The sequence below is a fragment of the Chelonia mydas genome, chromosome 20 (assembly GCF_015237465.2).
Source record: "Chelonia mydas isolate rCheMyd1 chromosome 20, rCheMyd1.pri.v2, whole genome shotgun sequence".
Lineage (NCBI taxonomy): Eukaryota > Metazoa > Chordata > Testudines > Cheloniidae > Chelonia > Chelonia mydas.
In genome coordinates this window covers 10,461,895-10,532,550 of record NC_051260.2, presented here as the reverse complement: position 1 = coordinate 10,532,550, position 70,656 = coordinate 10,461,895, and the positions used below count along the sequence as shown (strand labels likewise).

At 52.5% G+C, this 70,656-nt stretch overlaps 1 protein-coding gene across 5 annotated transcripts; it reads left to right on the top strand.

Moving 5' to 3' along the window:
* Positions 1-26,312: 26,312 nt before the first annotated feature.
* Positions 26,313-62,239, top strand: SMUG1 (single-strand-selective monofunctional uracil-DNA glycosylase 1). Of its 5 annotated transcripts, none has more exons than XM_027828128.3 (4): positions 26,313-26,318; positions 41,924-41,964; positions 52,564-52,850; positions 59,450-62,239. In XM_027828128.3, exons 3-4 carry the CDS (start codon positions 52,575-52,577, stop codon positions 59,975-59,977), a joined length of 804 nt encoding a protein of 267 aa, XP_027683929.2. In that variant the 5' UTR covers positions 26,313-26,318; positions 41,924-41,964; positions 52,564-52,574; the 3' UTR covers positions 59,978-62,239. The 5 variants fall into 5 exon arrangements, with proteins under 5 accessions (XP_027683929.2, XP_043388861.1, XP_007065882.3 ...); XM_043532926.1 differs by having other exon boundaries at positions 52,564-52,799; positions 59,450-62,233; XM_037884079.2 differs by lacking the exon at positions 26,313-26,318 and adding an exon at positions 43,569-43,687 and having other exon boundaries at positions 41,939-41,964; positions 59,450-61,577.
* Positions 62,240-70,656: the final 8,417 nt, after the last annotated feature.

Sequence of the window (70,656 nt, the reverse complement as noted above, 5' to 3'; positions counted from 1 at the left end):
CCAGGCGACTCTCCCATGGTGCACCAGAGAGCACCGTCATAGAACAATGCATGCTGGGATGTCTTGCCCCACAGGTTGCTGGGATGGGGCCAGGCTGGTTACACATGCTTTGTTGTGGGTTGCATCTGCTTAGTTGCTGAGCCTGGTAGAGGGAGCTGCCCCCGAGCTAGCCTGGGTCCCTGGCAGGGGACACACGCCGTTAACTGACACCCCCGCTGGGGTGGGACGTGACCTTGGCTTAGCTGGAGTGAGGGGTCTCAACACAGCTGTGCTGGGAGCTCCAGGGCTGGAATAAAGGACATCCTGACTCCACAGCCCTCTGTGATCCCTGCCCCCCACAGCTCTGCCGGTGCCCCTCAGTCCCGACCTGCAGCCCCCTGCTCTCCCAGCTGGGCCAGCCCTGGGCTTCCCACAGCTCTGCCAAAAGATGTCAACACTGTCCCTCTCCAGGACAGAGACCCCTGTGGCACAGTGGGGAGAGGCTGCCACAGCTGGGCATTCCCCCTACGAGTCGGGGGGGGGGAGCACATTGCTCCCCCCCTTGCCGTGGGGAGGGATGGAGTGGGACCAGCCCCCTGAACTCCTGATGAACTGAGCTGGGAGGTCAGAGGTCAACAGCTCCAAGGCAGCTGCCTGACACTGAGGGGTAGAGGGGTGGGATGAGGGGGGGTGAGGCCAGTTGCTCCGGGTGGGCACCAGGCTGCCAAGGAGAGGGGCATGGTACCAATCGGGGTGGGGAGAGCAACCCCCCCGTTCGAGAATGGGGCGCTCCCCAGAGGCATGGAAATGCACCTGGCGATGCAGCTGGGCCCAGACAGCTCCAGCCGCCTGGGGTGGGATGAGGCTGCTACTGGGGGGAGCTCTGAGCTGTGGGGCAGGTTGGGGGAGCCAGCTGTAGGGGGGATGGAAGCGGGGGGAGCTCTGAGCTGTGGGGCAAGTTGGGGGAGCCAGCTGTAGGGGGGATGGAAGCGGGGGGAGCTCTGAGCTGTGGGGCAGGTTGGGGGAGCCAGCTGTAGGGGGGATGGAAGCAGGGGGAGCTGGCTGCTGGGGTGGGGGACCTGACCACGTAAACAGGGAGCCAAGGCTGGTAGGGATCCCCGTGGTGTCAGGCTAGGGGCTCTCCCCTCCCCTCGCTCCTGGCCCCAGCACCAGCCGCCTCCTTCTGTCTCTCCTGATCTGCAGGGGCGAGGGCCTCCCCCTCTGCAGCCTGGAGTCCCTGCAGGTCAGGAGGAAGGCTGGAGGGAGGAAGGGAAGCAACCAGCTTAACCATAAAAGTTATTTATTGCCAGGTAGTAACCATACAAGGAGAGCCAAACAAACAAAACAGCTACAATATTAAATCTAGCTAAATTTCATTACAAAAGTCAGGTTTTGAAAACTATAACTGATCACACAAGTCAGGGTTAGAAAGCTATACCTAGAGTAGAAAAAAAAACAGAGAGAGAGAGAGAGAAAGAGTTGAGTTCTCACCACTTCGTGAAGCTTAAACTGGTCGGGGTTCCCAGGTGGTGGTGGTAGCTGAGGGTCCAGAGTGCTGGAGACAGGCAGAGCCCCCAGCATGATCAGTCAGGAGAAGATGAAGCCCCAGTGGAACTGATGCAGATTTCAGAGTAGCAGCCGTGTTAGTCTGTATTCGCAAAAAGAAAAGGAGTACTTGTGGCACCTTAGAGACTAACCAATTTATTTGAGCATAAGCTTTCATGAGCTACAGCTCACTTGATTTTGGATCCAGGCATCAGAACGCTTACTTGAGCGTGTGTAGGTTTTTTTGTAGGGAAACAATGGTTCAAGGGAGAACACTAGAATTGTTTATGGGTAAACTGATGGCTCAAGGAAGTATCCCAAAGTTGTTTTGTTCAGGCTAGACAATAGGAACTGATCATTCCTGGCTATGGGCTGTGTTCCTTGGAGGGAGCTCACAATGCAATTAGGCAGCTTCCGTATTTTGGATACCAATAAAGGATTTATTACTTGAATTGGTCTGATAACTACTGAGCTGGGTGTGTGCAGGCGTGGGTTCATTAACATCTCGAGCAGAGATTCCCCCATCATGCACCTGCTTTTCTGGTCCCAGAGTTCAGTGCAGTTCTTGCCTTGGAATCTCTGTTCTGTATGCTAATGGAGGTGCCTCCCTGTCCCATCTTCGATACAAATGAGGCTAGGGGAGTTGCCTTACTCCTGTCACCCTTGTCAGAGGGGTTTAGGGGTGTCTCCCATGGCCTTTTCATTGCTTTTTGTCTTTCTTCTGATCGGTTTTGGTTCAAGCAGAGGCTGGTGGGGGAGGGGGGTGTCCTTCGTGAGTCAGACAGCCTGGATACTGTGCCCTGGTTCCCCAAGAACACAGAGCTGATAGGTAATATGCCCTGGGGTCCAGGACTCCTGGGTTCTATTTACAGCATTGCTGACCTGTTGCTGCATGGCCCTACCCCCCCGCCTGCCTTGTGCCTCAGTTTTCCCCCTGGGGTAACGATGAAAGCCTGGCTCCCAGGGGCTCATGGGACCCAGCCCCATGGTGGAAGGCGGTGCTTTGAGATCCCAGTGGACATCCCAAGTAAATGCCAACCCTTTGCCTTTGCAGGGGCTGTCTATTGGGGGATCTCAAAGCACCACTGAGACTCCCCATCTCCTCCTCCTCTGACCTGGGACCCAACTTAAAATTGAGGCCAGGACCCCACAGATGCATGGGGTTGGCTAAGGGGTTCTGGCCTCCTGGCCTTGCACTGCAGCTTACACCAAGGCATCACTGGTGACTCAGGGAGATGCCCTTGAACCTGTTTCAAACCCCTGATCCATCTCCCCCAGTGGATGTGATGTAGCAAGAGGAAAGGGGCTCCCAGCCGGGGACTGACCCATGATGCCCCACCTGGGACAGGTGTTCCCAGCCGGCTGAGATGAGTCAGCCATTGCCCTGGGCTGCAGTCCCAGGCCATGATCAGGACCTGGCTGAGTGGCCTGCAGAGAGTAACTCAATAGGGGGCACTCTCCCGAGCCAGTCACCGCTGGCTCCAATGCCCCAGTGCGGTCCTAGGGGGCGCTGTGCTGCAGGGAGCAGGGTGGGGCTCGGTAGGGGGCGCTCTCCTCTTGCAGTCAATGCTGACCCCAATGCCCCAGAATGGGATTAAGGGGAAGGTTCTGTCCTTCAGAAGAGGCTTAAAAACAGAGACTCCTGAAGCTCCCAGGCAGCAGGGTGCCCACCCAGGGCAACTTTTGATAGGAGTTGAGGCGTTAACCCTGCTGGGGCTCAGCTCAGCACTTAGCTATTATTTGTTTGTTTGTCTGCATTATAGTAGTTCCCAGGAGCCCCCGTCCTGGACCCAAACCCCTTATGCTAGGCACTGGATGTCAAGCTTTCCTGCAGCGGCTCAACAGTGAGGGTACCAAGCTCAGGGCAGAGTGTTAGGAACCAGGGCACAAACGCCAGCAACCGATGATCCTCCTCGGACACTAGACCAGCCTTAACAGGGAGTTACTGACAGCCCCCTGGATACTCTGATCTGTCTTGCCACCCAAGCAAGCCTTCCTTTGTGACAGAGGGTCCCTCACACCAAGAATCACAGCAATATTCAGGTTACTCTCAGTCCCAAAGGACCAGTCACTTACCCCAGGTCACGTGCACTTTAGAGCTCACACCAAAGACAACGCTTGTAGCCAGTCCTAGAACAAGCTATTTAAAGATTTATTATATAGGAAAAGGAAACAAGAGAGTTATTTACAAGGTTAAAGCAGGTGAACATATTCACAAACGAGTTACATTTTACATTTCAAAAGGCAATAAAAGCTGCTATAAGCAGCAAGCTCTATATAAAGCATATATATATAAATGCATATATATATAAAGCAGCAAGCTCTATATCTTCTTTAGGGCTAACCCAGGCTAAGCACTGGGGTTTTCTTGCTTATGCCTAGAAAACCTTCCCCCACCCAGCCCAAGTCCAGGCAGCTTAAAGATACCGTTCTCCCTTGTCAGGGCTTTTTATTTTCCCCACTTGTGCTTTGAGGTGTAAACTCAGCTAATGGAAGGAATTTACTTGCATGTCTCCCCTTCATGGAGGTGGTGGTGGTGGGGGGAAGCAGTCAACAGTCTTTTGTCCTCTTTGATGTTCCACAATAGTTCGTCTGGTGTTGATGGGCCTTCCTTGTTGGTCAGGACATAACACCTTCTGTTGGAGATCAGCATTGGACACTAATTAATGTCTCTCTCCTGGCTGGTGATTTACACAGTCACAGAGGCTTATAATACAAACCCTTAAATATTACCTTACAATATGGGCTACAAATGCTAGAAGTGAGATTAATGCAGGCGACAACTCACAAGCATTCAATACAGTCTAAATACTAATCACATTTTTATAACTCTAATACATACGCTAACAATACTGACACACGCGTGAGCCAGACGGATTCCAGCTGTGTGGCTGTCAATATTGAAACGAGTTTGGCAGAAGCTGGCAACTGGTTTGCCAGCATCACACTGTACGTTATCGATTAGGGGTAATATAGAATCATAGAACATCAGGGTTGGAAGGGACCTCAGGAGGTCATCTAGTCCAACCCCCTGCTCAAAGCAGGACCAATCCCCATTGCCCAGCTCTGAAGTCAGCGCAGAAGTAAGGGTGGCAATACCATGATCCTCCTAAAATAACCTTGCCACCCCCCTGCAACTCCCCCCTGGGCCAGAACCCTGAATTTGAGAAATGTTGGTCTCCCCCATGAAATCTGTATAGTATAGGGTAAAAGCACACAAAAGACCAGATTTCACGGTCCATGACACGTTTTTCATGGCTGCGAATTTGGTAGGGCCCTAATCATGTGGAATGTGCTCTCACTTGCTGTTTGGAGCATTCTGGCTGTGCCTGGGAGCCCCAGCCGTGGACCAGCATCCTGTTGTGCTCGGAGCTGTACATTAATTATTAGGTATATTGTGGTAGCACCTGAGACTCCCAGTCATGGCTCAGGACCCCACTGTACCAGGTGCTGTATAAACCTATAACCAAAAGGCAGTCCCTGCCCCGAGGAGCTGACAACTGAAGTATAAAGCAAGAGACACCAGATGGATGGCAGGTATAATAGGCCAGGGGAGGCTTGATGCCTGGGCCATGGTGGCCCTGCCTGTGCTCTGCCTCTTCCCCTCCCTGCTCCGCCTCTTCCCTGAGGCCCCCACTGCCCGCTGCTCCTGGTGAGTCTGTCCCTCCTCTCCTCCACTCCACCCCCTGCCCCGAGGTCCCAGCTGCTCACCACATCCCTCCTCCTCGCCACCCCCCTTCCCTGCAGGGGCAGGTGGTGAGGAGGGACGTGGCAGGTGTGGGGAGGGTCACGGGAGGTGGGAGGAGGGTTGCAGCGGGCGGAGGGGCTTTGTGGGGGCAGGGGGTGAAGGAGAGGAGGGATGCAGAGAGCAGTGTGTGTGGGGGGGTCTTGCGGGAGTGGGGGGGTGAGGAGTGACACGTTGAATGGTGGGTGGCAGGGGTCTCACAGAGATGGGGGTGAGGAGGGACGTGGGGAGCGGCGGGTGGCAGGGGTCTCACGGAGACGGGGGTTAGAAGGGACGTGAGGAGCAGCGGGTGGCAGGGGTCTCGCAGAGGCGGGCGGTGAGGAGGGACACGGGGAGCGGCGGTGGCAGGGGTGTCGCGGAGGCGAGCGGTGAGGAGGGACACGGGGAGCGGCGGTGGCAGGGGTGTCGCGGAGGCGAGCGGTGAGGAGGGACACGGGGAGCGGCAGTGGCAGGGGTCTCACAGAGGCAGGGTTGGAGGAGGGGAGGGACGGTGGGGGGGCTGAGTGGGGGTGGGATCTAGGGTGGAGTGGGGGTGGAATGTGGGCGGGGCCCCAGGCAGAAAAGGCAGGACAGGGAGCTAGCCTCCCCCAGGGGAAACTTCCCCCACTGCCCATGCAAATGGGGGAGCACAGGGAAACCATGAGACAATCCCAGTCAGTGTGACAGACAGTGGCCTCAGCCCAGTCGTGAATCTTGTTTTTGCAGGCATCATGGAAAGGGAGGGGTTTAAGGAGTGTTTGAGGAGCGTTGGGGTGTTTATTCCTCCGCAAGGAGTGGGGTGGGGTGGCAGAAAGCCCCAAGCGGCTTGTTTGCAGATGTAACAGGTGGGGGATGGAGGCTGGCATGGTTGGCCAATCAGAGGCAGGAGCTGGCATCTCAATAGCAAACGAGAGATGAGAGTTCAGGTGGGGATCGGCCATGAAGGTCCTTGACAGTGAAGATCAGCAGCTTGTGTTGGATGCGATAGAGAAGGGGGATCCAGTGGAGGGACGCAGAGAGAGGAATAATATGGTCAAAGGGACTTTTTGTCCCCCACCAGCTGTGTCAGTGGGTTACAGCAGCGGTTCTCAACCTTTCCAGACCACTGAACCCCTTTCAGGAGTCTGATTTGTCTTGTGTACCGCCAAGTTTCACCTCACTGAAAAACTACGAGCTTACAAAATCAGACATAAAAATACAACAGTGTCACAACTCACTATTACTGACAAATTGCTTCCTTTCTCATTTTTACCATATAATTATAAAATAAATTGATTGGAATATAAATATTGTACTTACATTTCAGTGTATAGTATATAGAGCAGTATCAATAAGTCATTGTCTGTATGAAATTGTAGTTTGCACTGACTTCGCTAGTGCTTTTTGTGTAGCCTGTTGTAAAACTTGGCAGATATCTAGATGAGTTGATGTACTCCCTGGAAGACCTCTCTGTGTCCCCAGAGGTACACATTCCCCTGGCTGAGAACCACTGGGTTACAGCACCTTTCTTCACTGTCTGGGTGAAGCTCATGCGTGATGCTGCTGTGGGCTGTTAAACAATTGTCCTGCCCTGCTCCAGAGGTGGCTGCATTACAGTATTGTGTAGGGACCAACAACACCACCATGCTTACATAGTGCAGGTCCGTAGTGCTGAGCAGCCATGGCCACAGTGTATGGCTTGATTCCAAGTGTCTAAAAGCTCCACAAGGTTATTACTGATCTGGTGCAGCCAGGTGAATCGCAGACATGGCCAGGCCATGTCCCCTCCTGACCTCAAGCCTGATCTTCAGAGCTTGATGTGTGGGGTCTCTGTCTCCAAGGTGGGCTATATGACCAAGAAGTGCCAGCCAGCAGTGGCCAATGGTGACTTCAAGACCTTTGTGAATGAGGCGGTTTAGGATTCTCCTGAGGATGTCTGGCTGGCTGTGTCCATTTGAGGATAACTTACTGCCTAAATAGATGAAATCATCCACTATGTCCATGGTTTGTTGTATCACAGCTCCCTGTGACGACACTCCGGATTTCTGTTTTTGCCCAAGAAGCTCTTAGCCCAAGGGCAGCTGCTGGAAGCTCTCTATCTAGTGTGTCTATAAGGTCTTTTGCATCCTGGCCGATGAGGACAACATCATCCGCATAATTGAGGTTGGTGAAAGGAATTTAATGGACAGTTATATCAGTATTTGCAGAGACATTCAAGGAGCCAATCCATTGCGTGGCAGAACAGGGCTGGGGCCAGGACACATCCCTGCTTCACCCCAGATCTAGCGTAAAACCTGTGGGTCTCCCGTCGCACCTGTGCCCCGAGTCATTCTGTAGGTCTCGAATTACCCTCAGGGGGATGTCAGGAACGCCAGCGCCTCATAGGGCCTTCCACACGGCAGCTCCAGCGGCAGAGTCAGGCTGCCGTTGGGTCTGATTATGCTTCTGTCAGAGGATGACTGAATTTGTGTATATAAAATCTCCCCACTATATTTTCCACTGAATGCATCCGATGAAATGAGCTGTAGCTCATGAAAGCTTATGCTCTAATAAATTTGTTAGTCTCTAAAGTGCCACAAGTCCTCCTTTTCTTTTTATGAATTTGTGATGGATCTCAGATAAAGGGTGAAGAGCAAGTATAGCATCCATTGCAGATCGCCCGGCAGTGAAGCCCGATTGCTTTGTGCATCAGCTTTTCACAAGGGGAGGCTAGAACCGGGTGACTAGAACATGTGTAAAAACTTTTCCAGGTCCAGAACGCAGAGCGATTGGCCTGTAGCTGCTGCACTCAGTGCGTGGGCCTCTGCTCATACAAAGCGGGATGCTGATCCCTTCCTTCCGCTCTGCTGGTACCTTCCCAGTAGGCCACGTACAGGCAAAATGTTGGTGTAATGCTGCCCTCGTGGGTTCTGTGGTGCACCTGAGAAGTTGGGGTGTTACGCTGTGGGGTCCAGCAGCATGCCCGTGTCACAGTTTCTCTATGGCAGAGTGGACCTCTTCCCACGCAGGTGGATGTAGGCGGGATTTGGGGCCAGGGATTGCATCTGCTACTAACGCACCCAGATCTGGGTGGGGAGTTGCTTCAGGATGGCTAAGTGAAGTTTCAGGTGCGGTGTGTAGGGGTGTGTGTGTCTGAGAGGGGGGACAGCTGCACTGTGTAGGGATGAGTGTATGAGGGGACAGGTGTGGTGTGTAGCGGTTGTGTGTGCGTGAGGGAGAGCTGTGGTGTGTAAGGGTGTGTGTATGAAGGGGCAGGTGCAGTATGTAGGGGTGTGTGAGGGGGCAGGTGCGGTGTTGAAGGGGTGGGTTTCAGGGGGAGGGGCAGTTTGTAGTGGTGTGTTTGCATGAGGGGGCAGGTGTGTGTAAGGTGTATGTGTGGGGGGCAGGTGTGGTGTTGAAGGGATGGGTCTTGGGGGTGATTTGTAGGGGTGTGTTTGTGTGAGGGGACAGGTGCTGTGTGTGGGGCGTATAGGGAGGCAGGTGCGCTGTGTGTGTGGGATGTTGGGGAAGACGTAGTGCGTAAGGGTGTATTTCTAAGCAGTGTGGTGCGGTGTGTAGGGGTGTGTGGGGTGTGTATGCCTGTATGGGGGGTAGTTGTAGTGTGCGTGGGTGGGAGAGTGTGAGGGGGTGGGTGAGGTGCTTTGGGGTGTGTGTGTGAAAGGGCAAGTCCTCGGTGTAGGGGTTCATGAGGGGTCAGGTGAGTTGTGCAGGGATGTCTGTAAGGGGTGTGTGTTTGTATGGAGGTAGTTGCAGTGTGTTGGGGTGAGTGTGTTTGTGTGAGTGGTTGGTGCAGTGTGTGTAGGTGTGTGGCTGTGTTACACCATGGCTTTCCAAGGCCCCTAGCTCAGATCTGCCATTCACTGACTAGTGCCCAGATCCTTTGGCCTCTGCCTGATCCATGGGGTGCATCGTCTGATCGGGTGGGGCCCAGAGAGACGGGCTGCAACCTTCCCCACTGACTAATTACAGGTCTCAGCTCTGCCACCTGCTCTAACGTGGCAAAGGTTGAACATGCGACCCAGAGGTCAGGGCAGGGACAGACAGCCCCATGCCTTGTGCCAGGGGCAGGGACAGACAGCGCAGTGCCAGGGGCAGGGACAGACAGCCCTAATCCCTGTGCTGGGGCAGGGACAGACAGCCCAGTGCCAGGGAAGAAGGGATTGGGGCAGGAGGGAGGGAGGCCAGGGTTGGCGATGCAGTGAGAAGGGTGCGCTGGCCCAGGGGGAGGGCTGAGCACCCTGCATCTCTGTAGCTGGACAGTCCCGTGGGCTCTCGGTGTCCCAATGTTCCCGATCTACCCCTCCATGCCCACCCTTGCTTCCAGCACTACAGGCAATGAGCAGGGAGGGCCCTGTAGAGGGGAGTGTGTTCTGGGTCCAAGCCCCAGGGAGCTGAGCTGAGAACCCCCCAGCACCAGCCAGACCCCTTCTCCTCCAGCTCAGACTCTCCTGTGATGGGCACCCTTAGGAAACCCAAACAGGCAGAGTTTGCCCCTCCCCCAGGGAGCCCCAGAAAGGCATGAGGAAAATGCAGACACCCTCAGAGCCAGTGGGCACCACTCATTACCCATAATGCTCCTGTCCCAAGGGGGCATTTGGGGCTCTGCACAGGGGCATGGACAGGCTCTGTCTATCTGGGGGCTAAGCCCTAGGTCGCCACCAACCCCAGCTCCCCATCCACTGTCCCTCCTAGCTCCTGACGAACGAGCCACTCTCATGGCTCTCCCCTCCCTGCTCACCTCAAGCATGGGGAAGATGTCAGCGCGTGTGTGTGTGTGGAGGGGGGGAAGCGGGGGGCTTGGCCTAGCAGATGGGGGCTGTGGTGCTTGGACGGAGTGGGGGGGGGAAGTTACCTTTACAGCTTTGATGCCACCCACTCCCAAATGGCCAACTATGCAGCCAAAATGGCTGGCCCCCCACAAGGAAGACCTGCAGCCTGTCTATGGGGGTGGGGGGGTGGGGTGACGCTGGCAGACCAGGTCCCAGCTCATGCCAAGGTCTCCGGTCCTCACTGAACACTGAAAAATACAGAGCTGGGGACCAGGCTGGCTCGCCCGTGGGTTAGGATGGTTAAAATCGGTATTAGATTTATAGAGACGGGTTTAGTTTTTGGACTTTATGAAGGGCTTGTGAGTTGCTGCCTGCATTCATCTCACTTACAATAGCTGTGCCCCCTGTTACCAGGTAACATTAAGGGTTTGCTCTGAAACCAGAAGCATTGCCAAGTGAGAAATACTAGTTTACCACAAGAGGTGTCGTCTCCTGCCCAACAAAAGACTACCCACGGACCCCAGCCAAACCACTGTGGAACAGCAGAGGCCAGAAGATTTTGTGGAGTTCCCTCCCTACCCCCATGCAGAGGAGACCCATGAAGCAGGTGGTCTCGTCCCATCAGCTTGAACTCTGGGGGAGGGGAATAAAAAACCCAGACAAGAAGGAGTCAGGTCTCTGTGCTGCTTGGACTTGGAAAGGGCAATATTTCTAAGCTTCAGCAAGGGATCCCCAGCTGCTTAGCCTGGGCCAGCCCTAGAGGACATATAGGGCTTGTATCTTATAGCAGCTTCTATTACTGTTTGGAACATAAGACTGTAACTCATTCGTGTGCCTTCATTTACCGGCTTTAACCTTGTAAATAACTCTCTTATTTCTTTTTCTTAGCTAATAAATCTTTAGTTTATTATAGGATTAGCTACGAGTGTTATCTCTGATGTAGGATCTAAGGTGCAGTGGATCTGGAGTAAGTGACTGGTCCTTTGGGACTGGGAGTAACCTGAATATTGCTGTGGTTTTTGGTGTAAGGCAGTGGTTTTCAAACTTCGGGTTGCGACCCAGTAGTGGGTCGCGGAATACAAGGCACTGGGTCACCTTGTTCAGGGACCCTGGCGGCCTGCCACTAAAAAATTAGTAGTACCTACCTGTTCTGACACTGTGCTGTGCCCCAGAAGTGGCCAGCAGCAGGTCCAGCTCCTAGGCAGGGGGGCCACGGGGCTCTTCATGCTGCCCCCGCCCCAAGCACTGGCTCCGCACTCCCATTGGCTGGGAACCGGTCAATGGGAACTGGGAATGGGGGCGGTGCCTGCAGGTGAGAGACGTGCAGAGCCGCTTGCATGCCTCCACCTAGGAGCCGGACCTGCTGCTGGCCGCTTCTGGGGCGCAGCGCGGTCTGCCGTGCCAGGACATGCGGGAAGTCTGCCTCTGCACCCCGGCTGCGCTGCTGACTGGGAGATGCCGGAGGTAAGCCAATGCCCCAACACCGCAGCCTAATCCCCTGCCCCAACCCTGATTCCCCCCCCAAACCCAGAGCTCCCTCCTCCACCTCAAACCCCTCATCCCTGGCTCCACCCCAGAGCCTGCATCCCCAGCCCAGAGCCCTGACCTGCTTCCTGCGCCCCAACCCCCTGCCCCAGCCCAGAGCCCCCTCCCACACCCTGAACCCCTCATTCCCGGACCCACCCTGCAGCCCTCACCCCTGCACCCCAACCCTCTGCTCCAGCCCTGAGCCCCCTCCCACACCTCAAACCCCTCATCCCCAGCTCTGTTGGGTCACGGGCATCAACAATTTTCTTCAACTGGGTCACCAGAGAAAAAGTTTGAAAACCACTGGTGTAAGGGACAATCTATCACTAACAGGTAGTGTGTAAGGTTGTGTTTGTAAGGGGTGTGGTGGATCGTAGCAAAACAGACCGGAGTGCCCAGGGGGACTGTAAGTGACTCCATGTTCAGGCTGTTATAGCACGTGAGGAGTTCACACTTCGTTGGTGAAATCTAAGTCTAGACCTCATGACCAGTTTGGGGATTGGGAACTGGGATTGTTTAGTCTGCGGAAGAGAAGAATGAGGGGGGATTTGATAGCTGCTTTCAACTACCTGAGAGGTGGTTCCAGAGAGGATGGTTCTAGACTATTCTCAGTGGTAGAAGAGGACAGGACAAGGAGTAATGGTCTCAAGTTGCAGTGGGGGAGGTTTAGGTTGGATATTAGGAAAAACTTTTTCACTAGGAGGATGGTGAAACACTGGAATGCGTTACCTAGGGAGGTGGTAGAATCTCCTTCCTTAGAAGTTTTTAAGGTCAGGCTTGACAAAGCCTTGGCTGGGATGATTTAATTGGGGATTGGTCCTGCTTTGAGCAGGGGGGTGGACTAGATGACCTCCTGAGGTCCCTTCCAACCCTGATATTCTATGATTCTATGATTGTGCCCTGCTTCGCTGCAGTCTGCCCTGAGGTTAGTATTCGTGCTCCTGAGCCACTCTAGACATCTCGATGGCGGGGGGGGGGGGGGAGCCAATTCCCCTTGCTGGCCTCCCCACCTTCACAGCTGGCTGGGTACATCACACCACTCTAAGCATTGGCCGATGGTGAAGCCAGCGCCTCCTCCCCTGGGGCAGCCTGCCCTAGATCTCCCCCCATTGCCTGCCCCACCCAGGACAAGGCAGGCCCTGGGTGAACCCCGCCAACTCATGCAGCACCTCCTGGCGGGATCTGTCTGTCTGTCTGGGCCACACCCTCCGGCCAACCTGGCCTCCCGCCTCCCATCGTCCCTCTGCTCTAGCAGCAGGATCTGGGAGGGTGCTGGGCCCTGGAGTCCCTGTGGATGGCAAGACAGCCCTGGGAAGGCAGCAGTGGGGCACTGGGCAGGGCTGCCACATCTGGGCACAAAGACCAGAACAGCCGGGATGATCCTGAGCCCATCAAACTAGCCAGCTGGCAGTGTGTACCAAGCACGGGGCAGAGCTCCCGAGGCAGGCACCTCAATCCAGGGACGGGCCTGGGGAAACCATCACAGGCAGCAACCCCAGCACTGGAGGTGGCTGCCAAGATGCCGGCTCGTTGGCCTGGCTGCCTCCCTGATCTGCTGGGGACAGCCCTGGCTCTGACCCTGGAGGAGGGGCTGTTTGGATCCTGGATTTGGTTGTATTCCCCCTAGTGTGGCCAATTTCCATGCCCTGACTGGGCCTTACAGGCCTGAGCGGGCCCTGGGAGGGGGAGGCTACCATGGGGGTGAACAGATGGGGTGCGGAGGGGCGAAGGAAGCTGGGGGCTGTTCCTGGCTCGGCCTTGCGGTGCAAATCACCCTGTATTGGGGTAGGGGGCGTGCTCTATGCATCAGAGTCCCTCAGTCCTTCCCCCCACACCACTGCGTGTGCAATGATACTGGCCTGCCCCACACAGGGTTGGCCGGCTCAGCTTATACAGCCCCTTGTGGGTGAGGGGCTGGGGATCTCCAGATCTGGCAGGGACAGACCCTAAAGGAGGGGTCTGGCTGCTGATTGGGCATGAGGCAAACAGTATCTGCTGCCCATCCGGGCAGGGCCCTGCCTCGGGGCTTGTGTCCTCTCTGGTAGACATAGACTGCAGGGTTGGGGGCAGAACTGAGGCTCTTAAGACCAAAATCTCTCACTAGCGGAGAATGGAGGGAGCCCGGTGGGTCATCCCGTCTGGAAGGGGAGTCCTGGGGGATCTTACCCTGACCCTCTGTGCTTTGGGTGGGCACTGGCTGCTTTCTCTGGCCTCTGTCCAGACACTGCCGGCCCCAGGCCTGCAGAAGTCACGAGGCTGGTTTAAAAACTATGAGATTTGACAAAAGTAGCCCAGTTTAGGCGCTTTTTGTCTGTCTCCCGTTTCCCAGCATTTCTCTGCAGCCAGAGATTGCCTTTGAAAGCTGCAATTCTCCCAGGTGCACCTGACTCCAGGGCAGTGAGGCAAGCACCAAGTATCACGAGCCGTGCAATGGAACCCCAAGAGTCAGCAGCACCGGGAGCGGGTAGGGTCGCCAATTCTGGTCGGACGTATTCCTGGAGGTTTCATCCCGTGACATCATCTTTAGTTAAAGATTAATCTGTAAGTCCGGGAGACTCCTGGACAAACCTGGAGGGTTGGTAACCCTAGGAGCGGGTCAGAGTGGGAGAAGCTGCACGCTTCCTTCTGGAGCAGTGCCCCGAGTGGCGACAGCATCCCAGAGTGTGAGGCATCGTTCAGCAGGAACTGGTGTCTAGGGGCTACAGGGCAGGAAGAAATTGGGGCTGCTGTCATCTTTTTATCCATCCCCTCCCTCCTATCTAATCTAATCTAATCTAATCTATCTATCTATCTATCTATCTATCTGTCTATCTATCTATTTATCTATCTATCCCTATACACCTCATCTTATCTATCTACTCCCTGTCCATTTATACCAGTTCCTGCCTGGGCAGGGCCTGGCACTCCCCTTTGCGCTGGCAGAACGGGCACCATACGGGGAGGTAGTGCCCCAGCTGCCATCTTCCTGCATCTCTCTCTGACTCTCATTCCCTTTGTCTCTCCTGAACGGACGCACGGCTCCGGAAGCATCGGCTGGTAGTCCCCCCCGCCGCTCTCCACGCTGCGCCACCCCCTGCGGCGGTGATGTATAGGATGCAGCTAAAATGTCAGAAAATTCTAAATTGGCCCCGAGCCATGGAGGCGAATTCCGGGCGGCGGGGTTGGGGTGTTGGATGACGGGACAGGGGCTGAGATGGGCTTTCCCGAATCTCAGGCAGGTCAGGAAATAATCCCAAGTGGAAAAGGCCATGCCCTTTCCCCCATCCAGAGAGGTGGGGGAGATGGGGGGCTGTCATCAGAGGTGGGCGTGGCCGGATGGGTGATATTCACCCAGCCACGGCCTCATTCCCCACTCTCCCCCCGCCCAGCCTAAATTAGATTTTGAAGAGCGAGGGAGAAGGGAGCGCGGCCGAGCTGCCACCCCGAGGCTGCGAGCGCCTGGCGCCCTGATGGATGTGGGTTTCATAACTTCCTCTGTATTAAAGTGCGGGTTCACCGGCAGGGCAGAGCTATCCATCACGCCGCTGAATGGAGTTTTGATTTGCTGAGAGCGCCGGGCGCTGCGCTCGCTGTCTGCCGGCGTGTTTAATATCGCAGCGGCGGAGGGCGGCGCGGGGGGGGGAATGACACACAAAGGCAGAGCGAGGCTGGGAACGTGCTGGAGAGAGCAGGAAGGGATGAATGGATCTCCGGGATCTGGGACAAACTCCCGGCTTTGAATAGGAGACTGGATCTGAGCTGCGAGTCGGGTTCGATCCTCCCGGAGCCTTGTTAGGCCCCTGTTTTGGCTCATTAAGGGTCACCCTTTACCTCCCATAGGGCTATTCACACACAAGACTCTCAAAGCATTTGGTGCGTGCTAATGAATTAATCCACTCACGTCCAGAGGCAGGCTGGAGAGATGGAGACACAAAGTGGGGAAGCGACTTGTCCCAGGGTCATAGTGGGAGGGCTGGGGTAGATCCCAGTTTGGCTGGTTCCCAGCACGTCCCTTGCTCTAACCATTGGGAACCACTCCTTCCCCGAGCTGGCAACAGAACTCAGGAGTCCTGGGTCCAAACGCTTCCCCTGCTCTAATCACTGGGCACCACTCCTTCCCTGAGCTGGGACTAGAACTCAGGAGTCCTGTCTCCAAGTGCTTCCCCTGCTTTAACCACTGGGCACCACTCCTTTCCCGAGCTGGGAATAGAACCCAGGAGTCCTGATTGCCAGTCCTTGCCCCCTGCTATAATCACTAGCCCCCACTTACTTCTCTGCTAGTTGCAGTGGACTGTGGGGACACCCATTTAAGCAGAATGCTCACATGACAATTTCATGGGCTACACACTGATTTCATGTGTGTATCAGAAACTTCCAATGACATTTACATGTGATATCCTCTGAGTTCATGGATGTAGCAGATGCTTCCCAGGACACCCGATATATGATAAGTTCCTATATATCACAGAAACTTCCCATGACACATGCAGTACATGCTAAGTTCAAATGAGTGGCACATACTGCACATGCCACCCTGTGAAACACGCAAACTGCTTGTGACACACGGGGCTTGTGCTCAGGCCACATATACTGCACATGAGAGCTGTGACGACTGTAGTCCTGCAAACTTGCCCCTGGCCGAGACCAGCGTGGCGTGGCTCCTACCAGCTCGTAACCAGCCCATTGAATTGGCCGTCCCAGGGGCAGTGGATTTCCATCCATAATAAGCTGTTTTCTGCTTGGCCAATAGGAGGCGACGGGAATGACCGAGGGAAGAACGACCTCAGGGCACGAAGGCCCTGGGGGGTTTTGGACACGGTCTTCCTTGTGCTGTTCCCGGCTCCAGGACTTGGTCCAGATCCATGGCCGACCGACTGGAATCCTCTTGGAGATTGATCTTGAAAGAGACCAGCTCCTTGGCAGAGGGGCCAGTGTCCCAGGCAGGGGCAGCTAGGAGCTGCGCCAGGCAGTTTGGCTAGCGATGTACAGGCAAGGATGGTGACAGTGATGCTTTATATGCAGGGAGTGGGGCTGCAGCACCCGGAGGAGGGTGGGAGATTCTTAAAAGCCAGTGCAAAGGGAATCTCAAGACAGACAATATGTGTGTGTGTGTGTGCGTACGCATAGCCCTGTGAGTGCGAGTGTGAACGTGTGTGGATGTACGGGTGTGTGTGTATATGTCCATGTGCATGAATGCGTCTGCACTGGAATGAATGTGTGCGTACGCATGAAGATCAGGAAGCGTGTGGATGAATGCGTGTGCACAGGAGTGGGAACGTGTGTGCACTGGTGTGACTGTCTGTGTGTGGTATTGGGGGTATGTATATGTCAGGCTAGATCAGTGTGCATGTATTGGCATGAGCGTGTGTGTGTGTGTGTGTGACTGTGTGCACTCGCCCTCCCCCACATGCACACCCAGGGTCCATCCCCATGCTGCCTTTGCCTGCTTTTCCCCTCTAGATGAATTGTTCCCTTCTCTGAGACGCTAGGGCAGGACAGAGGGGCTGATCTTTGGCGCTGCCCTGCAGCACACAGCCTGAGGGTACGGTGCTGCCCTTCGGCCAGGCTCTGCATCACGCATGTGCTGCCCCAGAGTCTCATCTTCCCCCCTTGCTTGCTGGAAGGAGCAGCCCCACGCCGTGAGGGCTCAACTGGGGACCCCTGGAGGAATCCACTCAGCTGAGCTGCGGGCCCCTCTCTGCTCACTTCAAAGGATCCTGCGTCTTAGATGGAGCTTTCCCCACTTTTTTCAACTTGAGCTCCCTCCTGGTTAGCTTGGGGCTACTGGGCCTTCTCCCTCTGCATTGCATTTAGCAGGGGGCTTTTGAAGAACAAGGGAACTTAGCAATGCAGGAGCATCTGGGTGGGCCTGAGCCCCTGCCTGACACCTGTTCTTGCCCCCCGGCCCAGTGGGATAGCATGGGCTAAGGACACAGCATCCCTTCCCCACCCAGCCTCATGTGGCATCGCCATTCAAATCCTGCAAAGACCCAGCCAGACCCCCCAGCAAATAAAGGGGTGGGGGTGGATGGGGTGCCTGGGAGAGAGACTTGGAGGCAACTGATCCTGCAAAGGGAAATACAAGCACGGGCTTATTTATTTTTTGCTTGAAGTAAATGTATCTCAGGGCATCGAGTGACCAGGTCGCTTCCCCTTGACCTAGACCGTCCTTGGCAAACCTAGTGTTATTTCTAGCGCAGCTGTGTTTTGGGGAACCAGCCAGGATCACGGCTCCCCATTCCAGCAGGAACTGCACAGACATTCCCTACCCTGAAAAGCTCAAATTACACAAAGGATGGGAAACTGAGGCACAGAAAGGGAGAGTGACTTGCCTGAGGTCACATAGCAGGTCAAAGCCAGGACTAGCACCCCCAGGCCCTGATTCCCAGCGCAGGGCCTTACTGACTGGGCCATGCTGCTAATACGCAGCCAGCATCAGACCATCCTACCTTTGGCAGGCTGCCCCCCATTTTAAGGGGCTTGGGCTGTGCCTGATGAACTGCAGACCTGCTCTCCCCACACCAGCATGGGCCCAGCACAGCCTCAGCTGTGACATGGGGACCTGCCGTGGTGCCATCATGATGCTACCTTGCCATGCGGACGATTCCGAGGAGATACGGTAGAACCCCAGGAGGGGGCGTGTCTTGGGACATGTCCCCCCCACTTCTCCCTAGGGGTTAAGAGATTTCTGAGTCAGCTATTGGTCCCAGATGGGATGTGGCCCTGTTGCTCCAGGGTCTTGTTCTTTCAGCCCAGAGACCTTAGGTTCAAACCCTGCTGCGGCCCCGGGGCTGGTTACACCATCACGACAGACCCGTGGCATCACGATGATGCTTAGCTGCGATGTGAGTCGCTGGCTGGCTGCGGCCCCGGGCGGGGAATAATTGGTCTGGCCAACGCTAAGCAGTGTCCAGACAAATGAGCTGCCCCCGCGTCGTTGACATCGTTAACACTGCATCAGCCCAAATTACTAGCCGCTCAGCCCCGAGCTAGTGGCCGTAATGGGATTAGCTGGTGAGAGGAGCTGCACTGACAGCTCCAGACTGTAACTGCCTCCCCAGTGCTATGCAGATTGGCTCCCCTTATGCAGAGTGATGGGGTAGGCTTTACCCCCCTTCCCAGGATGAATAAACCTATAACCTCCTTGAACTATCTCCTGTGGCTCCGCTCCCCAGCTGGGAGTGGCAGGAAGCCCTCTCCCTTTCCAGAGAGGCAGCAACAGCAGCTTTCTCCATCCCCCCTGGAAGGACAGCATGAACCTTCCTCCCCTGGGGGCAGCAAGGGTCTCCTCCTTGCCCCACAGAGGCAGGGGTAGAGGAGAGGGGCTCTCAGCCTGCCCCCAGCAGCTGGGGTGTAGCTGATTGGAGGGGGTTGTGACCGCTCTGTTCATCCTGTCCTGCTGCACACACAACCCCTTGCTGGGGTGGGGTTGGCAGCCCCCTCCTCTGAAACAAATGGGGCTGGGAGTTAGCAACCCACTGAGATGCATGAGGCAGTTCCTCCTCTCAGAGCAATTAGCTCAGGCTCTCTGCAAACTCAGGTAGATGTCTCTATATCAGTTATACTCAAGTCACATTTTCAAGCTTCTCTTCCCAACCATGAGTCCTAGAAACTTTTTAGTTTAGTGCTTTTAGTTTAAGGAAAGCTGAGATCCTGCTATGATGCCCCAAGCTCTGGGCACACAATTTCCAGCCCAAATTTCATGTTCTTTCTGGGTAAAGAATTCTTTTTCACTTCAGGATCCAGCCTGCTGTGTTGCTGGTAACCAGCCACTGTGTCCCACCCCAGGGGTGGCTGCATGGCAGCGAAGGATGGTGCGAGTGCTGTGGGATCAAAATTGTCATACCTAAGGGCAGCTGTTCTCCTGCCTCTCAGTCTGGGTTCACCCTGTATGGGGTGGGGTGGGGGGGAATGCAGTTCCGTGATGATGGCCTGGGGTGAAAGCAATTGCTCTTTCTCTCCCCATTGGGAACGATCCCCCTTCACCGGGCGGGGGGAAGGGGGGGAGGGGAAGAAGTGTTTAGGGAGGAGGATGGGATTGTGCTGAGAAGTCATAAGATAGTTGGACTCTTTCGCCACCTTGCCCCATAGTAGGGCATGATGGGGAAACTGAGGCACAGGCAGGGGAAGAGTCCTGTCTTGCCCTCTAGGTCACACATCCCAGGCCCCATCATGGGGCGCCCCTCCCTTCCCAGACACTTTTCAGAGGTGGGTGGTATTGATGGGTCAATATTAACAATTTTCAGCAAAAAATTAGTGAGGGAATATCTTTTATTGGACCAACTTCGGTTGGTGAGCGAGAGCAGCTTTCAAACCATACAGCGCTCTTCTTCAGGTCTGGCTCTGTGTGGCTCAAAAGCTTCTCTCTCTCACCAACAGAAGTTGCTCCAATAAAAGAGATCATCTCCCCAACCTCGCCTCTCTGATGTCCTGGGACCGACATGGACGCAACGACGCTGCACACAGCAAAAAGTTGTCATCCGTCCCCGCCCCTTTGAATATGGCCCGGAAAAAAAAAAGTTTCAATGAACTTTCTCATAAAAATTTCTAAAGTTGTAATGTCCCAACTAGCTGGTTGGAAATCAGGATGAATTTTTCCCCAGGAAAAATTGCACACCCACAAGCACAAAATGATTTAGCAAAATTCCAATTTTTATGGCTACAAAATGCACATGGCAAAAAGGGTGGCAGTGTGGGGGGGACAGAAAAATTAGGCCAGTTTTCTAATTTCTTGCACTTGTAGCGATCTCAGGTTAGGGGGAGACAGTTGTTTTCTTAGCTGACACACTGGGAACTGAACCAGGACTTTCAGCCCTAAAAGCTGGAGCGGCGACAGCTTAAGTTAAAAAGCAAAGGCTCCACCTCTGGGACCATAATGGCTCATCATCTCTGTGGCGTGACACAGAGGGGGCCCTGTAACACTCGCTGGTGAATTACATGGGTCAAAACTGACTAGAGAATTTTTGGGTGCCCACCCTGAGACCCTTGAAAGAGGCCTGGTTTTTCACAGGGTGGGTGCCCAGCACATTCTGCAAACTGGGCCCTTTAAGGGGTCTCAAATTGCACACTCCAGAAATGAAGGCACCCAGCATCGCCTGCCACAGATGAAAATCTCAGCCACGGCAGCCATGTTCTTAATATCAAAAAACCAGGACACATTTGTGCTGACATTTGTGAATAGTGAATAGACACAGAATAGTGCTGCAAACGGCAAAACACCCTTCACTTTTCAACTTGCACTCGTGTCACTGCAATTGGCCTCCAAGACCACGGTGTACTGAAAACTGTGTTAAAATTACACGCCATAAATTCCAAAGGATTTCCTTGGCCTGCTTGCCGGCTTGGGGCTCACTAGGGAAGTGTGAGATCTGGGTCTTCAAAGCACTAGTCTGAAAAGAGCCAGCCTAGAGCAAGTTGTGTCTCTTTGCCTCTGGGAGCAGCCTGCTTTGTCTCTCTCTGCTTTTGATTCTTGTGTGTTAAGGTTCTGGATTCTAAAAATTAAATAGCGTTATCTCCAGCAAGAGTTATTTTATGTTTTTATCTAACTTCGCTGTGCATGAACATAACATATACATAGTGACGGGTATAATTCTTAAAGGGGAGGGTTTTTTCCAGTCATGTGAGTTTACCACAAAATCCTGAATAACTGTAGTTAGGCTGAAAGATGTTAACAGCAGTGTAACCTAGTGGCTAGAGCACTGCACTGGCACTCAGAAGACCAGCGTTGTCTGCCATTGGTCGACTGGCTGTCCATGGGCAAGTCACTTGTCTGCTCCGTGCCTCAATTTCCCCAATTATAAAATGTTACTAGCCTCCTCTGTAAATAACTGTAGTAAAGTGCTTTGAGATCTATGGATGGCAAACCCTAGATAAGAGCTAGGCATTGTTATTATTAATCGCTGAGGGCAAAAGAACAGCTTTATTAGCACCTGAGTTCATCTGTTTTTCTTCTTCACTCCAGACACTGTTCATCGCACAGAACCCTCCTTCCATCATATGCTTGGCTCCTGGTAAGCCCAGAGCAAATTGGGCTCGGTGCAATGATACATCTCGGACAAAAATTGTGTGCCTTGGAAAGATCCAAATGTTCTGTCCAATGGACTGAAAAATCAGAACATTTTGTGTGTCCTCAAAAACGTTCCCAGGACATCAGATGAAAAACTGGGACTGGCCAGTAAAATGGGGATGTCTGGTCTTTTTGGGCCAGTTCCCCAAGTGCAATCATTTGCACCAGTGCAAAGTGAGTGTGAAACACAACTGTTGTGATCTAGTAGGATTCTACTCTGGTGTGCATGACAAACAAGGTGCAGCACGATGGGGAATCTGACCCTTAATCTTAGCTGGCAGGAGGCGCAGGGTTTCCAGGCGGTTTTGAGCTGTCTCTCTGAAGAAGTTTATGATGTCCCAGTCTCAGTTGCCTGTGCATCCCGTGCGTGTGCAAGGACTTCTCCCCATGTGACATTAACATTTGCTTTTCACTGACATTGCGGGAGCTTTGGGACACCGGAGCGCCCCGGGATTGGGAGGATGCTCTGGAATGGTGCGCAGGGCTGGCTCAACGGCGACGCTGACTAGTAATTCGATAGCGATCTGATCAAATCACCACCGACCACCTTGTAACTGCCATTTCGATCGACCGAGCCAACGGAACCTGCCACCTCCCAGTGCCTGGCCCATATTGTGGCTGTGTGGGTAACTCGGAAGGGGTTGGATCCCAGCAGCTGGGGCCACCCAGCCCAACTGACTGCCAAGATCCACAGGTGGTGCTTTGCCCTTGCTCCTCAAGACTTTGCTTGCCTCCTGCATCTCAGTGCGGGTGGGTTGTTGCCCCTAAGGCTCGAGTCAGGAAAGTAGCTTGAGCAAGTAGTTCTAAAGCTAGTTTCTGGCCAAGGGAGCCACTGCTATGGCCCCCGTGTACTCCCCTTCCCAATGGAGCCCCAGGTGAGGCCAAGAGATGGGGTTTCCAGCTGGGAAGAGTCACAAGATCCTGCTGGGACGGGAGCAGTCAAGCTGATTTCTTAATATCTGGGTGAGGCAGAGAACGGTTATCCTCATTGTATAGATGAAGAAACTGAGCCAATTCCTCTATGACTCAGTGTTCAGTGCTCTGAGGTTTTGGGAATCCATAGGATGCATGACCTGGCACGCACTAAACATTGTCTCTGGGAAGGGCCGCTTGTCTTGCTTCCCAGGACCTCCTGAATTGGGCAGGGAGGCCTTTGGCAGTGTTAAGTCTCATCAGAAGATCATTCTACTCTCCAAGAAGATGCATCTCCTTCCCCTTGCAACCCCCGCACACTCAAGAGCCTGGAAGAGGCCTAGAGAAAAGCCTGGAAGAGTCTGGCAGGGGTGATAGAAACCAGGCAGATTGGGGCGGGACACAAAACATATCACAGCAAGCCTGAGGAGGAGTTCCCTGACATTTGCCAGGAGAATCATCGAGCTGGCCAACTGTCCATCGTGAAGCCAAGAATAGGACAGCAGCCCTGAGTGTGGGGGTGGGGGCTGGTAGAATAAGCATGGGGATTTAGGAAGCCTGAATTCCCCATCCTGCTGTAAACTCACTCAGTGGCCCTGGGCACATTGGTTTACTCCTCAATCAGGCTTCCATCCATTGTGAAAATAGCGGTAAACCACCTGCCTCCCTGCAGGGCTGGTCTCAACACCTGGATGGTGTTTTGAAGCTATAAAGGAATGCAAAAATGCCTGTCACTGTTATTTTCTGATCAGCGGTTTGTCCACAACCCAAGCAGATTTCACCTTTGTTATTATTATTTGCAGTGCAGCAGTTCCTGGGAGCCCCAGTCCTGGACCAGGACCCCATCGTGTCAGGTGCTGTACATTATTTATTAGGTACTGGGACAGGGACACTCACCTCTTGAAGGTGCCTCTGTTGGCTGGGTGTGATGGTGCAAGCTCTCCTGCCCAGGTGCCCCCTGTAAGTTGTTGACCTCACTAAGTGGCTCTTCAGTGGCTCAGGTCACACCCTCTAAAATGGATGAACCCCTTCCGGGGGTAGGAAAGAGTTCAACACAGTCTGCCTTCACCAGGGTCTTCAACCCCATCTCTGGACCCCTTTAAGTGCTGCCCTTCACTTTGGCTTCCCAACAGAGCCTTGTCCCCTTCTTGGGTCTTAGACCACTGCACTAGTCAGCCGGTGGGTGGGGGGAGGTACAACCCAGGCCGGCCCACTACTATGGGTCCCAACCCAGGGTCCCTACATACAGCAGCCACATGCAGTTTCCTTCAGTTTGCTGCTGCTCTTCTTTGGGCCCTTTCCCACGTAGCCTCTTTCTCTTCACCCTGCCCTCTGGGCTGAAGTTCTCAAATCCTCTTCCTCCTTGCTGAATGCACGTACCACCAGAACCCACCTTCTGGGTCTCTTATTGAGCTCCTGTGACCAGCAATAAGCCCCCTTCCTTGCTCCTCTAGTCCCAGCCAGGAACTGACCTGGTGAGGCCATGCACCTCCTTTTAGAGGAGCCTGCTGGGCTCCGATTGGCTGCTTCCACAAGGCCTCTCTAGGCAGGCCTGGAGGACCCACCTTCACTGTTCCTTCCTGGAGCAGGGTGTGGTAGGGCTGTGGGGCCTCCAGCAGGGGGCCTCAGAGGCCCTAGTAGACCCCTTCACATACTCCCCTGCCCCTCCCGCCCGCCCGCCGCAGAAATAATTAGGGGTAAGTCTTCTTCCCAAGAACAGAGTCCCCCCCTATGGGAAAGGATGTCTGTGTTCCCATGTCGGGACCCTGGGCGGTGCCTTATTGTAAAGGCAAAAGGTTGTAGCGCCAGATACCACCATGTAATCCACAGGCTGGTGTCTTTCATTGCTTGCATCCAATTCATAGAATATCAGGGTTGGAAGGGACCTCAGGAGGTCATCTAGTCCAACCCCCTTGCTCAAAGCAGGACCAATCCCCAGTTTTTGACCCAGATCCCTAAATGGCCCCCTTGAGGTTTGAACTCACAACCCTGAGTTTAGCAGGTCATGCTCAACCACTGAACTATCCCTCCCCACAGTTCAAGGGAGTATGGTTCATTAATAGTTCGAATGGGACTCCTAGGAGATAATAGCGCAATGCCACCATGGCCCAGCGACTAGCAAAGCATTCCCTTTCTGTGGGGCAGTACCTGCTTTTGCATTGCTGGAGCTTCCGGCGCAAGCAGAGGATTGGGTGCTCTGTCCCTCGAAAGTCGTGAGACAGTTCAGCCCCCACGTCTATGGTGGAAGCGTCACTGTGTAAAATAGAAGGCAGTGAAAAGCCTCGGCACCAGTTGCTACCCCAAAATGTCTTTTATTTTTTGAAATGCCTCCTGACCCTCCTGTGTCCAGAGTAGAATAGTTGGTGCAGATGTCCTGGTGAGATCTGTCAGTGGTGCGGCTAATGTCCCCAAATGGGGAGTAAACCAAAGCTAACCACTGGCCAGGGCTAAAAAGGTCAACCCTTGTTTTTTTGATTCCGGGACGGGAGTTTTTTCCAGCGCCTCTGTTTTATTTTGCAGGGGCTGTATTCTCCCATTCCCTTCAAGATAGCTCTGCGGTCTCCTGCAGGCCAAATTTACACATTTCTTTGGGTTCACCATTAGCCCAGCCTTCTCCAGTGATTGCAGAACTGCCGTTACGTGCCATAAACGTGATTGCCAATCTTCACTGAAAACCACTACATCGTTCAGATACGCAGCTGTAGATTGCCTGAGGTGACGACGTACATGACCGTTGAAAGGTGGCCGGTGCCTCATGCAATCCAAAGGGCATGGTTAGAAAATGGAACAGCCCTAATGAGGTGGCAAATGCTGTTTTTCCCCAGGAGTCAGCTGTAAGTGTTTATTTGCCAATACCCCTTGGTCAAATCCAGTGTCGTACTATCCTTCGCTTTCCCAAGCCGATTCAAGAGTTCGTTAACTCTTGGCATAAGCGTCAAATTGTGAGGCTGCATTCAAGGCCCGGAAATCCACACAGAACCAGGTTGTGCCATCTGGGCACCAGTACCACTGGACTGCCCCAAGGACATTGGGACTCTTAAATGATGCCCAGTTCTGGCATTGCGTGAACCCCCTGTTATAGTGCTCCTTGGAGTTTCTTTGGAACATGGTAGGTCCTATTTTTGGGCTTTGCAGATGGGTTCACCTGTATGTGATGGACCAGGAGGTGGGTTTGACCTGGCTGAGAGAAGAAGAGATCACCAAAGTATCCAAACAGGTTCCCAGCCTTTTATCGCAGGCGTGGAGGGAAGCTCCCGGCTAGGGTACGTCTGCAGGGCCTAGGCGGTATGGCAGGTCTCGAGCAAAGGCAACGCATGGGGGCGGGGCATGCGGGGTCATGTGCCCCCCCAGTTTACTGCTTGGCTTGTAGTGAGCATGCTTACTTGGACTGAGCATGCTCAGTAACACTGCTGAAGCCGGCTGCCCTCACTCTGTCGCCCCACTATCAGCAGGCACAGGTCGTCTCTGGTCTCGAGGATGTATAAAGAGACACTTCTGTGCTTTCCAAGCCTTTAACAAGTTCACATAGATAATTTGTCTTTCCTTCTTCTTATCCAGGAAATGGGTCTCATAATCCACATTTCCTATTCGTCGTATGACCTTGTAGGGTCCCTGCCACTTGGCCAACAGCTTGCTGTCAGTGCGAGGCACCAACAAGAAGACCCGGTCACCTGGATGGTAGACTCTTTCCTGGGCTCCTTTATTCTAATGTTGGGCCTGGGCTTGTTGAGCCTGCCCCAGATTCTCTCCAGTAAACCTTAACATGCAATTTAGTCGTTCACGTACCTGGACCACGTACTGCACTACATTTGGGGCTCGGGAAGGCTGCTCTTCCCATGTCTCCTTGAGCAGGTCCAGGATCCCCCAGGGTTGCTGGACATAAAGAAATTCAAAAGAGGAAAACCTGTTGATGCCTACGGCAGCTTTCGTCCCACAAACATAAGATACAGCAGGAGTTGGTTCCAATTGCGGGTGTCCGTATTTGCAAACTTTTTCAAGATGCTTTTCAGAGTTCAATTAAATCTCTCCGTTTCGGGGTGGTACATGGAGTTCCTGAGGGATTTAACCTTGAGGAGTGCCCAGACCTCCCTTAACAACCAGGACACAGAGTTTGTCCCTTGGTCTGTGAGGATCTCCGTGGGCACGGCCACCCGAGAGAAAAGCCACAGCAGTTCCTTTGCTACAGTTTGTGCTGTTACCGAGAGCATGAGGATCACCTCTGGGGATCGTGTGACATTGTTAGTAAGTAGCCCTCTTCCTCCTCGCTGAATGCAAGTACCACAGGAACCCAACTTCTAGGTCTCTTCTTGAGTTCTTGTGACCAGCAACGAATCTGGTCAAGCCCTGCAGCTCCTTTTATCTGAGCCTGCTGGGTTCTGATTGGCTGCTTCCACAAGGCCTCTCTAGGCACACCTAAAGGCCCCACCTTCACTGCTCCTTCCTGGGGTGAGGGGATCGGACTGTGGGGCCTCCAGCAGGGAACCTGAAAGGGCCTGGTACACCCCATCACAGGTGTGTTATGGTACTGCCAAGGAGCCCCAGGCATGGAGCTAGAAACTGTACATTATTTATTAAGTGTATAATGGTAGCTCCTAGGAGCCCCAGTCATGGACCAATATCCCATTGTGCTAGGTGCTGCACATTATTTATTAGATGCATTATGGTAGCTCCTAGGCCGTGGTGCTGGGGGCTGCACAAACACAGACCACAGAGATGATCCCTGCTCCAAAGAGCTTCCAGTCTAAATAGACAAGTCCTACCAGGTGGGTAATACAAACAAGTGGGCAGAACCAAAACAGTCCTGCGGTGGAATACAGACTAGCTCTGCACACCACGTTTAACCAGCCAGGACCCACAAGATCTCACCCCTCTCTAGCTGCTAGAGAATGGCAATGTCCTGTCTTACCAAGGTACCGATATGGTCCCGGTTACCGCAGCATCTGAGCCCCTTGCAATCTCCACAGTATTTATCCTCACCACTCCCCGGTGAGGCAAGGCAGGGCTGCCCTCCCCACAGTACAGAGAGGCTACGGGTCCGGCTGGAGGTGTGATTTCCAGCTCAAGGAGATGGGCACACGCGAGCGTGGATCGAGTTGGCACACAGCACTGGCAGCATGTACCTATGATCTCAAATGGGATTGGGCTCAGGGAGCGAACCTGGAGCTGCCGTGTCCACACTGCTATTTTTAGCACCCTGGCTCAAGTGGATCGACCTGAGCTGGGAGTTACACCTCTCGGCTGCAATGCAGGTATACCCTGAGAGACCTGCGTGAGGTCATGCAGCCGCGCCGGTCCTCTGGACTCCAGACTGGGGCCTAACCATTAGGCCATGCTTTCCTGCATGCAGGACTCGAAGGAGACGGCAGAGGTCACATTGTGGATTTCGACAGGGGCTTCCCCCCACACACAAGCGGCGTCACAGGAGGGAACAAAGCGTGAAGCTTGTGCATGAAGCAGAGCATCAGCTGAGCAAAGCTGGCTCGTTGGAGGAGGGAATTTTCCTCTCTTCACCCACCCCTGTAGCTGGGACTGAGCACCATTGTGCAGGAGCATTGTCAGGATTTCCACTCCGCTAAAGAAAACCTGAGTTTGCTGTGCCTGGTGCGGCTGCGCGCCGCAAATTTCCCAGTGAGCGGATTTAAAGCAAACATTGGGCGGACAAATATTCCTTCTTTAGGTTGCCAGGGTTTTACGGTAGGTCCCAGAAGGCCTCAACCCAGGCACTGCAGTCACAGAGTGAGAGACCCTACCTGCCCCACAGTCTAAACAGACAAAGGGTAGGAAGGGAAACTGAGGCACAGGGTGAGGTGGGGAAGTGATTTGTTCAAGGTCACCCAGCAGAGCCAGGAATAGAACCCAGGTGTCCTGAGTCTACTCACTGGGCCACGCTGCCTCTGACAGACATGGTGGGTTTGGCACTCAGCAGAGAATAAATAATGAGCTCATCAAATAACACTAAATAACATTAATGGGAGGACAACATTAGCGGCTTTTTTCAACCTCATCCTTTGTAAGGATGCGGAAGAAGCTGAATACCATGTCCGAAAAGCAAAGCATAGAGGGCTGGGAGCATGTGACTGCCTACATGGGGTGCTGTAGGCTAGGGTTAACTACACACCCGGTGACCATGAGGTCTAGCTCCCACGCCAACTCTTCCCATGACAAGCTGTAATAATGAAGTCTTCCTATTGCATTCACCCATCTTTACAGATAAGATGACTAAGGGCTTGCACCAGATCATATCAAGCAGAGCTAGGAGCAGAACGCAGGTTGCTAATGTAACAGCAAAGTCTCAGTCACGCTGCCTTTCAGAAGGAACATGCCATACCCGGGTGCTTCTGTAACCCCCTTCTCTAACCTCCATGCCGCTCTCTAGGAGCTAGAGCACATATTGAGGCTTGTGACTGCCCTGCTACCTCCAGAGACCTGGTTCTTTACCTCAAGTGGTTCTTGCTTACATGCATCCCAGCGTCACGCCCAGCAGACAACCCAAACAGGGTGGTTGTTACATTTGGCTGCGCTTCTGGAAACCACTAGACAACACTGCTCCCAGAGCCAGGCACAGAGACCAGCAACAATCCCGATGCCCACTGTCCCACCGCCACTGTCTCACAAACTCATGTATGTGTATATTTGTATATTGCATCTTCTCATATGGCCTGATCCAGGAAAAAATAATGGCATGCTGTCCCCTGCCAATTACTGCTGTAGCTAAGCAGCAGACATCTGTCCTCTGGATTTAATGGTTGTGCATTCAGACTCTGCCGTTTGCCCATCGGGCAGCGTGGGAGATGCATTTATAAAAGCCAGACTTAGAACCCTGGAATAATGGGTGGGATGATTTTACCGGAATGAATTTGGATATTCTGCTAATATTGGTTTGTTGCATTTATTATAATAATACCTGAGCTCTTCTCTAGCACCTTTCATCAGTAGATCTCAAAGCACTTTACAAAGTTCAGTATCATCCCCATTTTAGAGATGGGGAAACTGAGGCACGGAGAGGCGAAGTGACTTGCCTAAGGTTACCCAGCATGCCAGTGGCAGAGCCAGGTCTCCTGAGTTCCAGTCCAGTGCTCTGTAATGTTTTTGTTTTGGTTAATGGGCTCTTTCCCTTTAACAAGAGGGTGGGGTAGATATTTGTAGCGCACAGAGTCTTAGGACTGTAGGACTGGAAGGGACCTCGAGACAGAGTCTTCAAAAGGCTAGAACTTGATTTAGTAACCTGATCTTTCCGGAAAACAGACTCATTCTTCAAGGTGGGACATCAGTGCTAGTGGGGACTGGCTACCGCAAGCTGTCACTAAATAATGAGCCATGGACCCTTTCACATGTAGGTCACCAGTTTTTATCCTCCCCAGCACAGCACGGGTTGAAAGTTGTTCCCGTCTAATGGCTGTTTGATGGCCCTGATATGAGATGAGTTTGGTAGGTTCCAGTCTCAGCTCTCACATGACCAGCTCATCACTAGGCTCTGCATTGTACCGTGAGCTCTCTGGGACAGGGATTGTCTCTGGGCAGCGCTTGGCCCGGTGGGGCCCCATTCTCATTTGGAGCCTCGATTAAGAGCTCCAGCAGTAGAGTCTACAACCACATTATTTGTGAGAGCTGGCAACATTGTGATTAGCACACTCACAAGGGCGAGGAGGTCAAAAGTCAGAAGACAGGCCCCAAACAGGATTTAATATTTTTGTAAAAGCTCCTGAGTTGTGGGCCAATTTCATGAGTTTTGGGGGGGTCTGACTCACGATTTTTGAATGTCTGGAGTGAGCAATATTGCACATGCACACACAGGCACATATGCACAAACATGTGCTCACACATATACACATGCATAAACACACAAGTACAAACATACACGCATGAGCACACAGATGAACATGCATGCGCAAACATATGCTAATGCATACATGCACACACAAACACAAACACACAGTAACATGCATGGGCAGGTGTGCACACATGTAAAAGCACACACTAATACATGTACGTGCACACACACAGGCAAACACATGTACCTGCACGCACAAATATATGTGAACACGCACACGCACATACGCACAAACACACAGTCACATGCATGGGCATGCACGCACAAATGCAAAATCACACACTAATAGACGTTTCAGAGTAGCAGCCGTGTTAGTCTGCATTCGCAAAAAGAAAAGGAGGACTTGTGGCACCGTAGAGACTAACCAATTTATTTGAGCATAAGCTTTCGTGAGCTACAGCTCACTTCATCGAATGCATTCAGTGGAAAATACCAGTAATACATGTGGGCACACACATGCACCTGCATACACAAACATCCACGAACGTGCACACGTGGACACTAGCGCACATATGCATGAACACACACTAACATGCATGTGCACGCGTGCAAAACCAAACACTAATATGTGCGTGTGCACGCACGCACACACACACACAGAGGCTCCCTCCCTTGTTCCTCCCTGAGATGCGGCCCTCCCCTTGGAATGAGCCTCTGCATGCCGGGCATTCCAGCCCCACTTCCCTCAATCAAGCGATAGATGGTGCCCTTTGCACAACACACTTTCCCCAGCTCCAACAGGGGACACATCCTTTGGTGCTGAAGCTGAAAACATTAACCCCTTCCTGGACGCTGGCTGGGACAGGGCTGGAGGGGGAGGGGAAGGGGCTGAGCTCCGGCCTCCCTCACAGCTTGCACCGGATTTAGCAACCTCTTGGATCTTTGTCAATCACAAACCTCAGGTTGTTTCAGTGCCGACCCGGCCAGCCGAGCTTTTTCAAGGGCAGAGATTTATTGGGCGTATTTCTGCTGGCGTTTACAAAGGAGCCGATGGTGCCTGAATCCCATTGACTCCTAGCCACTTAGGCCACCTTTGAAAACTCCAGAATTAGACCCTTGCTGCCGGTGATCGGATCCTGGTTTTTACCCTTCGGCTCCGGCACTTTTTGCAAACATTTATTTCTTTAGATGCATTCATGGTGTCTACAGCAACCTGTAGGGGCATTCATAGGCCAGACAGGACCCCTGTGATCACCTGCTGTGACCGCCTGTATAACACAAACCTTAGGACTGCTCTGAATTAATCCCTGTTTGAATTAGAGCAGAGCTTTTTAGAAAATCAGCCCCTCTTGACTTAAAGATTGCCAGCGATGGAGACCCCACCACAGCTCTTGGGAAGTTGTTCCAATGGTTAATTACCCTCCTGGTTCAAAAAATGGCAGTTTGTTTCCAGTCTGAATTTGTCTAACTTAAACTTCCAGTCACTGGCCTGATGATGATGATGTGTTCAGAAGTCCCAGCCGAGCCCAGGGCCCCATCATGCTGGGTGCTGCTCGGTGCCGGACTGTGAAGCAGCTCCTGTCTGAAGAGCTCACGGTGTAAACTGGCCTATTGCAAATTTACAGTTAAAGCAGGACAGGAAATGGCTTTCCTGAGCTGTGAAAATCTTCAAGATATATTAAAACTGGAAAAAGTACAGAGAAGGGCAGCAGAAATGATTAGGGGTATGAAACTGTAAGGGGAGAGATTAAAAAGACTGGGACTGTTTAGCTTAGAAAAGAGATGACTAAGGGGGGATGTATAGAAGTGTATAAAATCATGAATGGCGTGGAGAGAAAACCTTTTGTAGTGGTAAACACCCATTTTTTCATGCTTTGTGTGTATAAAAAGATCTTCTATACTTTCCACAGTATGCATCCGATGAAGTGAGCTGTAGCTCACGAAAGCTTATGCTCAAATAAATTGGTTAGTCTCTAAGGTGCCACAAGTCCTCCTCTTCTTTTTGTGAATACAGACTAACAGGGCTGCTACTCTGAATCACTGGACAATTAATGTTTATTTTCAATAAGTCTTGGAGCATTGGGATGACTCTAGTAATCAGGCTGACACTGATCCTATGCAAGATAATGGAGTGGCTGATATGGGACTCGATTAATAAAGAAATACAGGAGGGTGATGTGATTAATGCAAATCAACATGGGCTTATGGAAAATAGATCCTGTCAAACTTACTTGGTATCTTTTTTTAATGAGATTACCAGTTTGTTTGATAAAGGTAATGGTGCTGATGTAATATACTTAAAATTCAGTAAGGCGTTTGACTTGGTACCGCACAACATTTTGATTAAAAAACTAGAATAATATAAAATTAACAGGGCACACATTAAATGGATTAAAAACTGGCTAACTGATAGGTCTCAAAATGTAACTGAAAATGTGGAATCGTAATCGAGTGGGTCTATTTCCAGTGGAACCCTGCAGAGATCGGTTCGTGGCCCTACACTACTTAATATCTTTATCAATCACCTGGAAAACAATATAAAATCATCGTTGATAAAGTTTGCATATGACACAAAAATAGAGGGTAGGTAAATAATGAAGAGGACAGGTCACTGATTCAGATTAATCTGGATTGCTTGGTAAATGAGGCACTAGCAAACAATATGCATTTTAATACAGCTAAATGTAAAAGTATATATCTAGGAACAAAGAATGTTAGCCATACCTACAAGTTGGGAGACTATCCTGGGAAGCAGTGACTCTGAAAAAGATTTGGGGGTCATGGTGGACAATGAGCTGAACATGAGCTCCCAGTGTAATGCTGTGGCCAAAAGAGCTAATGTGATCCTTGGATGAATAAACAGAGGAATCGAGCAGGGGTACAGATGTTATTTTACCTATTTAATTGGCACTGATGTGACCACTGCTGGAATCCTGTGGTCAGTTCTGGTGCCTCAATTCAAGAAGGAAGTTGATAAACTGGAGAGGGTTCAGAGAAGAGCCACGAGAATGACTAAAGGATTAGAAAACCTGCCTTATAGTGATAGACTCAAGGGCCATGCCTACACTACAAAAGTACTCCAATTTTACAGAAGTCGATTTTTGGGAACAGATTGTATAAAGTCGAGTGCATGCGTCCACCCTAAGCACATTAATTCGGCAGTGTGCGTCCACAGTACCGTGGCAAGCGTTGACATTCTGAGCGGTGCACTGTGGGTAGCTATCCCACAGTCCCCGCTGTCCATTGGAATTCTGGGCTGAGCTCCCAATGCCTGATGGGGTCAAAAATGTGTCGCAGGTGGTTATGGGTAAATGTCATCAGTTAACCCTCCCTCCCTCCGTGAAAACAACGGCAGACAATCATTTCGTGCCCTTTTCCCTGGATTGCCCGAGCAGATGCCATAGCACGGCAAGCATGGAGCCCGTTCAGCTCACCGCAGCAGTTATGACCATTGTAAACACCTCGCACTTTATCGTGCAGTTATGCAAAACCAGCACCTGAAAAACCAGGCGAGGAGGCGACGGCAGCGCGGTGATGAGGACATGAACACAGATTTCTCTAAAACCACGGTCCCCGGCAATTTGGAGATCATGGTGTTACTGGGGCAGGCTCATGCTGTGGAATGCCGATTCTGGGCCCGGGAAACAAGTACAGACTGGTGGGACCGCATAGTGTTGCAGGTTTGGGATGATTCCCAGTGGTTCCGAAACTTTCGCATGCCTAAGGCCACTTTCATGGAACTTTGTGACTTGCTTTCCCCTGCCCTGAAGCGCAAGAATACCAAGATGAGAGCGGCCCTCACAGTTCACAAGCGAGTGGCAATAGCCCTGTGGAAGCTTGCAATGCCAGACAGCTACCGGTCAGTCGGTTATCAGTCTGGAGTGGACAAATCTACTGTGTTGGTTGCTGTGATGCAAGTAGCCAACGCAATCATTGAGCTGCTGCTATCAAACGTAGTGACTCTGGGAAATGTGCAGGTCATACTAGATGGCTTTGCTGAAATGGGATTCCCTAACTGTGGTGGGGCGACAGACGGAATGCATATCCCAATCTGGGGACCGGAGCACTAGGGCAGCCAGTACATAAACCACAAGGGGTACTTTTCAATGGTGCTGCAAGAACTGGTGGATCACAAGGGACGTTTCACCAACATCAACGTGGGATGGCCGGGAAAGATTCATGACACTCGCGTCTTCAGGAATTCTGGTCTGTTTAAATGGCTGCAGGAAGGGACTTTATTTCCAGACTAGAAAATAACTGTTGGGGATGTTGAAATGCCTATCATTATCCCTGGGGACCCAGCCTACCCCTTAAAGCCCTGGCTCATGAACAGGCACCCTGGACAGTAGTAAGGAGCTGTTCAACTATAGGCTGAGCAAGTGCAGAATGGTGGTAGAATGTGCATTTGGACATTTAAAGGGTCGCTGGTGCAGTTTACTGACTCATTCAGACCTCAGAGAAACCAATATTCCCATTGTTATTGCTGCTTGCTGTGTGCTCCACAATCTCTGTGAGAGTAAGGGGAAGACGTTTATGGCGGGGTGGGAGGTTGAGGCAAATCGACTGGTCGCTGAATACTTGCAGCCAGACACCGGGGTGGTTAGAAGAGCATAGCAGGAAGCACTGCGCATCAGAGATGCTTTGAAAACCAGTTTCATGACTGGGCAGGGTACTGTGTGACACTTCTGTTTGTTTCTCCTTGAGGAAAACCCACCCCCTTGGTTGCCTCTAAATTCCCTGTAAGCCACCTGCCCTCCCCGCTTCGATCACAGCTTGCTTGCAAAAGGAAATAAAGTCACTATCGTTTAAAAAACATGTATTCTTTATTAATTGATTATAAAAATAGGAAGATAACTCACAATGTAGCCCGGGTGGGGTGTGGGAGGAGGGTAGGACGGAAGGAAAAGGCCACTTCAAAACTTGTTGAATGACGGCCTTTTGTTGCTTGGGCTGTCCACTGGGGTGGAGTGGTTGGGTGCCCGGAGCCTCCCCCCGCGTGTTCTTGGGTGTCTGGGTGAGGAGGCCATGGAACTTGGGGAGGAGGGAGGGCGGTTAAATAGGGACTGCAGCGGCAGTCTGTGATCCTGCTGCCATTCATGAACCTCCACCGGACGCCAGAGCATGTCCGTTTGATCCGGCAGTAGCCCCAGCGTTGCCTCATGCCTCCTCTGATCTTCCTACACGCTCGTTGGCCGCTTTCCTGTACTCTGCTATTTTGTCCTTCCACACATTCTGCTGAGCTCCGTCAGTGCCGGACGACTGCATGAGCTCAGAGAACATTTCATCACGCGTGCGTTTTTTTCGCTGCCTTATCTGAGATAGCCTTTGGGACGGAGGAGGAGGCTTGAAACATTTGCAGCTGCTAGAGGAAAAAAAGGGAGTGAAGTATTTTAAAAGATACATTTTACAGAACAATTGCTATACTCTTTCATGGTGGACAACACTATTCACATTACATAGCACATGTGATTTTGGTACAAGGTAGCATTTTGCATCTTATATTGAGTACCTGCGACTTTGGTGTTAGCGATCACACACGCAGTGCCAGGCAACAGAATTCGGCTTGCAGGCGGCCATGGTAAGCCATAGTCTTTCGGCTTCTGCAGCCTTCATAACAGCAGCCCCCTCCTCTCCCATATCAAGTAAAGCACGTTGAGTTGGCCATTTAGTGCTGCAGTTTTCCTGTTAACGTGCAGCAGCAGAAACCAAACTAACCCCGCACTGCTCCCCCACATCCAATTCTCTCGGATGATCGCTTTACCCCTCCCCCCACCGCCTGGCTGATATCAGGGAAGATCCCTGCTAGCCAAACGCGAACAGCTCAGCCCAGTAGCGCCCCCCCCCCCACTGCGTGGCTAACTGCGGGGAGGATTTCTTTTCAGCCACAGGCAAACAGCCCAGTAGGAACAGCCACCTCTGAATGTCCCCTTAATTAAATTCCCCTATTTCAACCAGGTTACCATGAATGATATCATTCTCCTGAGGATGACACAGAGAGATAAAGAACGGATGTTGCTTGAATGCCAGCAAACACCGGGACCAAACACTGCCAGGCTTTGTCATGCAATGATACCAGATTACTTGCTGCTAGCATGGCGTGGTAAAGTGTCCTACCATGGGGGACGGAATAAGGCTGCTCTTTCCAGAAACCATCTGCAAAGGCTTTTAGAGTACCTCCAGGAGACCTTCATGGAGATGTCCCTGGAGGATTTGTGCTCCATCCCCAGACATGTTAACAGACTTTTCCAGTAGCTGTACTGGCCACGAATGCATCCCAAGTCCTCAGAGCTACTTAATCATTAAAAAACGCTTGCTTTTATAACATGTATTATATTTTAAAAGGTACACTCACCAGAGGTCCCTTCTCTGGCTTGGTTGGGTTGGGAGAGTATTTCGGTCAGGGTGATAAAAAGATCCTGGCTGTCGGGAGAACAGTGTGCTGTGTGCTCTCCTCAAGCTTGTCCTCCTCCTCATCGTCCCTGTCCTCAAAATCCTCAGGCATGGCGGAGAGTACCCCATCATCGGCGTCCACGGACAGGGGTGGGGTAGTGGTGGCGCTCCCCCTTAGAATTGCATGCAGCTCAGCGTAGAAGCGGCATGTCTGGGGCTCTGTCCCGGAGTTTCCGTTTGATTCTTTGGTTTTCTGGTACGCTTGTCTGAGCTCCTTAAGTTTCACGGGGCACTGTGTTGCATCCCTGCTGTAGCTTCTGTCCCTCATGGCCTTGGAGATTTTTTGAAATGTTTTGGCATTTCGTCTTTTGGAACATAGTTCTGATAGCACGGATTCCTCTCCCCATACAGCAATCAGATCCAGTACCTCCCGTTCGGTCCATGCTGGAGCTCTTTTTCGATTCTGGGACTGCATGGTCACCTGTGCTGATGAGCTCGCCTGGCCAAACAGGAGATGAGATTCAAAAGTTCCTGGGGCTTTTCCTGTACACCTGGACAGTGCATCCAAGTTCAGAGTGCTATCCAGAGCGGTCACAATGGTGCACTATGGGATAGCTCCCGGAGGCCAAAACATTTGAATTGCATCCACACTAACTCTAATTCGAAATGGCGATGTCGATTTCAGCGCTAATCCCCTCATCGGGGAGGAGTACAGAAATCGGTTTTAAGTACCCTTTATGTCGAAAAGAATGGCTTCGTTGTGTGGTTGGGTGCAGGGTTAATTCGATTTAACTCTGCTAAATCCGACATAAACTCGTAGTGTAGACCAGGCCAAGGAGATCAATCTATTTAGTTTAAGAAAGAGATGGTTAAGGGGTGACTTGATCATGGTCTGTAAGTACCTACATGGGAAACAAATATTTAATAATGGGCTCTTCAGTCTAGCAGAGGAAGGTATAACACAATCCAATGGCTGGAAGTTGAAGCTAGACAAATTAATTCTGGAAATAAGGTGCACATTATTAACAGTGAGAGTAATTAGCCATTGGAACAATTTACCAAGAGTCATGGTGGACTCTCCATCACTAACCATTTTTAACTCAAGATGGGATGTTTTTCTAAAAGATCTGTTTTAGGAATTCTTCTGAGGAAGTTCCATGGCCCGTGATATACAGGAGGTCAGCAATGACCACAATGTTCCCTTCTGGCCTAAGATTCTATATGGTGCTCAGCACCATGGTATCTGAACACCTCGAATTCATTATCATTCCCCCATGTGACAGATGGGGAAACTGAGGCACAGCAGCTGACCAGCAGTAGAGCTAGAAATATAATGCAGGTATTGTGATTCCCAGTCCAGGACTCTAGCCACTAGGCCACACTGCCACCCCCACACTGCTGAATGTGCTCTCCACGTCGGCCATTAGCTGTGAGCTACTCCGAGTGAAGATGCCTCCTTCCAGACTTGAGTCTTGCATTCCACTGCTTTGCACAGCCCCTGTCTGGAGAAAGTCCAGAGCAAGCTGCGGGTGTCTGATTCTTTGAAATGTTTGGATCTTTGGTGAGCCCTCGGCCTGGGCCTTTAAACATCATCTCACTGCTAACAACACACACACACGCACAGAGGGGCGGCTGTGGGGAAGGGGACAAGGCCACTGCTCCAACCCAGCTGATAAGTCCTGAGTGTTGACAGAAGCAATAATTAGATCCAGTCATTTCTGCTCATCGTCAGGTCTGGTGTATTTATGCCAGAACTTTTTTTTTTTCTTTCTTTTTTTCTAATCAGAGCAGAACATGGAATGGAAAGAGCCAGCAGTGAGTGAAAGTCCCTGGATTCTTGTCTTCCATTAGAAAGGTGATCAAATGGCAGCCCAGAGCTCTACCCACCCCAACTTGTGGGAATCCAGTTATGTATCAAAGCAGTCGCACCATCAGCCAGTGCAAAGCGAAGCTACAAAACACTTTTCTGTTTTTCAAAATGCTCCTAAATTTCCCACGCGTTCAGCTTTTGGGAGCAACTTCCTCACAGTTGGTCTTTGTCCATTGGTGAATGTTGGAACAAAATCCCTTCAGGCATTTTGGAGCTATGGGGTGAGGGGGAGCTGGGGGCTTGTTCTGTCTTTTTTTTAATCTGGATGGAATTTTCAAAAGTGACTAGCTATTTGTGGTGCCTCTGCATATAGGGGTCTGACTTATTATTATTATTTATTAAATGTATTTTGGTAGTTCCTAAGAGCCCCCATCGCAGTCATGGAGCAGGACCCCATTGTGCTAGGCGTTGTACATTATTTATTAGGGGTATTATGATAGCGCCTAGTAGCTCCAGTCATGGACCACAACCCCATGGCTTTAGGCACTGTATATTATTTATTAGGAGTATTATGGTAGCACCTAGGAGCCCCAGTCATGGAGCAGGGCCCCATTGTGTAGGTGCTCTACAAACACAGAACAAAAAGATAGTCCCTGCCCAGAAGAATTTACAATCTACACTGAGATTAGAGGTGTGCTATGAACCAATGTTTTGGTGACCAAACCCCACTCAAATGGTGGGGGGGGGGGGGATTCATTTGCTTCAGGCTGCCTAGAAACAAAAACATGTCAAATTTTCCAGTGAAATGAAAAAGTCGATTTTTTTTGTTTCAAGTGAAATGATACATTTTTAAATCAAGGTTGGATTTTTTTTTATTTTCAAAAGATCTGCTCTAGCTCAAAAGGAATTAATTTGGGGCAGTTCTCTGGCCTGTGTTATACCCCAAGTCAGACTAGATGGTCACAATGGCCCCTTCTGGCCTTGGAAACTCTGAATCTACAAAGTGACAGGGGCGCATTTTGCCCCCATTCACCTACTTGCTGGTCTAAGTGTGAGATGTAAATCTGCTTCCACCTGTCCTCTGCACAACAAGATCTTGGTGTCCTCAAATAGCTCCCCCCTTTCTTATCCCCCTGCCCTCTCCCTTCTCAAAGCACGTGGAAATGCAGTATTTGTCTGTGGGGAGATCAGGCCGGTTTAAAGCAGACCTAGTGGTAGGGATCATTCATCCATTAGGGTGATTTGTGAATTTTTAACTCCTGTTTTAAATTGGTTTTCACCTAAGGAATAATTAGACTGGGTCATTTTCATGGGATAATTGAATAAGGATCATTCTGCCTGGACTCGGTTCTTTGAACCACAATGAATCTCCCAGGCCCTGGTGAGACTGCCTGCTTTTCCCTGTCTCATTGACTGAAAGGGAAGCATAGATCGTGCATAGGGACTCTGGATTCTGCTGGGTGAGGGTCAAGTGGGATTCAGGGATTCAGATATATCTGAGGCTTCATAAAAAGGAGCAAGAAACTTCATACCAGGGAATTAGGGCCAGATTTTCAAAAAATCTCCAGGCCAAATTTCCAAGCCTTTAGTACCTCTTTCTATTATTTATTACTGTACTATGGTAGCACCTAGGAGCCTCAGTCATGGGCCAGACCCCTTTGTGCCATACAAACACAGAACAACCCTATAATCAGCCACAATCCAGGACAGATAACTCTTGTGATTTTAGCATGAATCTCAAAACATTTGCTGTTTTTCTTCAGGCTTCAGATCATGGAGCCAGATTATTACAAACTTGAAAACATGACCAGTAAAGACTCATAACCCAGAGGAAAAAACAAAAAGAAACAAAACATCCCAACCACCACCACCACAACCGACGAATTATTGCATTATAACACCTCGTAATTTTTAAATCAGTCTCATGATTTGCTGGGGCTGGCCATGATGTATTATTTTTTATTTAGATTTAAAATAATAAAAAGCCAATGCTTTAGCCTCCCTAACACATCCTTGATTGTACAATAAAACACCAGTAGCATTAAAGTTATAATTTAAACAGGAACTCAGACACCAACACCAACACCTCTTTTTAGTTGTGGGAACCATATTCTGAGCCCTCTCTATAAATCATAGCATACACACCTAACTGTATATAGTACACATCTTTTGTGTTTGTGTGTGTGTGTGTATGTGTGTGTGTGGGGTTGTACAGTGTCTGGAACAAGGGGATCCTGTGCTGCTGCAATACAAATGATAGCAATAATATATCCTGTAGGTGGCTTGGAAAAATCTCACCTAGGATGTCTAACATGTCCCCCTTTTTAGTCTTTATGAGATTATAGAGTAACAAATGGAAGGACATTTTCAGTGTGACTGACACCAACTGTTAAAATTAATCATGAATTAATCAGGCCTTGCAAAATCACGAGACTAGCTTTAAAAAGCACAAGATTTTTATCAAAAACAATTGATTTGGGGTTCTTTTTCTTTGCCTTCTGGTTGCTGAGCCTTTAGGCTCACGCCAGGGGTCATGTTTTCGAGCTTTTCTCAGCATAGAATCATACAATCATAGAAGATTAGGGTTGGAAGAGACCTCAGGAGGTCATCTAGTCCAATCCCCTCCTCAAAGCAGGACCAACACCAACTAAATTATCCCAGCTAGGGCTACCACCTCCCTAGGTAACCCATTCCAGTGCTTCACCATCCTCCTAGTGAAATAGTGTTTCCTAATATCCAGCCTAGACCTCCCCCACTGCAACTGCATTATGTGGCATAGAAACTTGCTCTTCTTTCTCATGTAATTCTATGACTTCAGAAGTTGGGTCTTTTAAAAAAGCATCAAACATTGTGAGACTTCTGATTAAATTGTGAGAATGGGCAAAACTGGGTTTTCTTTAAGAAAAAAGTATCTGGTTCTATTGTTCAACTAACTGCCTATGTCCCTATAACACTAACCCACCCACAACCCTGTGTGTCCCTACAACACACACATACAATCCTGTGTCCTTAAAACAAGCACACACACACTTGTATGTGCATATAACCCCCCCGTGTCCTCATAACACACACACAACCGTGTCCTTATAAAACACACACACCTGTGTGTCCCTGTCACACCCACACCCGTGTCCCTATAACACCCCCCCCCCCGCATGTTCCTACAACACACACACAACACCTGTGTCCTTATAACATACCCACCCACCTGTTTGTCCTTATAACACACCCACACACCCCCAGCAGTGTGCCCCCTTAACACACACACGTCAAGTGACGCTGCTGTAGTAGTGAACAAGGCATCCACATGCTTTTGCCCCTCGGAACTACATCTCCCAGCATCCCCCGTGGCTCTCAGGAGCCTGCTGGGAGCTGTAGTGCGAGGGTGGAAGGCCTGCAGCTGAGTGTCAAGGGGGCGTGGAAGGCGGAAGGACTACAACTCCCAGAGACCATGGCGAGGGCACATGGGAAGCTGGTCACTAAGGGGGAGATCCCTGAGCTTGGAGGAGGCAGGTAAGGGGCGGGCGAAGGGGGGCGGCGCTGAGCCCTGGGGCCCGTAGGGTGAGGCCGGAGGGAAGAGCTGGATGCTGCCCCCGGGGAGGGGAGGGGAGGGGAGGAGAGTGAAGAAAGGGAGGTGGGGGAAAGAGAATGCAGCTCCCCCTTTGTCTGCCTCCTCCCCCCTGCCATGGGGGGGCTGGGAGGGGGAGTGAAGCAGGGAGAGGAGGGGGGGAGCAAAGACGGGGGGAGCTGGGGGGAGTGAAGAAGGGGGAGAGAAGGGGGCTGGGAGGGGGAGCGAAGAAGGAGGAAGTGGAGGGGGGAGCTGGGGAGGAGGGAGGAGGCTGGTAGGGGGAATGAAGGAGGAAGCCGTGGGGGTGCTGGGAGGGAGAGAGGGAGCTGGGAGGGGGAGCGAAGAAGGAGGAAGCGGAGGGGGGAGTTGGGAGGCAGGAGCTGGGAGGGGGAATTAAGAAGGGGAGAGAAGGGAGGGAGTTTGTTCTCTTCCCCCCCCCCCCCTTCAGTGGGGGGGTGGAGCACCCTCTCTGGCACCCTCTCTGGCACAGCTCTCTGGAGCTGCCCCTCCCTGAGTGTGATGCCCTGGCCTAGCTTGCAGCCTGGGCCAGGCTCCTTGATGTGACTCACCCGGCTCCCCTCCCGCAAGTCATCCCTGTCTGCATCATTCCTTTTCTCATGGCGTGAACCCAGCATGCTCGGCTTTATCATCAGCATAGAAATCTGGGGGCAGCAAATGGGCAGGAGACCAACGCGCAAAGTGACCTGCAGATAATAGGGGGCAAATTCAGCCTTGAGCCCTGCCCCTGTGGAGCGGGCAGACACACCACAGATACAAAGGAATGTGGGTTTCAAGAGCCCCGACAGCCACACTGCTCCCTCAAGATGAGTTTCTCTTCCTTTTGGCTGCTTGGCCCTGCCCTAGTAGTTTTATATACATAACCAAGTCTCAATCGCTGCACGGACAGCGTGGGATCAGAACCAGAAAGCCTCTCCAAGAGTCTTGGGGAGAGATCCCTGGCATGGAAAAATTTGAGAACTGCCCTACTATGCTCAGCCCAATTCAGTGGGGCCCAGCCAGTGGTACCATCTCTGATTGTTCCGGTGGACACATTGCTAAGTTGACAAGGCCCTGGGCTATTTCCAGGCAGCAAAAAATCAAGATTGTGCAGGGGTTAGAGCGGGGGATTTGGCGCCAGACAACCTGGCTTCCACCGGTTGTGCCTCTGGCCGGCTGTGTGACCTTCGGCAAGACGGTTAGGTCCATGTTTCTGAAATTGGCTGCTGATTTTGGATGCCCAGATTATGACACCTTGGGCCAGCTCTTTGAGAAGAGTGGAGAGCCCACAGCTCCTGTGGATTTCAGCTGAGCCTTTGGCTGCTTAGCCCCTTGTGGTGTAAAATTGGGCACCTGAAATCAAGGGTCTTTGTTTAAAATGTTGGCCATCTGTGAAAGGGAGGCAAAGACTGCACCATAGCTGGGCCAACGGATATAGTTTGACGGGTGAGTATTTTCACAGATAGAAAGTGCCGCATTTGGTTCTCTGTGATGGGACATGATTTGCATGGATGAAAATGTTCATGAGTCCCAAATGTTTCCCCAATTTTAGCTCTGCTACAGATGGAGTTTACAAGATCCTTCCATCTCTGCTCCCTTTGTACAACACGACCCGTGCTGGTTGGGATTCATCCATGCAGTGTCTAGATTGGCCAGAGGTGGTGCCCTAGAGTAACTCGGGGTTCTTCCCCTGCAGCGCTTGGGATAGGGAGTAAGAGGTCAGGGCTGGGTATTGAATTAGAATCTCTAGTGTGTTGCGGTAGGGACTAGCGGAGAATTAAGGGTGGATTTGAACCCAGGGCTGGAAAAGGGATCCAGAGGAGGCCTGCTGCGGATCCAGGCAGCTCCCACTCCTCTCCGTCCCAGCAGCGAGAGTGCAGACACACCCCAAACCAGGTTCCCTCTCAGCCTTAGGTCTGCTGATCCAGCTGCCGTTACAGGGTCCCCATGACAGGCCCTCAGACATTCCGCACTTTGGTGTCGGCCTTGCTCCAGGATGGGGACACACATAATGTAGGCCCTGGAGGCTCTGTGCATGCCCCCGGCCCCTTCCCTGCCCCCGTTTTACTGGTGAAGACCTGGCGTAGTGAGCAGAGCATCCCATTCCACCTACATAGGGGGCTGTAGGATGATGCCAAGGACCCAGGCAAAATGGGGTGCGATGCCATTGACTTAGGGGTGGTGGTGCCATCTGATGCCTTTTGTGATATTGGAGCTCCCAATGGTAGGCAACAGTCTGGCTTTAACCAGGAGTTCTGTTGGGGGGCAGTTTTTACACTCCTCCCTGCTTGCCCCTATGCCTAGGGAATCTTCTTTTCATCTATGCTCCCCAGCCCCCTGACAGAGGGGGAACTTCATCTTCATAGCCCATTAGCAGGGGGTCAAGGACCCAAGGCTCCTTGTGCTGATGGGGTTTGTGATGTGGCTTCCTGTCCCCCCAGGGAACTGAACCAGCAGCTGCCCCGTCGCTCCCCACTGAGCAGCACTCCCATGGTTGTGTCATTGTGGGCCCTGCCTGGGTTTGCACCGGTGACCTGGAGATGAAAGGTTCAGGGACCCATTCCCAGTGCACTCTGTTGGTTTGAGTGGTGCCCCTGTCAGATGTTTAAGGCTGGCCCATCAAGTAATCTGATCTGCTGGTAGCGACCCCTCCGGGCCTGTTTTGCAACCTAGGCCAGGTCAGAGGAGCTGCATTGCAGCCGATGTCAACAGCCCTTAGGCCTTGGACAAACTAGTTTTGCAAAGACTAAGCAGGGCAGAGGCCAGCTGCCTCAGGGGTTGGGGCCTTTGGCAGCTAGGTCAACAGTTCAGATCAGTCCTGTTGAGATGAAGAGCTGTTAGCACTGAATGATGGTGAGTTGGGTAGATCTCAACATTATTTGTATTACAGTACATGTAGACCACCCAAGTATGTTCCCCATTATGCTGGAGGCTGCACGGATCCATGGTGAGATGTCACTGCCCCAAAGAGCTCCTAGCCTGTGGGCACAGAGAAAGGAAGGGACTGGACCTAAGTTGGTGGCATAGCTGGGAATAGAACCCAGGTGTCCTGGATCCCTGGGCAGTGCCCTGCTCTTGGGCCATGCTACCTCAGCCTAGCTTCACTAGACAGATGTACAAGGCATAAAACCCACCATGAAACTTGTCCCCAATTGGGCAGTCCCAGCAGAGCGGCCTTGGCTGGATGGGCCATGGAGACTCAGCCCCCATCCCAGCTGAGATGTGGGAGGGGATTCTGCACTTGTTGCCTTGGCCTGGGTGTTTGGGGGAAGCAGATTCCAGGGGTTATTTGCTGACACCCTATTTTGCACTCTGTAACATGAGCATCCAACCCAGGAGTGCTTTGCTGGCTCAACCAGTCAGGGAAGCTGAACCACACCATGTGATTTGGCTGATCAATCGTAGTCAAACTAGTCCAGCTAGAATATTGAGGGATGGGCTTGCAGGGGACAGAGTGGCACTAAGGAAAATCCAGTTATTTGGAGGAAGCTTTGATTGGCTGGCAGCTGCAGGGAACGAGGCGGAGTTATTCACTGCAACCTATTTGCTCAGCTGCAATCTGAGGATGGGGAAGGGGGGCTGACCTAGCTGTACCTGCTTTGTGAATATCTGGGCAACTTCATTCTCCCGCTGTGTCCATCGGGCCCCTAAATTCACTCAGCTGGGGAAGTGAGCATGCAATCTAGTGATGAAAGCAGGGGACTGGGAGTCAGGACTCCTGGGTTCTATCCCTGGCTGCAGCAGGGGAATGAGGTCTAGTGGGTGGGCGGGCTGGCTGGGAGTCAGGTGAAGATCCAGTTAATGGATTTTCCACGATGATGTAGCTCAGGTGCGAGCCAGCACCTGGGAGCCACCGATTTAGGAGAGGTGGCCTGAGCTTTCTGCAGTGTGGCTACTTTTCTGATTTATTTATTGCTGTAGCACCTGGGAGCCCCAGTCACGGGCCGGGAGCCCCTGCACTAGGCGCTGTGCGAACAGAACAATAAAATGTTCTCTGCCCCAAGGAGCTGCCCATCTAAGTAGTAGGCAAGAGTCACCAAGTGCAGATGGACGGGGATCCCACAGAAGAAAATAGCGAGACTCTCATGCGCTGCTCATCCTGTGGTGGGATCCGAAAGCTGCATGCAGGAATTAGTGGGTGAGATTGGCTGATGCTACAGAGGAGGGTAGAGTTTCAGGCCAGAAGGGTCCATTAGAGCCTCTCTGTCACAGGCCATTCAATGTCACCAGTGACTCCTGTTTTGAGCCCAATGGCAATAGGTAGATGAAACCGTTTTTGTCCTCAGGGGATGTGTGGCCATGAAAGTGCGGGGCACTTGGCCAAGCTGCGACGCTCGCTGCCCTGTGGCAGTGTCCACCCGGGACGTTCCTGTGCGGCAAGCTGGGGCGCTGGAGATTCACACCCTGGCTGGCCGTGCAGTAAGTCGCCAAGTAGACAGATCCTAAATCCTTGTGCACCACAGGCAGAGAACGGGGGAGACTGAAATGCCACTGATGCCCGAGGCCCCTGTAGTGGCAGGGAGCTGATTTGGTGGGATATGCCCAGATGATCCCAACAGGTGATCCATGCCCCATGCTGCAAAGCAAGGTGAACCCCCCCAAGGTCCCAACCAATCTGAGCGGGGGTGGGTGGGAATTCCTTCCTGACACCCCATCAATAATGGTCCCTTCTGGCCTTCAAATCTATGACCCAAATGGGTGGGAGCTTCCTCCGCCACTGGACAGCAGAAATAATGTCCTGTACCCAAACCACGTGACTTAGCTGACCAGTGGTAACAAAGTCAGCCCAACTGGAATATTGTGGGACAGGGGCTTGCAGGGAACTGGGAGGGACTAAGGAAAATCTAGTCTTTGGAGGAAGCTGGGACTGGCTGTCTCGAGTCTCCAAAGCCCCTCAAATCTAGACCATCCCCATCCCCTGCTGGGGAAATGGCTTGTGACGGATGCTCTGTGGGGAACCTGTTCCACTAACCTTGTGTCCCATCCCCTTCCTGTGTTAGAAGTTGAAGGCATCCCCTTTTCCAGCAGGTGGGATGGTGCTAATGCATCATCTGGGAGCATGGCATTCCTAGGTGGTTTTCATCTGGGGCAGATGGCTTTGTACCCTGCGCAGCTGGCAAGGGTATTGCATTTCGGTGCAAGCAGAGCGTTTGATGATGGGACAACCCCTTCTCCCCTGCACTGAGGGTTTGAGGTTTTCCAGATTAGGAGGAGGTCGGGTGGCAGGATACCCCCATGAGGGCAGAATCAATTCTTTGCTCTGTTTTTTGAGCTCATGATTAATGATATTACCCAGACTGAGATCAGGGCCCTGCTGTGCTTGGGTGCTGGACAGATACAGAGACAGTTCCTGCCCCAAAGACCTCACAGTCTAAATAGACCAGAGGTGTGAGGAGAAACTGAGGCCCAGCTCGAGGAGGTGACTTTACCACAGTAACACAGCAGGTCAGTAGCAGAGCCGGGAACAGAACCCAGCTGTCCTAAGACCCAGGCCAGTGCAGCCACTGCACCACATTGCTGCTCGATCACTTATTAATAACAGCAACGAATTCTGTGTGCTTATAGGACAGCACATTTTCATCCCTTGACCTCAAAGTGTGTTACAAAGGAAGGTCCATGGTCATTATCCCTATTTTACTGGTGGGGAAACTGAGGCGCAGATTGAGGAAGTGACTTACTCACAGTCGCACAGAGAATCAGAGTTGGGGTCAGAATAGTGCCCAGTCTCCTGCTCTTACTGGCAGACACCACCTCCCCTCTGTGAGCTGGGCATAGAACCTAGAAACCTTACACTCAGCCCCCCTGCTTTACCCACTAGACACCACTGCCCTCACGGAGCCAGGGATCGAACCCAGGAGTTCTGCTGGATCACACTTTTCCAGCAAATTGTTTCTCCTCCCAGTAGACAACACAAACGTTTTGAACAGGAGAGTCGCGAATGTCCCATTCGCAAACACCCTGCTCTCTGGAACAGGCCATCATTGGGGGGTAAAATCAGTGATGCTTTTGGCCTTCCTATTTTGCCACATGCCCGGTGCTTGGCCAGATGCTGGTGAGGAACATGTACTCCACAGTCTAGGCGCTCTCTAGGCTGGGGTTTGGCTCCAACTCCAACAACCGGCATAGCTGCACCAGTGCAGTTTGCGCTGGGAGAGCTCCTGCCTGCTTCGGGGTCAGCTGCATCAGGCCGAGTGCCTTCGCCTGTCTGCCCCAGGGCTGGAGTGGTCTAAACCCTAGTCAGCTGAATGTGGCACTCTTCAGGGGTGACTTGATCCCAGTCGACAGGGGATCCCGGTCTAGCAGGCAAAGGTCTAACACAGGGGTGGGCAAACTTTTTGGCTTAGCAGGGCCACATCGGAGTTGTGAAACTCTATGGAGGGCTGGGTAGGGAAGGCTGTGCCTCCCCAAACAGCCTGGCCCTCTGCCCCCTCCTACTGACCACCCCGCTCAGAACCCCCGACCTATCCAACCCTCCTGGGACCCCCCCAACTGCCCCCCCCCCGGAACCTCCCCATCCAACCCCACTGCTCCCTGTCCCCTGACTGCCCTGACCCCTATCCAACTCCCCCCCCCCCCCACACGCTCCCTGACACGCCCCTCGGGACTCCCATGCCTATCCAACCCCCCCACTGCTCCCTGTCCACTGACAGTCACGACCCCTATCCACACCCCCGCCCCCTGACAGGCCCTCTGGAACTCCAATGCCTATCTAACCCCCCCTGCTCCCTGTCCCCTGGCTTCCCCCCAGGACCTCCTGCCCCTTATCCAACCTGCTGCTCGGAGCGGCAGTACTAGCAGCCGCACCGCCTGGCCGGAGCCAGCCATGCTGCCTGCTCGGCGGCATGGCTGCGGGGGAGGGGCCGGGGGCTAGCCTCCCTGGCTGGGAGCTCAAGGGCCTGGCAGGACGGTCCCGTGGGCTGTAGTTTGCCCATCTCTGGTCTAACAAGATCCAGTGGTGGAAGTTGAAGCTTGATGCATTGAGACTGGAACTAAGGTGCACGTTATTACCAGTGAGGGTAATTAACCATCAAAGCGAGTTACCAAGGGGCGTGGTGGGTTCTCCATCACTGGCAATTTCTAAATCAAGGTTGGACGTTGTTCTAAAAGATCCGCTCTAGTTCTAACACGAATGATTGTGGGGAAGTTCAGTGGCCTCTGTTATGCAGAGGTCAGACTAGAGAATCATTGGCCCTTCCGGCCTTGGGATCTATGAAAAATATTCCTGAATCAGAGCTTAAACCCTGACTAACTCTTGTTTGCAGAGTGCTTAGAAATCCTCAAGTGGAAGAGGGGGTGGAAAACAACCTACTATTGTGGGGGTGTTGTGTCAGTCTCTTTGGAAGCATCACCTGTTGGCCCTGCTTCAGGTAGGATGGAGGACCAGCTGAGATCTCCTGGGACACGGCATCCAGTCCCTGCTGTCTCAGCAACCCCATCAGATAAGCCCATTCAGAAATTTAGCAAGCTCCCTCTTCACACTAGTTAGGTCCTTTGCCCCCCACTGTCCTAAGGAGACTGGTCCTGAAGTGCCCTCCTTTGATGGTTAGTTCTCTGGCCTGTACTATACAGGAGCTCAGATGAGGTGATCACAGTGGTCCCTTCTGGCCTTAGAATCTCTGGATCTGGGAACAAAGCCGCCTCATTTCCACCAGTTTGACGAAAGGGGTTGAAAATGTTATTACAATCTAAGCAAAGAAAATCTCATTCCGCCCCACCCCCCCCACTTCCTGACGGTTCAGGATCAAGTATTGTCCATGGCTCGAAACGCACACAAAGCATCAGTTATACAGGCCTAGCATTGTTTGCATTGATCCATTTTTTACTCTGAAAGTAAACGTGCTCATTTTTTATTCAATTAAGGGGCTGCCGCACTGCAAAGGCTGAGAAACGCTGGCCTAGTGGCTGGGACAGTGGATTAGGGCTCAGCAGACCTGCAGTGCTCTGGGGTTGCCAGGCATATGGTTTTCGAAAAGGGACCCTGGTGGCTCCAGTCAGCACAGCTGGCCGGGCCGCTAAAAGTCTGGCTGGCCACAGCGGTTGGCTCTGTGCGGCTCCCAGAAGCGGCTGGCGTGTCCCTCCAGCTCCTAGGTGGAGGGGCAGCCAGGGGGCGCCACGTGGTGCTCCTGCCTGCAGTCCAGGCACCACCCTGAGCACTGGCTCCGCAGCTCCCATTGGCTGGGAACCATGGCCAATGGGAGCTGTGGGGGAGGCCCCTGCGAATGGGGGCAGTGCATGGGGGGCCCCCTGGTCACCTCTGCGCCTAGGAGCTAGAGGGACTGCTTCCTGGGAGCTGCCTTAGGTAGGTGCTGCCCAGAGCCCACACCCCGAATGCCCTCCATGCCTTAGCCCTGAGACCTCTCCGACACCCAAACTCCCTCCCAGAGACTGCACCCCCTCCCTCACCTCAACCCCCGGCCCCAGCCCTGGGCCCCCTCCCGCACTCCGAACCCCTCGGCCCCAGCCCGGAACCCAAACCCTTCATCCCTGGCCCCACCCCAGAGCCTGCACCCTCAGCCCAGAACCTGTACCCCCTTCCGTACCCCAACCCCCTGCCCCAGCCCAGAGCCCCCTCCCACACTCCAAACCCCTCAGCCCCAACCTGGAGCTCCCTCCTGCACCCCAAGCCCCTCAGTCCCACTCCATAGCCCTAGCCGGAGTCCTCAGACCCTCCTGCACCCCTGCCCCAGCCTGGTGAAAATGAGTGAATGAGCGAGAGTGGGGGAGAGCGAGCGATGGAGGGAGGGTCGGGGCCTTAGAGAAGGGGCAGGGCAAGGATGTTCAGTTTTCTGCAATCAGAAAGTTGGCAACCCTAAGCTCGGCCTGCTGGGTGATTGTGGGCAATTCACTTCCCCTGTCTGTGCCTCAGTTTCTCCTGCTGTCCCTTGTCTGTTTAAACTGAAAGCTCTCTGGTTGGGGACTGTCTTTTTGTTCTCTGTTTGGACAGCTCCTAGCACATTCATCTGATGGGCTCCTAGGTGCTATTGTAATACACCTAATAAACGTACAGCGCCTAGCACAGTGTGGTCCTGGCCTAGATGCTACCATAATGCACCTAAATATATTGTACAGTACCTCACATAATGGGGTCCTGGCTCATAACTGGGGCTCTGAGATGCTACCGTAATACACCTAATAAATATTGTACGGTGCCTAGAGCACAGGGGTCCTGGCCCATGACTGAGGCTCCCAGGCGCAGCTGTAATACACATAATAATAATAATAATAATAGGGTCCTGATCTTTGTTGTGTGCTACCGTAATTGAGTGATAATGCTCCTTGCAAGTGCCTGATGGTTGGGCTCTTGGAAGGTTAATTTTCTCCTCCCTCACGTGCGGAAGTGCGAATCTGGGTTTTGTAGGTTGTGTGTGTGTGTGTGTTTAATCACAGCACAAAGCATTTATAGATTATTTACAGTAATGGTTTGTATCTGAGCGAATGCTTTACTAATTACAGTAATAAAAAAGGCTATAAAAAGCACATTCCCCGTGGAGGGATCTATGTGGAGGTCTTTCTTGGTTCACTTGTAACCAGGGCTACAATGAAATCACTCATCTGAGTTACAGCACAGAAAGAGTTCTGGTACAAAATAGGCTGCCTGGGGATGTGGGATTGGGATACGAGGCCTTTCTCCTCTAGGGGGCGCCGGCTCCGATCTGGCCCCAGAGTGGGGGGACTGGCTGGTTCAGAGGAGATAGGCTCCATATCCCATTACCCCATTTCCTCTAGGGGGCACCAGTTCCAATCTGGCCCCAGGCTGCTGGTGGGGGGCGGAGGGATGGCTCAGGAGATCAGGGAATGGAAAATGGGGCTTTTTTCCTCGGGGTGGGGGGGAAGAGGATGGACTGGTTGTGTTCCAGATGCAGGGTTGGGGGATTGACTAGCTCAAGGGGGTGGGTAATGGGATATGGGGCCTTTCCTGTTGGGAATACTGGCTCCTATCTGCATCAGGGTCAAGGGACTGGTTGGTTTAGGAGAGATTGGGGAATGGGATATGGGGCCTTTCACCTGTAGGGTCCCCAGTTCCAATCCAGGTCATTGGCATCAGATGCTCGAGGGTGCTCAATCTAGAGCACATGTTAAAATCTGGCCCAGGTCAGGACCCGGCTGGCTCAAAGGGACGGTGCTGCCTTTCACCTTGAGGTTGTAGGTTTGAATCAGGTTCCTGGCCAGGAGGACTGGGTAGCTCGGGATGGAGTCTTTGACCCTGAGGGCGCCAGCTCCCATCTGCCTGGGTCAGCGGGGATGACCCATCCACAGCGGCCTCTGTCAGGCGAGTTTGCTTGGTCTTCCGCTGACTCGGAGTGGGACCAAGCTGTGCGTGTGCCCAGAGCCTCCACTATAGCTGGTCCTCTGTTGGCAACCCCAGCAATGACCCAGCTCCCCTCTTCACCCTGGCAGCAGGCGCTTGGAGCTGTACAAGCCCTGTGGATAAGCAAGGGGTGGGGGAGGGAATCTGTTCCCTCACAAGGGATCTTGAAAATGGCCCCCAAACGTCTCCCCCACCTCTCCTGCCAGGTGGTTCTTACTAGCTAGTGTTTGTTTGGCAGGAGATGGCAGCATGATGGAGCAGCTGGATGTGCCCCTCGGTGCCACCCCTGTGGGTCCGGCCTTCCCCCAGGGGGATGTCCTGGCCACCCAGTTCCTGCAGGCCGAGCTGGAGCAGAACGTGCGTCTCAGGGAGCTCTCCTTCCTCGACCCCGTCCGCTACATCTACAACCCTCTGGAATACGCCTGGGAGCCCCACGAGGACTACGTGAGGAGATACTGCCGTTCCCCCAAAGAGGTGCTTTTCCTCGGCATGAACCCCGGCCCCTTCGGGATGGCACAGACCGGGGTAAGGCAGCCTGCCCCACAGGGTGCACCTAGGCAAGGGGGGCGAACGGGAAGGTGAGGATTGGGAGCAATGACTGTGGGCAATGTCCCAGCCCCATTGGGCATTTGCCCCTTGATTTCAGTGGGGCCAGCATCTCGCCCCGGGTTGTTATGGGCCCTAGAGCCCCTTAAGGCTTTAGGCAAGACCAGTCTCTCCACATTCAAACTGGAGTCTTGTGGGCAGGGAGAGAATTGGGACATGTCTTGAGTTGCATGGTGGGTGCATTGGAAGTGCCCATGAGACGCTCCTGTACCTACTGACCACAGCCAGTGTCGGGTGATTGCTGGTGGGGGGGGGATGAGACCTCGCACATTTGCACCAATGGGCCAGATCCCCAGGGGGTATCAATCGGCCATAGCTCCATGGAAATCAATGGGGCCAGACCCCTGCGAGTGTCAATCAGCCGTAGCTGCATGGAGTCAAATAACGTTAGTATGTGCATTATAGCAGAGCCTAGAAGCCCCAACCAAGATCTGGATGTGCGCCCGGTGCTGCACGTACGCATAACGGGAGGCCGTCCCTGCTCCATGGAGCTCACAATCTACATATATAAAGAGCGGGAGGGGAAACTGAGGCATGGAGGGGGACTTGCCCAAGGTCACATGGCAGAGCTGGGAATAGAACCCAGGTGTCCTGGTCTAGTGCTGTACCCTTTGGACCATGACACATTTTGACAATGTACTTCTAGCCCCGCACTGGGATAGCCCGGAGCAGTAGCCCAGAAGCTTGCTTTGTTCAGTGGCTGCAGCTGGGAGCCATGAGCCGCTTGATTGATACGATGCAGCTGGTTAATATTAATGGCATTAATTTGGGGAGTAATTAGGCGCCTGCACTGCAGCAGGATCTCCCGCTTGTTAATGCTCATCTGCCCAAAGAGCTGCAGCTCCCTCAAGTGTTGCTTGTGTAGCAGGCTCTAAGATCCTGGTTCCCCGTGCCCAGGCGGGACCAGTGTTCCCTGCCGCCTCCCCTAACGTTTGACTGGTTGGGGGCCATGCAGATCCACTCCTGCTTTGATGCCATGCCAGGAAGCGGAGGCCACATTTCAGAGCAGAGCAGAAAGCTGCTGTCAGAGTCCAGGGCTTGCGAAGATATTGCAAAGCGTGAATGCATGTGCACGTGTGTGTGTGTGTGTTTGTGTGATTGCTGCCCTCTACTGGATGGAACAGAACTGCTCAGCTGTGTGTCATAGGCTCTGTACTACTAATGGAGAGTCTCCTTTTACTCAGTGAGAAGACGGAGGGTCCTGTGGTTTGGACCCTACCCTTGCACTTGGGAGACTGTGGTTCAAGCATCTGCTTGGCCGCAGCCTTCATGTGAGACTTTGGGGGTGTCTCATATCTGCTCAGTGCCTCAGTTTCCCCCATATGTTCCATGGGGATGATAGCCCTGCCTCACAAGAGGGTTTTGGGGTGCTCAGATACAGTGGTAATGGTACTGTGTAAGTACTCTGGATAGACTGAGTTTCCTGTCTGGCCGTGATTTGTTACAGTGGTTTAGTCTTGCAGTTTGTTTAGTTTGTGAATGCAGCCACCTCTGGGGTGGGACACAGCAATTGTTTACACTTCACCCAGCACTGAAATTATTGTTGTTATGATTATTTTATTATTGATGAGTATTGTGGTAGTACCTAGGACAGCAATTTTCAAACTTTGTGAGTGGAGCCCCACCTTTTAATTAAAATTTTTGGTTGCGACCCCTCCCCCCTGGGGGTTTCAGGGTTGGGGAAGGTGCCTGCAATGGTCTCTGGGGGCAGAGTCAGCACGGAGCAATAGGCTGGGTGGCCCGCTGAGGTGAGTCAGAGGTTGGAGGTGTCGCTTCCTCCCTGAGCGCCCCCTGCATGGCTGCTTGTTCCCCCGCACCCCTCAAACATTCCTCCGCACCTTCCTAAGGGGGTGCAACCCCCAGTTTGAAAACCTCTGATCTAGGAGCCCCAGTCATGGATCAGCACCCCCTCATTGTGCTTGGCACTGTACAAACACAGAACGACAAGACAGTCTCTGGTCTAAAGAGCTCCCAATCTAAATGCAGCCACCTCTGGGGTGGGTTTAACAGCAGCACTTTAGGAAAGGAAGTGAAGAAGGACGCTTTGTCCATACGAAGCTGCAGGGAGGGATTTTAAGGTAACAAGAATAATGGAGTTTGACCAGGAAAACCATGTCACAGGAGGATCATGGGTAACACCTTAGCCCTGCTGTCACCCAGGGGTCTGTCCAGCCAGCTCCCTCCCAATCCCAGCTCTGGGGCCTGATCCGGCCTGTACCACAGTCAGGATCTCAGTGGGCATTTGAATAGAAGGGTGGCCAGTTTATCCAAGTGACTGGCAGAGGAGGGGAGGCAGCACCCTGTGACTACTTCCTCCCCCCCACCCACTTACCCATAGTTGAATCCATTTGCAGAGGGCCAGAAAATGGGAGAGGAGCCCATGTCTCGCTCACTGGATGATGTGAGGGGACGGGAGAGCAAGATGGAGACCCCCTCCCCCAAGCCCCTTCTCCCCTCCCGATGCCTGACAGCTGCTCCATCACTGATCCCCTCTGACAGCCCCTGGTCCTGGGGTCAGAGGTCAAAGGATCAGCTAAACAAATCATTCAATAATGCGCTTTAATTTATATTGGGGGGTCGGGGGGGGGGGATGTCTCCCGCCAAGCTGCATTTGTCCAGCTGCTAATTGGCAGATCTGGCAAGCAGGGGTGAGGGGAGGCATTATCTTGACATTAGACCCAGGGGCAATCGATAGACTGGGGAGGGTGTTTTGTGGGGGCTGGGGGCTGCAGAGGGCGAGATTGGCGTCCCCTGAAATACGGTTACAGATCAGGGCAGCGCAGGGCCAGGACCGCGAGGGCTGCTGCGGCAGGACCCCAGCACTGGGGGAGGGTGGGACCCCACGGTATTTTTTATCAATTAAACTTGGGGGCGGGGGGGTTGGCGAATAATGCAGCAGCCGGCTTCATTTGGCCGTGGTGTCTTTGTCCATGGTTCCTTTCTGGGGGCCAGCAGGGTTGGGAGTCTGTGGGTGGTGGCAGCAGACTGTAGCCAGGGTGAGTGCTGGGGGCTGTGGGTTAGGATCCTTCCACCCCCTTGTGATGCCATTGCCCCCGCCTATTGCACTCAGCCCTTGTTCCCAGCTTTCCCAATCCCCCTTCTGCCTCCAGAAACCACATCTGGGCATCTTCCCTCGACTCCATCTTCCTCCGTTCCGATCCCCTGCCATGCTAGCCCCTCCCTGGTGTGGCTTCCCCTGTCCGGCTCTCGGGGCAGCCTCCTTTTAACAAGGAGTCTGTGTGCACTTCAGGGGTGAGGAAGCATGGCACAGTGGTTAGGGCACCAGCCTAGGATGCAGGAGATGTGGGGTCAAATCCTTCTTCTGCTACAGACTTCCCTGTGTGAGCTTGGGCAAGTCCCTTAGCCTCAGTTGCCCAGATGCGGATAATAGTCCTGCCAGCGGGCTGTGTGGGTAAATACATCTGAAATTTTGAGGTGCTCAGAGGCTGTGGTGATGGAGGCCTGAGATAGATAGCAACTCTCATGCTCCAGGGAGAAGGCTGGTTGTAGGAGTCAGGAAGGTTTTGTTTTTCCTACTACACCAGGGCCAGATCCACAGCTCCCAGTGTGATGCTCCTACCCAGATCCTCCAAAGAGCCCAGCTCCTGACATGCCGCGTGCTTGAAGATCTGGCACTTGTTAGCTCTGGGCCTCCCCCGGGGGACGACTCGGGGCTCAGATCCCGTACTGTCCGCCCCAGTCTCCTCCTCCTTCCCCTTCCCCCACCCAACGTAGATGCTTCCAGCCTTTGTGCTCCTTCTCTGCTCCCTTTCCAAATAACCTCCATCCCATGGGCTGTGTGTGTGTGTGTCAGGGAGCAGAGCCACCATGCCCCTCGCGGGTGACCAGATGGCAGTGGGCAGCCTCTGATCTCCAGGGTGCAGGTCTGGCCTGGTGGCCCATGTGAAATGAACTGAGGGCCGAGGTGGCTGCACCATCTAATGCACCATGCTAGTGGGCGCTGACTGGCCGCCTCCTTGCCCATCTCAGCAGAGGCAAAGGTTGGACTGGGCTTTAACTGCCCTCCGGCCACAGGTGGACGGCAGCTGCAGCCCACGAATGGTGAGTCCATGTGCATAGCTTGCTCCGCTGCTATCTGAGCTGTGCACTCCAGCCCCCAGAGCTGGCTGCCTGGAGCCACTAAATTCTCATTAAGGAGAAAATAACCAGGATCCTCTACAGAACCCTGCACTAGCAGAGACCAGCGAGTGCCTTGTATGGGGAAATCGCAGCCTCTTGTGTCTCCTCTCACGCCCCCCCCACGCCCTGCCGCTCTGCTAACATAGCCCAGTTTCTCTTCTCTGCAGCTGGGTCCCCGCTGACCCCCATCCCTCATGGCCTAGCGTGTCACCCCTCAATGCGGGCAGCATGAGGGGGGAAGCTCTACGGCTCCAATATGGTAACAGTTCCCCCCATTTCCCCTCTGATCTCTGCCTGCAAACCTCTCTCTTCCCCGCACTCATCTCCAGCCAGATGCAGCCTCTACAGGCTCTTTCCTGCCCCATTGGCCTGACGCTGATGGGCTGCTCCCTGCAGGGAGCTGGGTGCTCAGTCCCAACGGTCCTAAGGCAGCTTCTCCGTGTCAGGTCCCATCCAGCAGAGAGCATTTGGGTTCCTTTTGGGCGAGTGTATGGGGTGGGGGGTGGCATCTCTGCTGAGGCTGCTGGCAAGGGGGACCAGCTGGGATGGAGGCCGCTGGCAGTGGATTTTTAGAGGTCCAATGGCTACAGATCCCCTGCCCCTCCCCACAACTCCCATCGGCCTGAGCAGCTGCAAATGAACCCGCCAGGATCTGGAGTGCGGCTCCCGGGTCCCGAGTTGCCTCCTCCTGGGAACGTGGACTGAATCCAAACCCGGTCGGGTCCCAGTGGTGGAATGCTCTGCATCCCAATGGCACTCCCCAGGGGCTGGCACAGCCCCTCCCCACTTCATTAGCCTTTCAGCTGCAAAGGGTCCAGGTTGTTGTTGGCCCCAGATGACATAAGTTTGCTGGCAGCTGCCTGGGAGTCTCCACTTAGGAGCTCTTGAGGACTGGCACAGAGGGAGGCAGGGGGCTGCAGGTCAGGATTGAGGGGCATCGGCAGAACTGGGGGGAGCCCAAGGCTGGAATAGCATGAGGCTGTGGATTGGGATTGTGGGGCACCAGAAGAGTGGGGGGCGGGAGGGAGGAAGCCCAGAGCTGGGGTAGCAGGAGGCTGCAGATTGGGATTGAGGGGCACTGGCAGAGCGGGGGGAGAGGTGGGGAAGCCCAGAGCTGGGGTAGCAGGGAGCTGTGGGTCAGGATTTAGGGGCATCGGTAGAGCTGAGTGTGATTCTCACTCTCTCCCCATCTGGCCCATCAGTAAACAGTCTGCATTATTATTTTGGGGGGTGGTCCTGGGGGAGGGTGCCCCTGGTGGTGGTGGGGGGGGCTACCAGCAGATTGAGGTTCAGTGGGGAGAGATAAATCCTGCCCTGTGGGATTGACTCCTGTTACCTCCTTAATTGGGAGTGGGGTAATTGTACCAAGTCTCCCCTCCCCAGCCCTGCTCTGGGGGCCTGCATGGGGGGCTCTCAGACAAGTGGGACACCCAGTCAGTCCCAGGCATTGGCCTGTGTCTGTGTTAGGATGGAGAAGGGTGAAGCAATGTCTCCTCCCTGCCCCTTCTGCGGTGGCATCAATTCTCTGCGGCTGTGGTACAGCGGGATCCTAATGCCAGCCTGTTAGAGATGGGGCCACTTCCTACCAGGGAGTGCTTCCTTCCTCTGCCTGGCTGCATAACTGGTGGCGGGGGGCGGGGGGGGGGGGGCAGAGAAGAGCCCTGGCTGCTTGCTCAGGCCTGGCAGGGATGGCTCTGGGCATGGGGCCATGCAGATCTTCCATGGAGGGCTGTTTGCTGGGGCAGAGGGTTGCGGGAGGGGGCTTGGTTGTCTCTGCTTTTTCTGACCAAGTGGGTAAAAGGGAGAGGGGTTAGATAAAGGGGGCTGGGAGTCAGGGCTCCTGTATTCAGTTCCCAGCTCTCAGAGGAGACTGGGGTCCAGTGGTTAGAGCAGGGGTGGGGAATTTTGAGCCCGGACTCCTGGGCTCCATTCCAAGGACTAGAATAAAATAAGTGTTGTTTTTAGACAATGTTTGCATAGCAGCAGTGGCCAGAGGCCCAGATCCAGAATGGGGACTCAACCATCCCAGCATGCTGGCCACTGCACAGACTGAGAGACAGCCCTGCCCCAAAGAGCTTGCACTCTGAATAGACAAAGGGTGGGAGGGGAAACTGAGGCACAGAGCAGGGGGAATGATTTGCCCTAGGTTATCCAGCAGGCCAATGGCAGAGACGGGACCAGCATGCAACTCTCCTAACGTGATGCTTTAGCCACTAGGCCACACTGCCTTCCATGGTGTCTACCTCCTTTGGCTTCCCTGGGGCTCTTGGCTTTAGCCCATCAATGGCTGTGGCTCCGGCTCCATGGCTCCCCCTGATGGAGGAGGTGGGGTCTTGCTGGTCAGGCTCCTCTCTGACCCTGCTCTTGTTCCCCCACAGGTGCCATTTGGGGAGGTGCGCCACGTCCGGGAGTGGCTGCAGATCCGCGGGCAGGTGTCTAAGCCAGCCCAGGAGCACCCCAAGAGACCTGTCCTGGGGCTGGAGTGCCCCCAGACAGAGGTGAGCGGTGCCCGCTTCTGGGGCCTCTTCCGCTCGCTGTGCCCTGAGCCTGAGGCCTTCTTCCGCCGCTGCTTCGTCCACAACCACTGCCCGCTGCTCTTCATGAGCCAGAGCGGCAAGAACCTGACGCCAGCCGACCTGCCAGCCGCCCAGCGTGAGCGCCTGCTGCAGGTCTGCGACGACGGGCTGGCCCAGGCCGTGCGCCTGCTCAGTGTTGCCATGGTGATCGGCGTGGGCCGCTTCGCCGAGCAGCGGGCCCGCAAGGCCCTGGCTTCGGCTGGCCTCCAGGTCCGGGTGGAAGGCCTGATGCACCCCTCGCCCCGCAACCCCCTGGCCAACAGGGGCTGGGAGGCCATTGCCAAGGCCAGGCTGGAGGAGCTGTGTGTCCTGCCCCTGCTGATGGGCTGAGCCTGGGGCAGGAAGGGCACCCCCTGCTGAAGACACTCACTGGGTCTCATTCATGGCTGATGCTCCTGGCCACCTAGGACATACATTTCTATTGCCGTAGCCGCTGACTAACGGATAACAGGAGCCCTGTCCTGAAGGCTGGGGCTTCCTGCACCAACACTACCTCCCCATACCGCCACCTGGGATCTTGTTACCCCACATCTACATCCCCCATAGGGGGCTGAGAGGGGTGGCCTCGGGTTCTGCTCTCAACTGGTGTCTGATGGAGACAGGGACTGCAGCCTTCAGATCCTCATGAGCTGGGGGTTTGGTTCAGGCCTGTCTTCAGTTCTGCCACCTGCTGTGGCCGGGACCAGTCCTGGTTGGACGGGCAAGTCAGATCCTTCCACCCCCGCCTTGCTAGAAACCAGTTTGGTTCCCATGCCGCTTGGCCCCCTTAACACTGAGATGAGCTGGTGTTTGACATCAGGAGGCAGCTTGGAGTTCTGACCAATTTACACCAGCCCAGATCCACCCCCTGGTGTCCTGTTATGATGGGATCCCTGGGGTACGACCTGGAACTGTGGGACTGCTGTGCCCCCTTAACCATGTTTTGCCAAACCCCTCCAGGGGCTGTTATCATTCAGCACCAGCATGCAGGGACACACTCAGCTAAGTTGCATGAATGGTCTCCAAGCCACTCCTGAACTATGCAGAGTGAAACACCAGCACATCTCCCAAGCCCCCAGCCTTGCACCCCAGAAATATACTGTCTTACACTGCTCAAGACCTATTCTTGAACCGTGCAAGCTCATTAATTAGTTTGCCCCTTCGTCAAAGGATAGGGGACATTCACCAGCCTTTGTAATCTGAGCAGATTCCCCAAGCACTTTAGACAAACTCATTGCTAAGGATAAAATATTAAAATAAAATCTATCTTCCTATAGTTAATAAACTTACGTGATTATCAGTGTTTACGCCCAGAGGTCAAAGTGGGTTACATAAGAAATAAAAATAGACTTGCAGTCTAAATTCTAACTTGAACAGACAAAGAAAGATTTACATCAAACAGCTTTTCTTATCCCCCTGGATGTTGCAGGTAGGTTACAGTTCTTAATACACAGGCTGGATCTCTCTGTCAGCCTGGGACAAGTCTCCTCAGTTCAAAGCCTTTGTCTTCCCAGCATTCTTGTTTCTTTCAGCATAGGTAGGGGAGGAGAGAGGACAAATGATGATGTCACTGTCCCTTTTTTAATACTTTCTTCCAGGTGCTAGAAAGATCCTTGCTGTGACATGGGGGTTAGGCAGCTCCCATTGGGTATGTGGCCTCTCTGAGGAGTCTCAGAGAGTGAATTCTTCTTGATGGGCCATCAACACATGTCTGGCTGGTCCTGATGTAAATCTGTCTTGTCAGTTGTTCCTTTGTTGCCACTGAAAGGCCGGCTGTGGGCGTTTCCCACTTACCAAGTATCTCAGTTGTGATGTTGCCCCCCGTAATGCTTTATGGAAATATGCTTATGAATGTATTTGTGACATAACAGGAATATGTTTTATGCTACATATTCCATGTAACATATCTCTGCAAAGGTTATGATCTACTGAATATATTCATCCTATTTGTATGCATGTATCACTTTTATATTCGAAGTTATGAATATTGGTTGTGTACTTGTTTGATTTTAAGTAGCCTTAGTAAGGCATTTGGTCAGCTTCTTAAGAAAGAAACACTTAATGGACAATGGAACCTTGGAAGACTGCAATCCACATAAGAAGTCTACCTGGGGATGTTCAAAGTAGCATGTGAACAATGGCTGCCACCTGTAAAGTTCTGAGTCATGCATAGACATGTGACTTGCCCATGTGACTCCAAAACTCCAGCTTGCCGCTGGATTCTGCATAGGAGAGAGGAGCGGGTCTCCACCCACAAGAGAGAGTCTATTTAAGCCCCTGGGAGACCCCTCCATTTTGTCTTCAGCTGGCTCAAGAGAGAGCCTCTTCACCCCCAAGGATACCTGAACGAAACTGGAACAAAGGACAGTAACTACAGGGGGTGTGAGTGATTGCTGGACCCAGACTAGAAGGAGACTAGTCTGTAAAAGAAGCTTACTGGAACATCTCTGAGGGTGAGATTTCATCTGCAATCACTTTCCTACTGTATTAGGCTTAGACTTGCATGTTTTATTTTATTTTGCATGGTAATTCACTTTCTTCTGTCTGTTATTACATGGAACCACTTAAATCCTACTTTTTATATTTAATAAAATCACTTTTTATTATTTATTAACCCAGAGTATATATTAATACCTGGCGGGGGGGAGAGGGGTGCAAACAGCTGTACATATCTCTCTATCAGTGTTGTAGAGGGTGAACAATTTCTGAGTTTACCCTGTATAAGCTTTATACAGGGTAAAACAGATTTATTGGGGGTTTGGACCCCATTGGGAGCTGGGCATCTGGGTGTTGGAGACAGGAACACTTCTTAAGCTGTTTTCAGTTAAGCCTGCAGCTTTTGGGGGACGTTGTTCAGACCTGGGTCTGTGTTTGTAGCAGGCTAACGTGTCTGGCTCGAACGAGGCAGGGCACTGAAGTCCCAAACTGGCAGGGAAAATGGGCTCAGAGGTAGTCTAGGCACATCAGTTGGCAGTTCCCAAGGGGTGTTCTGTGATCCAACCCGTCACATCAGTATTGATCATAGAGCAATACTTCACAACTTCCCATACAATGATCGTACGTACAGTTCGGCATGGTAGTAATGTTCAGTGGCTTAAGACTCTTTAAGTGATACCTCACAAGACAGACTTTGTACCAAACATGTAATCATATCACAGTGGTGAATATGGGTGTGCCAGGGTGCTACAGAGTGTCACACCTGTCCAGCACCCTCTTTTGACCTTGCCAGCCCAGCCCAGAATGTGGTCATGGCCTGACGTCCAGCACCAGACATGTGCTGATCATTGACTGGATGCCGAATCCAGTTTGGCACCTGTCTGCCAATCCTAGGTCTTGGGTGTCATCATAACCCACTGATGAGTGTGTGTTACAGGGTCTTCTCTGTGCTGATGCACAATGTATGTGAGTTGTTACAGCCCGTTCCCCTGTAGAGACTTGGCTCAAGCTGTAGTGGCTTACACTGTTAGCTCTGGGGGTCCCTGATTCAATCCCTCATGCATTGGTCAAGAGGGTGGCTATCCTCTTAGCATTCCCAGATGCAGCCCTGTGTTGCTGGGTTTGAAGTCTGAGTGAGAGCGAGACTAAATGCATGCTAATCTTTTGGAGTCTGTACATCAAAGATTTTTGAGACGCAGGGTTTGGGTTCTGGGCTGCTTCTGTTTTTGTTGGATTTTTAGAGAGGCAATAAAATTAATAAAAATAAAAAAATCAGGGTAAAAGCGAAGCGCACTAAAATGTGAAATTGGCAAAAAACAAAAACAGCCAACTCCCTCCAGGGCTAATCCTTCAGGCAGAAATGGGCAAAACAAAGGATAGAAAAACTCTTTCATGGAAGGATATCTCAATGATTATGGTGCTAGCCTGGTACATGGAAGAGCTAGGTTCAGTGCTCTGCCACAGACTCCCTGTGTGACATTGAGCTAGTCACTTAGCCTCTTTGTGCCTCAGTTTCCCCATCTGTGCAATAGGGGTAATAGCACTGCTATGCCTTAAAGGGGTGTGTGTGAGGATAAATGCATTGAAGATTGTGAGGTGCTCAGATGTTATGGTAATGAGGGGCCACATAAGTACTGTAGATGGAGCTGAATTTCCCAAATTTAATAGGAATTGGAGATTCCAAACCCAGCCTAAAAAGTTCTTTTTTCAATCTTTTCTGTGGCAAAATTCCCCTTGACTTCATAGCATCATAGAAGGTTAGGGTTGGAAGAGCCCTCCGGAGGTCATATAGTCCAACCCCCTGCTCAAAGCGGGACCAACCCCAGCTACATCATCCCAGCAGGGGTTTGTCAAGCCGGGCCTTAAAAGCTTCTGTCATAAATATAAAGGGAAGGGTAACCACCTTTCTGTATACAGTGCTATAAAATCCCTCCTGGCCAGAGGCAACATCCTGTTACCTGTAAAGGGTTAAGAAGCTCAGCTAACCTGACTGGCACCTGACCCAAAGGACCAATAAGGGGACAAGATACTTTCAAATCTTGGGGGGGAAGGCTTTTGTGTTGTGCTCTTTGTTTACCTGGTTGTTCTCTCTTGGGACTGAGAGGCCAGACAGAAATCCATCTTCTCCAACCCATCCTAATCCAAGTCTCCAATATTGCAACCAGTATAGGTAAACCAGGCAAGGCGGATTAGTTTATCTTTTGTTTTATGTGAATTTTCCCTGTGTTAAGAGGGAGGTTTATTCCTGTTTTCTGTAACTTTAAGGTTTTGCCCATGGGGGGATCCTCTGTGTTTTGAATTTGAATATCCTGTAAAGTATTTTCCATCCTGATTTTACAGAGTTGATTTTTACCTTTCTTTTTTTTAATAAAACCGTTCTTTTAAGAACCTTGATTTTTCCATTGTTCCAAGATCCAGGGGTTTGGGTCTTTGATGATTTTGTAACCAATTGGTTAGGATATTATTCTCAAGCCTCCCCAGGAAAGGGGGTGTGTAGGGCTTGGGGGGATATTTTGGGGGATGACTTCTCCAAGTGGGCTCTTTCCCTGTTCTTTGTTTAAAATGCTTGGTGGTGGCAGCATACGGTTCAAGGACAAGGCAAAGTTTGTACCTTGGGGAAGTTTTTAACCTAAGCTAGTAAGAATAAGCTTAGGGGGTCTTTCATGCAGGTCCCCACATCTGTACCCTAGAGTTCAGAGTGGGGAAGGGACCCTGACAACCTCTTAAGATGGAGATTCCACCACCTCCCTAGGTAACCCATTCCAGTGCTTCACCACCCTCCTAGTGAAATATTTTCTCCTAATATCCAACCTAGACCTCCCCCACTGCCACTTAAGACCATTGCTCCTTGTTCTGTCACCTACCACCACTGAGAACAGCTGAGCTCCATCCTCTTTGGAACCCCCTTCAGGTAGCTGAAGGCTGCTATCAAATCCCCCCTCATTCTTCTCTTCTGCAGACTAAATAACCCCAGTTCCCTCAGCCTCTCCTCGTAAGTCATGTGCCCCAGCCCCCTAATCATTTTCGTTGCCCTCCGCTGGACTTTCTCCAATTTGTCCACATCCTTTCCATAGTGGGGGGCCAAAAACTGGACGCAAGACTCCAGGTGTGGCCTCACCAGTGCTGAATAGAGGGGAATAATCACTCCCCTCGATCTGCTGGCAATGCTGCTACTAATGCAGCCCAATATGCCATTAACCTTCGTGGCAACAAGGGCACACTGCTGACTCATATCCAGCTTCTCGTCCACTGTAACCCCCAGGTCCTTTTCTGCAGAACTGCTGCCTAGCCGCTTGGTCCCTAGTCTGTAGCGGTGCATGGGATTCTTCCGTCCTAAGTGTGGGACTCTGCACTTGTCCTTGTTGAACCTCATCAGATTTCTTTTGGCCCAATCCTCCAGTTTGTCTAGGTCACTCTGGACCCTTCCCTACCCTCCAGCAGATCTACGTCTCCCCCCAGTTTAGTGTCATCTGTGAACTTGCTGAGGGTGCAGTCCACCCCATCCTCCAGATCATTAATGAAGACGTTGAACAAAACCGGCCCCAGGACTGACCCCTGGGGCGCTCCGCTTGGGGTCAGTCCTGGGGCCCTTTTTGTAGACTTTGCTGGGGTGCTAACAGCAAAGGTGGATTTGACGCCCTTAGAAGTGGTCTGAAAGCAGGGGAAAATAGGGTGGTGCCCCCCCCCTCTTGTTTTGGCAGATGACGCAGGCCTTTATTTTAAAATAAGTCTGATTCCCTGCTTGTTAGTGCATTAACAAGTCAGTTCTTGCCTGTACTCCTGTTCCTCCCGGAAGTCTCTGTGGCAGGCTGGGGAGCTGTGTGACTCCAGACATGCCACACATATGAAACCTTGATTGATTGGGAGAGGAAGCAGTTTTGCTTTTTTTAATGCACCTTTAATTTTTTTGGTTTGCTTTTGTCCAGACTTATTTAGCTCAAACACCCAAGGAGTGTTTGGGAGAAAAGATGTCTCTGTTAAAGACAGGTTTCAGAGGAGCAGCCGTGTTAGTCTGTATCCGCACAAAGAACAGGAGGACTTGTGGCACCTTAGAGACTAACAAATTTATTAGAGCATAAGCTTTCGTGGGCTACAGCCCACTTCATCGAATGCATAGAATGGAACATATAGTAAGAAGATATATATACATACAGAGAAGGTGGAAGTTGCCATACAAACTGTAAGAGGCTAATTAATTAAGATGAGATGTTAAAGATGCCATTCAGAAAGCTCCCAGTTCACCTCTCCAAGTCATAAAATCATAGAATATCAGGGTTGGAAGGGACCTCAGGAGGTCATCTAGTTCACCCCCCTGCTCAAAGCAGGACCTACCCCAGCTAAATCAAAAGGAATGATCACACTGGACATCTGGAGATAGCCAGCAGAGGTGGGTGTCTGTGTGTATGGGGGAAACACATTCAGTCCTTTATAGGGGCAAAGGCCCGTTTTATTTCCCATTCCAAGTCTCCTTTTAAAGGAAGCAGAGACAGTTCCTTGCACTCAGGTTCCCCGCCCTCATTTCTCCCAAGTCAGCGTGCAATACATGAAAGATCTCCACTGGGGAAATTTGTATCCTCTACTTCCTTGACCTGTGTGTATGCCGGAGGGAGAGGGAAAGTATAATTTTCTGGAGAAAGGTGCCCTCCACGCCTTCCCCCACCCGTTGCCTTTGAAGGATTAGCTGCGAGCTGCACATGAGCCGGCTGCGGTGCAGATCGGAGGTTTATTCCAATCCAGGAGTATAAACATCTCTCCACTTAATAACATTTTCCAAGCTGTAATGTTGCAAATAACTCAGTGCTAAGTGCCGCTGCGCCTCTGTCTCTGGACCTTTAAGTGCTGTCAAGGCCTGGTGATGGATGGCCCAAAGCGGAGTGGACAAAAGCAATCTGCACTATCCTGCTAACTTAATTCGCAGCCGGGGATCTGCTGGCGCAGGCGCTTAAGGATTCACATAACTTGTGGGATGCCGGATGCTTCTCCACACTGCCTGGGGTGTCAAATCAAACGTGGGGCTTTTGCTCAAAGGGGAGTGGGGGACTTGGGACAGGCATGGCTTGCTGAACAGAGCCAAGTCCCATTCTGGGAGTCTGACTCCCCCTCGCTAGCCCCCCGCAGTGGTAGAGGAAGCTTCCTCTGTTAAGCTACCTTCCTCTGTATGTGGCCTGTGGGTAGGGCACCAGATTGGACCTCAGGGCACATTGGTTCTATTCCTGGTTGTGACCTTGGGTGAGTTCCTCCCCCGTTCGGTGCCTCAGTTTCCCTTGCAGCCATTTGTCTGTTCAGACTGTGAGCTCTTTGGAGCAGGGACCACCTCTCGCTCTGTGTCTGTGCCGCGCCTGGTGCGACGGGACCGGTAGGTGGGACTTTCATACTAATAAAGAATAGCTCAGTTCAGTGTGTGGCCTTTTAGTGCCTGGGAGTTTGTGATAAGGATACCTGCACTGCTGGGAACTGACCCCAAGCTGGCCAGCTGCTTTTACACATCTAATGAGGCTGCTTGCCTTGGGCTAGCTTTATATCCTTACAGTGTAATCTAGTGACAAAGCACTGTTGGAGGGGTGACCCGATGACCCAGAGATGAGGAGTACGTGGAATTATGTGAGCCACCACCCCTGCTAAAATGGGGCAAATCTCACTTACTCCGTCTCTGTCCCTGCCCCTTGCCAGCAGGTTGTGATGTTGCAAACACAGGCTGATTATGCACGTGGGATCGGACAGAAAGTGGATTGCAGGCCCTTTGGGTGATCCAACCTGTGCAGGCGGTGAGGCTGGGGTCCTGTGGAAAAAATAGCGATGTGATCATGTAATTAGAGGCTTTATCGTAATTGAAATACACGAGGGGGGTGCACGGAGGTTGGGCATGTGGGATGTGGGTGTAGAACTGGTGCTGCGAGGTTGTTGATGCCCGAGCAGCAATTTGGACCTTGCTGGCATTAGAAGGTTAAACTCATGCAGGCACCCGCCTACGCTGCACTTGCATATGCTGCGGCCTGGCCTTGCCTAGGATGTAAAGTTGGAATGGGAGAGCGGCAAGCCTGTGAGCTAACTCCATCTAATTAAGACCTAAAACTCAAGTCAAGACAAGACAAATTGTACTGGAGCATCTGCTAAGTGGGTTGAGTTAGAGCCTCGGGGGCATGCGTTTCTCTTCAGGCAGAGTTACATGTGTTTAACTTAAGGTGTGATGTGAAACTCGCCCCGAAGGTGGTGTACACATTCTTATTTTGGTTTAACCCAGTGTTATGGCAGGAGTCACCAGGTGGCGCTGTTGCGCAGTCTTGCCAGTTCTTTTTTCTTCACATGGGAGCCGTGTTCAGTCTTGGAAGACGTGCCACCTTGTTGTTCTGTGATGCACAGTTCTTTAGGGGCTGCTGTTGCAAGTTGCAGGCACATCGGCTAACCCTCCCTAGCTAGATGCAATTGCTGGGGCGGAGCTTTTCCCTGGGAACTGAGCAGAGGGGATTGGCTGCCTGCCACTCAGGGCCACCTCTGCTCCCAGACTGGTGCATATCATATTGCTAAGCAAATTACACTGAGAAAATACCCAGTCTCCGCGTCACTGATTTCTTCCCCAACAGAAAACTGACCAGCAGGCTCCTCACATCTGCTGTATCACCTGGCTCAGGGACAATGCCAGCCTTAATTCGGTGCCAGCCTTAATAGCTGTAAACTAAACCACAGTACCTCAGTCTTAAACCAAAATGGTACTCTTCATCTTTTGCCCTGGTTTAACTACATTGGTGCCAGTTTGTGTAGAGCCCTGCCCTTGAATAACTTTGCACCTGGAAGCATGGAAATCCCTGAGCATTACATGCTGAGGTATTTGTGCAGGATGACCCAATCCCCCTTTCTTTGTGCTGTCTCACCTCTGTCTCCGCTCCCTGGACGGGGCAGCTATGCCTGGGCATTCCAGGTGCTGGGTTCAAAGGCGCATGCACACATTTGTTGTTTGCACATAATCTGCCGTCGAGGGGCTGCCTTCTCTGAAATGGGATCCAGGCAGGAACGCAGCTGCCGAGAGCAAATGTTCTCAATATTTTATTACAATGCCACCCACTTAACTGCGGAGCTGGGAGTCTGTTTAACGCTAACAACCCTATTCATCAGCTAAACAAATACAGCCAGAATTGAGATGGCTGGAAACAAATGAACCTGCCTGACAGCAGGAGCATGAGTCACCTTTGGTGCAAATCTTCCCAGCCTGCCTGAGGCAGGCTACCAGTGTGATGAGCTGGATGGGCTCTGGCAGTCTGGGAACTCTCCCTGAAGTGGAGGAGGTTGAGGGTAGTTTGTGGCATTAACACTTCCAGATCAACCAGTGAGACAGCAGCTCATCGCTGGAAGATCAGGATATATTGGGTACGATCATCCAGGCTGGGAAGCAGGGTTACGTGGACAGGTCTAGTTCATCCCTTGGCAACTAGGGGAGTAAGGGTCCAAAGCTACCCTTGAAGAGCAGAGGTATGGCTTTCCCAGAAGCCCGTGCCAGCTTCTGGGAGTGCCACTGAGAGCCAGGGTAACTGCCCCTCTCTGCGTTGGGCTCTCAGTCCTTCCACGCTGCAGATGTTTGCTCCCAATGCAACATGTAACAGGACACAATTGTCTGGCAGAGGCTGAGCCAGGGAAGCCCATGCAGCGATACCTGGGGCTCTGCCTGACACAAGCTGGCGCTGCCAGTGCCTTGCATTTGTGGGCATAGTATGGATAGTTTGAAGGGGAGAAAACCCTAAAGAAGCTCATTTAACCCCATGTTTGCCAGAGTCCCTCCCCCTGCAGGCCCCATGTTTTTTTGTGGGTCAGCAGTGGGGCCACATGCATGGCTCTTTCAGAGCATGGGGGTACTGGGGCACGGTGACGCTGGAGGGTGGATCCGGCACCCACACAGCAGGCAGAGCATGGGCAGTACCATGATACCACCCGCCCACCTCATCCATCATTGAGCCTCAGACTCCTCTAGGTGTAAGGGGAGTGAGCCTCTGGGGTCAGTCCCTCCTAGCCTCCCCCATGAGCCCACTGTGCTGGGGAGTTGTGGGACGTGGTCATCTGTCTGTGTGGGGACTGAGATGCAACAAACTCATTGCATGAGAACCACCAATTGAGGCCAGGCATGTACTGCTGCCCTGGAGCTGAAAGGCCTTGTATCCTATTCCTTAATGCCCCTGAGCCAGCGGTCCCTCGACCTAGGGCTAGCTTTTAACCCGGGCTCTAGAAGGAAAAGGCTCCATTTCCTATACCCAGCTCCCTCCAGCCGTCTAAGCCCAGTGACCTGAGCCCAGCGACACCCTCGAGACAGAAGCCCTGTATCCCATTCCCTGACTTGGGCCTGGATTGGAACTGGTGCCACCTGTAGAGTAAAGGCCCCATATCCCATTCTCCTAACCAGCTCTCAGCCAGCCAGTCCCCCCCGGACTGGATTGGAGCAAGCGTCCCTAGAGGGGGAAGGCCAGGAGGTCCCAAGGCATAGGCCATCTCTTGGTTGGGCTTGTCTGGCCAAGGCACGAAGCTGCAGAACAGTCTAGGGCCCCCATCTCCACCCCGAGGTGGAGCAAGGCCCTGCAGGTTCTCTAGTTCCCAGCCCCACGATAGGGCTG

Excerpts from the sequence above, each read along its gene's own strand:
- SMUG1 (XM_027828128.3), top strand. The coding sequence starts at position 52,575 with ATGATGGAGCAGCTGGATGTGCCCCTCGGTGCCACCCCTGTGGGTCCG. Across the intron at positions 52,851-59,449 it reads TCGGGATGGCACAGACCGGG|GTGCCATTTGGGGAGGTGCG; the intron begins GTAAGGCAGCCT and ends GTTCCCCCACAG.